The sequence below is a fragment of the Pogoniulus pusillus genome, chromosome 4 (genome assembly GCF_015220805.1).
Source record: "Pogoniulus pusillus isolate bPogPus1 chromosome 4, bPogPus1.pri, whole genome shotgun sequence".
In the NCBI taxonomy this organism is placed as follows: Eukaryota; Metazoa; Chordata; class Aves; order Piciformes; family Lybiidae; genus Pogoniulus; species Pogoniulus pusillus.
This window is the reverse complement of record NC_087267.1, coordinates 34,774,707-34,846,795: the sequence shown is the minus strand read 5'-3', so window position 1 is coordinate 34,846,795 and position 72,089 is coordinate 34,774,707. Positions and strand designations below refer to the sequence as shown.

General features: G+C 40.5%; 1 protein-coding gene across 1 annotated transcript; it reads right to left on the bottom strand.

Moving 5' to 3' along the window:
- Window positions 1–35,934: 35,934 nt before the first annotated feature.
- Window positions 35,935–71,003, bottom strand: GNAI1 (G protein subunit alpha i1). The gene is made up of 8 exons (XM_064142562.1): window positions 70,471–71,003; window positions 54,904–54,946; window positions 54,679–54,820; window positions 47,838–47,995; window positions 45,989–46,117; window positions 40,669–40,798; window positions 39,289–39,442; window positions 35,935–38,107 (listed from the first exon to the last, which is right to left on the bottom strand). Exons 1-8 carry the CDS (start codon window positions 70,586–70,588, stop codon window positions 37,917–37,919), a joined length of 1,065 nt encoding a protein of 354 aa, XP_063998632.1. The 5' UTR covers window positions 70,589–71,003; the 3' UTR covers window positions 35,935–37,916.
- Between the last annotated feature and the right edge of the window lie 1,086 nt (window positions 71,004–72,089).

Here is a 72,089-nt window from a genome sequence, read left to right as displayed (position 1 = left end):
TTTTCTCATTTCAGCATATACTGAATTTAGCCTGAGACTTCACTATCTTCAATCTAAATGAGAAAAAATATTGAGGCAGCTGTCAAGTTGGCTAAGATGAGGCTGAAAGCATTTAGCCTCCAGCTCCATCCTCCTCACCTAATCTGAGCAATGGTTTTGCTGAAACCTGTGGATAAGAACAGGAGAAGGAAATGTGTCTCAAACCCTGCAGGGATGGAGAAATGTGGGGTTGTAAGCACTGGAGTTTTGCTTCTAGGGCTTCACTAGAGCAATCTTTTTTTAACGCTGTATTTCATCACTTGACTTTTGAGGTCTAACTGGTACCGAACCCTTCTATTTCACTCAGTAGAGTTAAACTTAACATGAGGAATTCTAGTAGCCTATTAAAAATAGGGAAAAAAGGAGAACTTGAAGTCTCATGACCTCAAACCAAACAACCTTGTGACACTCAGTGTGTTTAGAAAGAATAGTTTGTAGAAACATGTGATTAGGGATAGAACAAACTGAGGGAGAGTGGAAAGGAAAAATAAAGTGAGCAGAGAGGTAGAAATTTCTTCAGGCATGGTGGAAAACCTGAGCTGGGATGTGGAGTCTGTGTTCTGTCTGCCTCATTCAAACAATACAAAGAAAACCTTTCCCACCAAGCACTAATTAAGCTTTAAGCTTGGGGTTTATTTTCTACAAAGTGAGCTTAGTATCAGTTATCTTTAAATGGAAGGAAAATGAACAAGGTTTTTTTGCTTGTAAAAATCTCATTAATCAAATCCAGCTGCTATCTTTTTAGCATTTGTGTTAACTGCTCTAAGAGCTGAGTTAACTGTACTAAGAGATATAAGGGCAACACTTATATTCAGCCATCACCTGTGACACCATATGCAAACCAGCAAATCTTGCATTATTTCAGTGAAATTAGCCCTGTTAATCGTGAGGGTTCACCTTCCTCACAAAAATTTTGCTTGGAGCACTGCCCAATTTCCAAGCTGTGAGCAAGAGCAAGAGCAGAGGTTTATAGATTTGTGTTTCATTACCAAAAAATCTCAGTAATTTCATTTTGAAACAGAAGAGAAAGCTACATATGTGATTGCTGGGTTCATTGCTGAAATTGCAATTGTTCACTTTCACTGTCCAGAAAAGAAATGAAATTACACTTTTTTGGAATCCATGAAAATTCATAAACACAAACATTTTAATATCAACCACCAGGTTCGCTGCTGATATTGCTTCTTACCCAGCTAACATCTTCCAAATTTTATAACTCTCCTTTATCTTGCTGCAAGGTTTTTTGTTTGTGCTTTTAGTAAGATGAAAGGTCTTTCATGCAGGGAATTAATTGCTAGTGAGGTAGGCTCTTCAAGGGACTGATGTAAAGAAACAAATCTTCCAAGGTCAGTGCTCACCTTTGGGCTTGCAGATGTGGAGCCTTGAATTTATACACTAACAGATTAGGAAAAAAAAAGAGTTTGAAAGGAAAACTTTAAATGTTTTTGGAGGTAGACATCCTTGCAAGTGGTTGAAGCACTGAGACTACTAAACTGCTAGAGGCTTACCTGCAACATGCACAATTTGAACTCAAATCAAGATAAGCTCATTTTTATCGGTGTTGTTTTTAAGATTCTGCTAGGCTTCCAATGGGCAAGAAGGATAAAAACTAATCACAATTATCTAGAAAAATATTAAACCAATCTAAAGTAGATGCTAAAGGTAATGAAAAAATAAGGTGTCTTCCCTTGTGGTGTGAATGAGAGCAGCCAGGAGCTCTGGCATTTGCCGTCCAGCCATTGAGGGCAACTGAAGAGCAGCAAGTGACAAAAGCATGAGGACCAAGACTTCAATGATGGTGGACAAAATGCCTCCAGGCTTTGCTACAGAAAAGTGTCTGTATATAATTTCTGGAAGGATACACATTGTAAATGCAGTTTCTCAGTGCAGGATGTGAAGCTTTACTTGAGGCACTCATTATTACTCGTAATTCCCACACAAATCAAGTGAAACGTAGGGCCTCCATTCCCAGTAATAGTCATTTCAGTATGCCTACCTTTTCCATTTGGCTCATTACACAGTTTTATTCTTTAGCTGGTAGCAATTTGGGGGTTAAAACATCTTTTTTTTATTTATAAATAGAAATTGAAGTATTTTACAATTTGTCATTCCGTGATTTTGCCTGTGTTTAAAATCTGATGAATATCTTTCCTTTCTGCATTATTGTGTTTGCTTTTCAGCAGACTGACAAGTAGAGACTGATGGCAGACTGAGTTTTAAAAAGATAAATTCTTCCTTTCTTCCCTGTTTCTTCTTTTTTTCTAAATTTCTGGGAATCATCTCTTATTCAAAACTGCTAGAAGTTAAACATAGAATCATAGAATCAACCAGGTTGGAAGATCATCCAGTCCAACCTAGCACCCAGCCCTAGCCAGTCAACTAGACCATGGCACTAAGTGCCTCATCCAGGCTTTTCTTGAACACCTCCAGGGATGGTGCTTCCACCACCTCCCTGGGCAGCCCATTCCAATGGCAATTCACTCTCTCTGGCAAGAACTTCCTCCTAACATCCAGCCTATACTTTCCCCAGCACAACTTGAGACTGTGTCCCCTTGTTCTATTGGTGGTTGCCTGGGAGAAGAGGCCACCCCCCACCTGGCTACAATGTCCCTTCAGGTAGTCGTAGACAGCAGTGAGGTCACTCCTGAGCCTCCTCTTCTCTAGGCTAAACAACTCCAGCTCCCTTAGCCTCTCTTCATAGGGTTAGTGTTCCAGGCCTTTCACCAGCTTTGTTGCCCTTCTCTGGACACCTTTAACCAGCAGGTTAAAAACCTTAAATGTTTTTAGCCTGCTGGTTTAAGAAGACAAGAAATTAACTGTATGTAATAAAGGATGTGACCGCAATCTGTTAGGAAAAGGTGAGTGTAAGGTCAAGTCACTGTCAAAGAGACTTGTAGACAAGGTTTAAGTATTGAGTTTCAAAGTCTGTCTATTCAGTTTAATCAATGAAAATTCAGTAAAATATACTGGAGGTGTGGCAATGGAAAATCTGGTCCTTCAGGATACCTAACTAAAATGAAGAACAATTGGCCAAGAATAAGGTTTCTATTGATTCAGCTACACTGTCTCACTGTATGACTGGCAATACTGTAAAACCTTGGTTGAAAGAGAACAGGTTAAAAGGTTAATGAAATACTACACTGACCAGGAAAAGAGAAGATGGTAGGAGGAAGGGAGGCTACAAACCAGGATAATCAAATGTTGCAGAACATTGCTCAGTTATGAGCTCATAGCAACAACCTTTTCCCTGACAGAGGAAAGTAGAGGCTAAGTATCAGATGTGCCTCAACCAGCATGGGTTTTTCAGTGTGATGTGGTTGCTAAGCTCTTCACAATAGGCATCAAAATATGTGCACTTAGAAAGGGACATGAATCATCCTGGAGTAATGATAACTGAAGAGACATAAGGAGTAAAAGAGTTAAAATGGAGTTCGACGCTCTTAAAACTGTGCTTGGGAAAGAAAAAATAAAAAGCTCCACCCTCAGGTCTCTAAAAATAGTCACAGAAAAGTACAGCTTCAGATACATTGTAAGTTTTTTCTTTCTCAGCCCTGCACAAGAAGATGCCTACTGAGAAAAACACTCAGGTTGGGAGAGGACAGATGCATTTGGCTTTGTGCATGATAAATTTCCTGGTTGCATATCTGAAGCTCATAGCTACTACAAGCACTGAAGTCATGCTTTCATCCAGTGGAGTTAGATGGCATCATTTACCATCAGTCCAGAGAAACAGAGAAAACATCTCTCTTCATAATTCTTTCTATGTTCATTCCAGTCTGTGGCTTGAGCTAAATCTGCTGTGAATACTTTGCGTATTTTTTTTCTGGTGAGACAAGCCAGTCTGTGACAGACCTTGCTGATCAAGAAAACAATACAGTTGTCTCCCAGCAAGAGTTCAGTCAGCTCAGAAAATCACAGCTGGCCTAAAAGGAGGGACATAAAATCTGGGGGTAAAGCTCAGTGCAACAAGGCATATTAAAAGGTAAATAGGAGGGGATGAAATGTAACAGATGAATGAATCACACTGGGACTTGGAAGATGTTCTGCCAGTCACATCCAAAGCTAGACCCCTGTGTTAGCCAGGCAAGTCAACACAAAGCTGCTATTGGGTTGCACATTTGTTGTGTGGTGACGATTTCACTCCCTGGAAACAGTTACATTTAGAACATTCTTCCATAAGAAGGCCTTGGCATTAATGGTTTTGGCCAAGTTTCTGCATATATTGCTGAGAAAATCCTATAACAGAAATGAGGATGGATTCAAAGTTTTTGGTACCTTGCCTTCCAGAGACACACAGCCTGCCAAGGAAGAGGTGCTGATGAAGAGTAATATTACAAATACTTCTGCTGAAACCAATGTTCTGTACATATGATGATTTTTTTTTCCTGAATTTGCCTACTAGGATGATCCTCATCAAGATTAAAATTCTGAGACAAGAACATTTTTTGATACCTGAGAGTATTTAACTTCCCACCGCCATCATGGAGAGAAATTAGTGTAATCTCATAAAGCTTTACTTTATCGGCAGCTCATCAGGGAAGAAGTAGAGCAGAAAAGTGAAAAACAAAATGATAGAAGGTGTCAAATTATAGCACAGGTGCCTAAGACTCTGATTAAATAGTTTCAGTACCATTTACAAAGAATGCCATCCATGGAAGATATTAATTTCTTGGCTAAATATGACACATTAATGAGCATTTTAGAGATTAAAGAGGAAGAATCAGAATAAAACACAAAGTTCAGATACTATCCAGGCATTCGTAGGGCTGTGCAAGAGGATGGTGATATTCAACAGTATTCTCTGAGGAAACAGATCCCAGAGAACAAATAATTGCATTGAAATGAGTTTGAAGGATGCTAACAACAGAACTATTTGTTTGGATTTCATCTAATAGTTGCTGCAGGTGGTGTGTAGATCCTGAATGCATGAGAAAAGATGTAGAAGTTGCGGCTCTAGATACAAACAACACATTCAACCTTCCTGCTCACTAGACAGATGCTGGAAAAGTTCCCAAATCTTGACTGGTTATAGTGTTTGGGATTGTTCTGTCACACTTGGTGCTGGTTTTATGATTTTATTAGAGAGGAAATACAAATGGAATCACTCATGATGCCTCTTTTTGTGCATCTAATTTGAGTTCTCCGAGTCGTGAGTCTGCACACTGATAAGGCATTAGGAGTAGAAAGGCAATTGCATATTCAATGACTACAGCTGAGGCAGCTGGAAATAGTGGTACCCACATATCCTCAGTAAAAAGTGGACATCTACCCACGTTTGAAAAGGTTTGAATTCTTATGTTTCCTGTAGCCAGACAAATACTTTCATGAAGATTATGGGAATACCTGAAACAGCCACATTCCTGTAGAGTTTGGTTAAAACTAACAGATCAAAAAGTATTTGGGAGAAAGGAAAGGGGAAAAGGCAGATCTTACAAACAAACTGAAATGTCACACAACAGATTCCTTACAAGGAAAAATGATAGAGTCAATGCTTTATAGTTGGAGTATAGTTGGATAACCTAAACAGAGTAAGGTTCTTGTCCATTGTATGCCCTGAATTTCATCTTATGTTCTGAAAACCTGTGATATTTGTGCACAGAAGATTCCAGTATAGTTCAATAGGGATGTGATCATGTTCTATCACTCATTTTATAATTCAATTTTACTTTAGAAAATACTGTTTTCTTTATTTCACAGAATAGTAAACTCAGAGAATGATTTAGATTGGAAGAGACCTCAGAGATCATCTACTCCAATCTCCCTGCTATAGGCAGGGACTTATCTCAACTAGACTCAGCTGGACCAAGGCTTCATCCAACCTGGCTTTGAACACACCCAGGGAGGTGGCATCCACAACACTCCTGGGAAATCTATTCCAGAATCTCACCACCCTCATACTGAAGAACTTCTTCCTAAGATCCATTCTGAACCTACTCTCCCTCAGCTTCTAACCATTCCCTCTTGTCCTAGTGCTAGACACCCTTAAGAAATGTCCCTCTCCACTCTTCTTGTAGAAGTCCTTCAGGTACTGGACGACAGCTTTAAGGTCCCCATGAAGTCTTCTCTTCTCTAGGCTGAACAAGCCCAGCTTCCTCAGCCTATCCAAGAAACAGTCCTGCTGTAGCGATCAACTGTTTAAATTGACTACACATCAGATTTCTCATCAGGTTATTTTTTAACAGAAATAGAATAGATTTTTAAGTTTTTAAAGTTTTGGGCTCGTTAATAAAAAAAAAACAGAAGTTCAACAATATCTAGTCCAGAAAGCTTATCTTATTTTACATTTAGACTGAAAGCAAAACTCAGATACTGAATGTAGTATTTTTTTTTCATGTTCCACTTATTCATGGGCACTTTTAAATTACCCTTTTAAAAATAAATTATTCATTTTCATTTTACTTCCCAACAAATACCTGAAGATGACATAGAGAGTGGGAAGAACTTCTCAACAATTACCAAATAATTCAAGACCAACTGAATTTGTAGACAGCACCAATTTAATAACCAGACAAGACATGGTAGTACAAAAAGAGATTTGTGGAGGTAACCTCATACCTGAGAGTGGTTAACAACATATTAAAGATCTCTCTCTCGTAGAAGCCAACTAAGAGTCTAAAGAACAGATATTATTAACTCATCTGTCATTAAATGCAGCATTTTCTGAATTCACTAGAATTACTGGAAATTGCATACAGTGAAATGGAAAGGTATCCCAGATTTGCAAGCAAGATGATGACCATCCAGCTGTTTTTGCAGAGGTTACCTGAGAATCAGGCTTCCTATGACCCTTTCTGTTGTCTCAGCCTTACAAACAGTTGTAAATTACAGCAAAGAGTGTTGACGTGACTGCAGAGTTTATCACAGGCACAACAGCAGTATTTGTCATTAAAAGACAGACACGCATTCCCAAATTGTGAGTAACTTAAGAGCAGTCTGACACAGCTTCCATTACAGCTTGAATAACTAAATATGTGTGTGGAGGGGGAGAAATAAGCTGTCTGATGAGCTGTTGTAGTATTGCACAACATTTCCCTTTTTGGATTGTGACAAAGCACAAAGATGTCAGAAAGGTTCAAGGACAAATTGATCTCGCTATAGAAGACCATAATTCTTACTGACCACAACTGAGTTATGTTAGCTTACACTAAGCCTCAAACTGCTGAAAAATGCACAGTCCTAGGTTTCTCCCTTGTAAAATTATTGGATATTTTACTAACTCAGCATACTCGTTACTGCTATAATTTCTGTTGAAACCTATCATGCCACAGTAGATTTGTAATTGCAAAAATGGACAACTGATTTGGGCAAGTATGAAATGCTTTTTAGGGCATTTAGAATCACAGAATGCTAGGTGTTGGAAGGGACCACAAAAGATCATCCAGTCCAACTCCCTTGCCAGATCAGGATCACCTAGAGCAGGTCACACAGGAATGCACCTGGGTGGGTTTTGAATGCTTTGCTCCACATGTTCCAGTAGAGACACTTAATGGAAATGCCCTTGACAGGTGTCTAGCGTGGGGTTTTTGGCAGTTATAGAAAGTGCCTTTAAGTAGCGATCATCTTGTGCACATCTCTATTTGAAACTCTTTCTTTCATGTACTTTAGGAATGTTGGATGACCATAAGGTCACAGAGATAAGAATTTGGATGTAGTGGGAGGCTCCAAGGAAAGCAGAGGAATAGCTGCTGTGCTGCCTCTAGATGGGTCAGTTTTAGTTTGACACCTTGGACAGTAGCATTTTGTCATTCTGACACTGTAGCACAAGCTAAAATCAGCTGAAAACAGAGCCTTTAAAGTGAGTTCTATTTTTAATTGTGAGGGCCTATCACACAATTTTAACCAAAATTCCATTGTTTCATGGATAAACAACAGCTATTAAAAAAGCAGACCCTTCTAAGAACTATTTCTTTCCAAGTCTCTCAGTTTAGAATTAATTTTTCTGGGAAACAGTTACGATGTCACAGCCAATACATTTTTGCCCCATAATACTTATTTTGCAAAATGCAACCTAACAGTTACAGATTTAAGAGGCAATAAGCACAGCAACTACTTAACAATTTGTTCTTGGCAGGATCTGACCATGTCCCAATACCCTACAGATTAATGTTTTTATAAAGGAAAAATGCAGCATTCAGCAGGGAAGAGATTATTGCTGTCTGGAGTGCAAAGCAGAACACTGCTTCCTCTCTTCACTTCCAACACAGAACTCAGCTACTTCATCTCTCCAAGAAATCTGCATCACAGGATTTTGCACAGCTTTATATGCAAATTATATTCCAGGCCAGAGGATGATGTGCATCTTTGCCTTCTATCAGCTCAGCTCACTCAACCATTACTTCAGGACTTTGACCTTTTCCACATGCCGAATATCAGAGCCAAAGCAAGCATGTATGAGTAAGGTTTTCATGTTCCGCCAAGGCTGACAATGTGCCTTTTCTCCATGGGAAGAACAATAGCAGTTCACACAACAGACACATGAAGGGACTTGAGAAGGCAACCCCTGGATCTGATCCCATGTGTCTGCGTTGATGAACAGTCCTTGTCAGTAGCTTTCCAACATCCACCCTCCCCAGCTGGGTCACTAGACCACAGCAAGGCTAGATGCAAATCACATTACATGCCAGTAGGGTGCATAAGGGGTGCCTCTGCCTCCGCAACAAAGCACAGGGAAGCAGCCAGAAATCCATCAGGACTACCCCACTGCAGCACAGTGCAGGCTGTGAGCCACAAAGAGTCCTCTTGTGATTTTGCAGAGTATTTTGATCCAAGGTCAGAGTTTGGGAAACATTACTCAAGATAGTAAGCAATAAAACAGTAGGTTTAAAAAAAAAATCTCATTCCACATATACTGCCATAGAGCTTCACCTTCTGCTGCAATGCTGCCCCAGCACACAATATTGAGTCTATGGCTCCCTCTGGGGAAATTAAATCAATTTATTAATCAATACGCAGCAAATTTGTTTGCCAAAGGCGAAGAATTTGTTACATAGTTTTCATCAGTTTACATTTATACAGAGAGGAAGAGAAAAAGATCCTTTTCCTGCTGTACTTCAACTACATAGAAAGCAAAGCAAAGACATCTTAATGTTTTTGGATGTATTTACATTTTAAACTTCACCCAGAGTGACGTTTCTGTGACCCAGCTACTTCAGCCCTTCTTAGTCTGATGCACTACAGACCAGTAACCCCTTCAGTAGAAATGCTGATTCCATGGCAATGAACCAAAGTAGTGTTGGTCTTTTGCTGAGCAGACAACTGCAGAGGTCTTCTGAGGCAGTTATGCAGAAGGATAAAGTGCCCAACAGGGAATACATGGAAAGATCTGGAAGTGTTTAGATCAGAACAAAACATCTTTCTCTATAGAATAGGGTAAAGTCATTACAGACAAGGTTTTAAGTGTGTTCACAGCATATAGGGTATCTACTATTGAGTACAAGAAATTCAAACTGAACCTTGGATAGGTTGATTGAAAGAGTGACAAGGTGTTGTGGTAGGTCTCATAGGCTCAAAATAGGCTTATACATGTCCTGCCTTGCCTAGGCATGTTTTCCTGCTCCACCAGAGAGGCAAGCGTGGGAAACAGACACAAAACCTGGAGTCATAGAGTCTGGCCTGCCCAGGATCCTGTGGTGTAAGGTACATACACTTATCTTGTGCCTGTGTAGTGCAGGGCCCGTGCTTTTCCCAAATTGGGGAGAAGTGAGCCTGTGGCTTTGCCTAATATGATATGGTTTGGCTAACTGCCATCCTGACTGGCTGTTCTGTGTCCAAAGGGCAATTAATCTCGGCCCACATTGATAAAAGAAGATATGCAAGTGAACAACTTGCTTTTGCTTCCCTGCTCTTTGCCTGCTCTCTCTGCTGTGCCCAGCCCTGCTGCTATTGCACACTGCCTTACTGCTTGCCTGGTAAACTCCATTGCCGCGAGTTACCAGGAGCAGATCCTGGATGTCTGCACATGATTGGCCTGTGTGGCCAGCGTGACATCGTGCTGAGACTGCATGACATCCTGCCCTCTGCACCTGAAGGTCCTGCCTGGAATCCCTGGACATATAGACAGATCATCCAGAAGAAGCCAGGAGAACAAGGTCAGAGATTGTCTGCGTCCTGTCCCCAGAAGTTGGGAAGATTCAAGCCTCAACTTCCAACAAGACAGAGTCCCCTGAAAGCATCTGGGCACTGTCTGGACTGTGGCTAACCCCCGCAAGTGGGTAATAATAATAATTTGTGAGTAAATACTCAAATGTCTCTTTGTAATTCTCTACTGCCTTTTGCCAGAGAGCAGAAAGAGCTCCTTGAGCCCATCTACTGGGCAAGCAGAATTTGACCACGAGTATAGTCTCTTCCAGTTCAATTAATGCTTATCTATTTTGCTGGTTATATTAGATGTAGATATTATCCATAGAATGTTTCCATAACTGTGTAAGAACTGAAATATTATTAAAATTAGTGGTTGAGGGTGGTGAGAGTTCTGAATAGCAAAATTAATAAACAGTAGTAATTTTGGAAAATATCATCTCGCATCAGTTCATTTCCCCTCCCCAACACAAGAGACAGGTATTTCTGTGAGCTGCACATTTAATACAGGCAAACTTGTCACATCAGTATCAAAACTGCCTCATTTTTTCAAATTATCACAGTATCCCACAGTATCACAGTATCACCAAGAGACCTCATAGATCATCAAGTCCAACCCTTTACCACAAAGCTCAAGGCTACACCATGGCACCAAGTGCCACATCCAATCCTGCCTTGAACAGCTCCAGGGATGGCGACTCCACCACCTCCCCAGGCAGCCCATTCCAGTGTCCAATGACTCTCTCAGTGAAGAACTTTCTCCTCACCTCAAGCCTAAATTTCCCCTGGCGTAGCTTGAGGCTGTGTCCTCTCGTTCTGGTGCTGGCCACCTGAGAGAAGAGAGCAACTTCCTCCTGGCTACAACCACCCCTCAGGTAGTTGTAGACAGCAATAAGGTCTCCCCTGAGCCTCCTCTTCTCCAGGCTAAACAACCCCAGCTCCCTCAGCCTCTCCTCATAGGGCTTGTGCTCAAGGCCTCTCACCAGCCTCGTTGCCCTTCTCTGGACATGTTCAAGCATCTCAATGTCCCTTATGCATCCATCTTTGCTTAATATGCTTGATATTGATAAAACAATTACTGTTCATAGATGCAGTAGCCACAGGAATGGTATCAGCACTAAAATCCACCAAGATGTTAATTCCCTTTTGAAGTGTGGAATATCTGACAGTATCTTTAAGACTTCTTTTTTTTAATATGAAACATAAACACAGAAGTACTAAAATGACGTTGAACGAAAATGTCATGCCTTGACAACAGCAGCACCACCATATTTTTAAGCAGAGATTTATACTGCCTCTGTCCATGCTGTGCAAGAAAGCACTGGTAGGATGGAAAGGCTGGATTTTCAACAGCTTTTAGGCTAGACTCTATACTACAATTTGTGTCGATCACTCAGCACTAAGAAATACTAAGAGGAATTAGCAATGAAGTAGAGGGCTGTGGCTGCCTTGAGGCCTTTCAGAAAATGTGCTCAGGAGTAGTGTTTGCATTGAAGCTTTCAATATATTTTGGATATACTCCATTAAAGCTTTACATGTCCATGCCAGAGTGACAGCAATGCCTCTTTTTCACTTTCTGGGCAGTCATTCTCTATGAAAGATGCCAGCAAGGCATAATTCTGCAGAGCAGAATGGCGTCTTTTCTAGGCACACCTAGATCTTTGATTTCTGATGTTTCTCACTTCTAGTAACATAAAAAATTCACTAAAGCACTTAGATGAAGGGGCTTTAATTTTTCTGGCTCCACAAAGATATTAAAAGCATTCTGTACTTTACAAAGTGGCAAGAAAGATCTGTGCATTCCTGTGGTAATGCCACTGAAATCAGTGAAGCTGAACTCTGTATCCACCTGTTACTTTTGTTTTGTAGTACTTCCAATTAAAAACACTTGGCTTAACTTAATGTACCTCCTTAATTCTAGAAATACAATATTTGAGTGACTATGGAAAAATATCATGGAGAATCTTATTTTACAACATAATCTTCAATGCTGCTTTAATAAGCAAACAGTTTGTGGTTTTCATTTCCTCACTAAAACCCCAGCACAACAGATCCCCTCAATCAAATGCATCATTGGCTCTGCTCCAACTTCCCATTAACTGTGAATCATAAGATAGCACTAAAAAACAAACTTGATTGAGTAGAAAGAGAATGGAAAACAAACGTAGCTAAAATATTTCATGTGCTGGAAAAGAAACTGCAAAGTTGAATTTTAATCCTAAGTGATCTGGAGCACAGCTAGTGCACGCTGCTAAACACTACAGTGCTTGCTGTGCAAAGGCTTTCTGCTCTGACTTTAATGCATGTGACATCTTCACTGATGGGCCCTCCTAGGTCTCTAATGCTGTGGTTTGCATTTAATGTTCCAAACGGTTTGAAGAAAACTGCCTTCCCCTAAGAGTGTTAATTATAAGGCTCTCAGAAGTTAATTGATTACAATCTCCCCCATTATTCATTATCTAAGGCATTGCACTTGTAGCTGTAAATGCAGTACTTAGGACTCTATCCAACATAGCTGCCTGTCCTGAACTTCAGGCAAGATCTGCCTGTAGCAAAAAGTACTAATGATGCACTATAAAAGTACCACAAGCAGACAGCTGATAACTCTTCAATGAGCTGAGGACAACAGAGTCCAGCTTGTGGAGAGGAAGAAGTAGGCAAGTTCAAGAGTTCAGTCTTTCAAAGACAGCAGCCAATGAGGCACACTGACTTCCCTACCATTGGGGTTAATACTATGAGAAAAACAACCAGTGCATAGGGAAAAGCATATTCTGGATGGTCACAGCACGCTACATGCTGAAAAATAGCCTTTTATTTCAGAATACTAGAGACACAGCTATCAAAACTCTCTGAGCTGCTGGGTGTATCAACTTGGATATGTCATGGGCATGAAATTTGGTCAAGTGTATCTTGAAGGGACATTGTAGCCAGGTAGGGGGTGGCCTCTTCTCCCAGGCAACCAGCAATAGAACAAGGGGACACAGTCTCAAGTTGTGCCGGGGTAGGTATAGGCTGGATGTAAGGAAGAAGTTCTTGCCAGAGAGAGTGATTTGCCATTGGAATGGGCTGCCCAGGGAGGTGGTGGAGGCACCGTCCCTGGAGGTCTTCAAGAAAAGCCTGGCTGAGGCACTTAGTGCCATGGTCTAGTTGACTGGCTAGGGCTGGGTGCTAGGTTGGACTGGATGATCTTGGAGGTCTCTTCCAACCTGGTTGATTCTATGACTCTATGATTCTATGATTAAAAGTATCATAAAAGACTGACTCTCTCCCTTTCCTCTGCTGACACTGCTACAGCCACCAGAGGTGCATAATAGTACCCATATGGAAGCAGGGGAGAAATGAAGTCTTCCTGAGCCACTTAGCAAGCATATGCTTGGACAGATATGCTTTATTTAAGGTTTTGCAGGTCTAAAATTAACATCTAAATCAAAGACAGATAATGCAGGCACATGAGCTCTCCCAAACAAGCAGAGAGCTGAATGCCGCAGCAGCTGCCATTACAAAATAGGATTTATCAAACCCTTACAAGACCAGATTCACTCCCTCATAGGCAGCACAAGTGTACACAGGACAGACACATGCTTTTGGGGTCAGCTGTCTGAATTAACATGAAGTTTTCCATTTTTTATGAGACCTAAAATATGCAGCAAGCAGAAACAGTAACATCTCCTGCATCTTTATGAATTTCAGTAAAGCCCACTGAAGTCAACTGGAAAGAGGGAGCAAAGCACCTCTGCAACATTTCCCATCCCACAAACTCACCTTTCCTCAGATCTGACAGAGCAAGCAATACATGGGCAATAGCAACACAGTCTGAACCACCAGGAACTCCTGTGGTTTTCTGTTCTTTAGTATTTTTGTTCTCTTGTGACTGTTTTCACGCATCCTTAATGTGGAGGTGAAATCTTAATTACCAGTAGCCAAACCTCCACTGACTCAAAACCAGGCAAGTTCCAGATCGAGGCAGAAAACCCAAAAAGATATGAGGAAATAAGATATGTGTTAACATTTCTAAAGGGGAGAATAATTGTGCCCTAATTTTAACTTTCACCTTTTACCATACCCACCACTCCTCCTTCCTCCCAGTGTTTGCTGCACCACACAACTAAATCAGGCATTTACAGAAGTCCCTGCCTTCTGCAGAGAGTGGCAACTTCTCTGTGCAAATTTAAGTGAACAAATTAAAAGGTATTTTAGCTGATGCTGGATACAGGAATTTTCATAGGGAAAAAAATAACGCCATTTTAAAGGAAAACATGAGTAACTTGTGGTACCGTGAGGGCAGGAGGAAATGACATGATGTTATTGCACACTTTACACCCATGCAATATTAATGCAATTGCCATGACAACTGTGACACCCTCTGAAATTATACACCTTCAAAATTATGGAATGTCTTCTGAAGGAAAAATATATCTGCAGCTAGCAGGAAAGCTGCTGTAATCTACAATCTCTCTCTTCTTGCTTTAAGTACTCAAGCATCTTCAACAACTCTTTCTTCTAAAGGTTTTCTGATAAATCAGTTTCTAAGTTGTGTCCGTCCTAAGGTTAACCATAGCTCTCTTCTTCCACGATGATAAACAAATAGATACTTTAAATTTACACAATTATTGTTTGAAGGCAACCATGAAGCAGCTGACCAAAGCCTTTTGAAAAGTTCAGCATGTCAAAACCAGTCATCTCTGCTCTGCTGAGATCTCACCTGGAGTACTGCATCCAGCTCTGGAGCCCCCAGTACAGGAAGGATGTGGTTCTGATGGAGTGGGTCCAGAGGAGAACCATGGAAATGATCACGGGGGTGGAATAGCTCTGCTACAAGGATTGGCTGAGGAAGCTGGGTTTGTTTAGGCTGCAGAAGAGAAGGCTCTGGGAAGATTTAATAGCAGCCTTCCAGTACATGAAGGGGCCTACAAGAAGGCTGCAGGGGAACTGTTCACAAATACCAGCAGTGATAGGACAAGGGGCAACGGTTCGAAATTAGAGAAGAGCAGATTTAGGTTGGATGTTAGGAAGAAGCTCTTAACCATGAGGGTGGTGGAACAGGTTGCCCAGGGAGGTAGTTGAGCCCCCATTCCTGGAGATGAAATTCAAGGTCAGCCTGGACAATGTTCTGAGCAACCTGCTCTAGTGGAGGATGTCCCTGCTGACTGCAGGGTAGCTGGACTAGATGTCTTTTGGAGGTCCAACCCAAACATTCTATGACTCTACATTCATCAGCCACCTTGCTATATCAGGAGCTGAATCAGGATGCATCATTCATACTTCTACAGCATTAGTCCAATGTTTTCAGTCAATAGACAATCTGAATCACATTGAAAAACTGAATAAACTGGCAGTCTGAATAGCAGTCTCAAAGTAATTGCATAGTAAAGTAATATAAAGGCCATCAGACACCATATCATAGGAGTGCTATTTTTTTCAAAACATGTTCAGAAAAAGCAAAATGACATAAGCAGACATTAGTAGCCATGTCTCACTTGTAGCAAAATGCCTCATACCTCATTTCCTCACTGCAATCCTTTCTAACGCCTCATTAGAATTCCTTTCAAATTGAAATCAGGCTAGGATTCAAATGTACATTCCTCCACTCATTTCAGTGCCATTTCCAGGTGAAGGAAGAGAAGGGTGCTCTGGTGCCAGCAAGAAGAAGGATGGTTGGTCCTAACCAAAGTGTTCGGCAATTGCATATTGTGTCCAGTTCTGGGCCCCTCAATTCAAGAAGGGCCTCAGAAAACTACTTGAAAGAGTCCAGTGCAGAGCCATAAAGATGCTGAAGGCAGCAGATCTCCCTTCTGAGGAACGGCTGAGGGAGCTGGGTTTCTGTAGCTTGAAGAGGAGACCTTGCTCATGTTCATAAAGATGTGAAAGGCAGTGTTGGGAGGATGGAGCCAGGCTCTGCAGAGTGATGACCAATGACAAGACAAGGCATAATGGGTGCAAGCTGGAGGAGTGGAGGTTCCATGTGACCATAAGGAAAAACTTTCACTGTGTGGGTGATGGAGACCTGGAACAGGCTGCCCTGAGAAGTTGTGGAGTCTTCTTCTCTGGAGACTTTCAAATCCCATCTGGATATGTCCTGCGTGACCTCCCCTAGATGGTCCTCCTCTGGCAGCCAGGCTGGATAGGATGATCTGTGGAGGTCCCTTCCAATCCCTAACACTCTGTGATTCTGTAATCAGAAAGCTAGACACTGATATCAGACACAGACATAGCTACTAACAAAAACTATCCAAAATCCTCATTGTTTCATCCAACTGAAATACTGGCTTCACCACATGCCATAAAACAGACTCTATGCAATTATGTGACTCCTCCAACACTGCCCTTCAATTAATGTCTGCTGTCATCAGGCTGTGAAATTGGCCCAGTGACAGAAATTCTTCAACATAACTTAGTTTTTTTTCCTGACAGTGGCTGACATGTGACATGGTACAAGAAATAATGAGAGAGGTGAGCCTAGCAGAGACATACTCACTACATTGCTCATTCCTTTGCCACAGTAAGAACACAAGAAGAAAGAAAAGTCCAAGTAAATTAAATTTGAAAACACTTAAGGCATATTTTACCCTACACTTTGTTAAAATACTACAGATATATGTTTTTTTAAATGGACCTGAAGAGGTTGCATAACTTCTTCCTTGGGAAAATACAATGATCTGTCAAATACCAAGTTTATGCAAAGTTCAGTTGCAGTGACACCATGATTTCATTCACAACGCTTACTTCCCTGACTGTGCTGTCAGGAATCATTGTCACACCCACTGTAATAAATATCAGACCATTTTGTTGCAGAGCTATTTCTTGGATATGCATCTATGTACCATAAGTAAAATGTAAATGGAAGAAGAGAAGCACGAACAGATGACACATTTAGAACATATTTCAGCCAAACTACTCAAAAGGAGCATCTAAGGCAAACATTCCTAAACCTTTACCTCTGAACAGGGCCAAACAGGCTACAGCCCTGTGTGAAGGACTGAGAAATCACAGCAGGCAACCCTGTAATTCACAGCTCCTTGCAGTGCAAAAATACCCTCCCGGAAGCTTCACACAAACACCAAGTTTCAATCACTGAACCTTGCCTCTCCAACTCATCATTTACGCTGGAATTATTACTATTATTGTTATTATTATGATAACACCAGAAGACACCTTAAAGAATAGGACCACCAGGACTTTGGAAGTGTATCACAAGCTGCTTCGTAACTTTGAAGAAATTCTATAGCCTCAGCACAAAGAAGGAGTTGAGCAATTACGCACACTGGTGTAAAAGAGCAGTGAAACAGTATTTACTGGTCAGCATGACTAGCAAGGATCCCAGCACACCAGTGCCCTAACTGCTATAAATTAAGCCAATGGAACTGTGCTGATTTGCTGAGAAAACATCCTGTCGAGTTTGTGTTCTACTTAACTGCTGCTTCATATTTAATTATAAAACCCTTAAACCAACACAAAAGGCTACAGCAACAAAGTCGGCGCCTGCTGCGCCCCAGCTGTCTCCACTGACAGAGCGTGACGGATAGGCGCAGCCTTTGGCGGGGTCTGAGGACTGAAGCAGTCGCTCAGCAAGGAAAAATGCTGCCTTCTTCATGCATCACAAGTTTTGTTGCAAGGGTACTCTCCCACTGCGTCCATTTCCATCACTGGGAGATAATTCTTGTTGTTGGGAGCAATCCTGTTTTCACTTGCTTTGGTGGGAGGAAGAACACCATGAGAAAGGAACTACAGGGCTGGAATTTTAATCCTAACACAACTTTTGGGGAGACTAAGTAGAACTCCCCAGACCTTGCTAGCATTCCTCACTGGATGGACACAACCAGGTACACCAGCTAAGGGTTTTTTCCTGCATTCTGCTATGGATCAAATCGTGGTGTGTACAAGTGCCAGGGCCATACCGAACCCCGCTCCCCAGAGCCCAGACAGCAACATGCACGCTGTGTCCTCACAACACAGATGTTGAGGACATAAACATAGACAGCAGGCAGAAACCCTTTCTCACAGGGAAAAAAAATAAAATAACAAACAAAAAAGCCCCAAAACTAACCAACCAACCAGACAAAACCCCAAACATGACAACAACTTGGTGTATAAGCAAGAGCTACTTGAGGAATAGGCTGGACACTTTCTTTGAGGACTCACATTCACCCCTGGATTTGTGTTCTGGGGACACAGGAAAAAAAAAAGTCTAGAGTGCATTTTTTGTCTCCTGGACAAATTCAGTGAGTTTATTTCAGGAAATTACTGTCATCAGGAATTTCAAATGCATCCGAAAGCAGCTGTAAGTAGGGGGAAAACCAAAGACAGTCATACACAGAAGCATACTGCCAGGACTCCAGCAAGAGTAATTAATATTTTAGAGGAGACTGCAAGAATCTTATAAAAATGCTAAATTATGAAATAACTAAGTCAGAAGATTTTTTTTTTTGTTTTTTTTTTTTTTGCATCCACTGCTGAAGATGAATTCCTGAAACACAGGTCCCAAGGGATGATCCCTCCCCTCTTCAGTCCCCACCTCCTCCCCAAAAAAGGGAGTAAAAAGATTTCAAGTGTTCTATGCAGGAAGAGTCTGAGATCAGAGATGAAGTTAATTGAAGGGAGTGCACGCAGAATATAACTTGTAAATTGTCCATTTTATTTCCAGCTACCCCTTCAGCTGTTTATTACTTTTCCATCTGTTTCAAGAGAGGCTCTCTATGATACTGGAAAAATCAGACATGATACAATCATGCTAAAAATATTTTAATTGCAAAATATGATGCTTCATAAAATACCAGAAGGCCAGAAATAATTCACAGGGCAGCTTTCAAGAACACTTTTGTATAAAATTGCATGCTGAATCACAACAACTCGAGGAAAGAGAGGACTCCCCAAAGACATAAAAAGCTAGCTGAAACTTTATGTACATTGACATTTTGAAATCTGGAGAAAAGAGAAGAAAAATTTTGGAGACACTTTACGTTTTCCTAATAGAAAGAAGTTGTTGAGTGAATGTTCACATATCCAGTTCATCTATTTTATTTATAATTTTTCAGATAAACCCAAGAAATTTCAGGCAGATTTGTAAAGAACTTGTAACACCTGCTACCAGAGCAAACACTTCAGTGGCAGGACATTAGAGGGTCACTACTTGTCTGCAGAGCCAGGTAAAATGACTCTGTGCTACTCTGATGCCATTGTAAAGCAAAGCATACTAACTGGAAACACCTTGAAAGTTGCCTTTGCATTTACCCTTATTTACCCTTAGCTGGGAGTGCCCAGATGAGGCTAATTTCACAACTCAGCTGACAGTGGTAACTGTTAGCTAAGCTGCCTTACATGTGGATATGTGAAAGGACAGCTTCTACTCCGTCTCAGCCAGATTCTTGACTCATTGTTATTTTGCTGTCAGCTTCTGACCAACTCACTAAATCATCATTTCTCTGTATGTGTTAAAATGTTAATTCCTTCATGCCTTTAGAGCAAGCTGCATTTTTCACCTGAAAGGAAGACTGGAATCTAGTAGTTTTCAGTTACCAATGGTCACATCTATTTCACACAGCCAGGAAAAGGTCTGGTGTTCCTCCTCCTCAGAAAGGGTAGTAAGGCAATATTACAAATGATCTTATAAAACATACTTCAGTGTTCTATGTTTAAATTACTCTACTGCTATGTTTAAACTATTACACTGATAAATATTGCAAAACCAAGAAAATCATGTGCCAAGAATGATTTCTGGCAGGCAAGAAACCAAGAACCATTAGAGGTTGTATTGTTTTCAACCTTTAATTCATGACTTAGTGACAATACCCTCTCCACTGCCTTTCTTTCACTTCATGCTATTTCAAATGACAACATAGACAATATTGTATATCAAGAACCAATGTGATAATAGATTTTCAGCCACATTCTCAGCTTATGGGACCAAATAAACATGCAATTATTTCATGTAACAAGACCAAATTATCTGGCTGAGTAAATTTGTTCACCGTGTACTTAAAAGACCTCAAATAATGAGCATAAATCTTAAATTTGTGGTTTGGATCCCTTGCTACAACAAACACAAGTAATTACAGAACTTATTCTGCCAGTTTGCTCTGCTCGGGTGAGCCCTCACCATGAGTGCCGTGTCCAGCTTTGGAGCCTTCAACACAGGAAGGGCACACACCTGAGGGAGCAGGGCCAGAGAAGGGCCACAAAGATGATCAGAAGGCTGAAACACCTCTGCTATGGAGCTAGGGTTGTTCAGCCTGGAGAAGAGGAGGCTCTGGGCAGACCTAATAGCAGCCTTACAGTATGTGAAGAAGGCTGGAGAGGGACTGTTTGCAAAGGCTTGCAGTGATATAATGAGGGGAACTGGTTTGAAATTAGAGAAGATTACATTGCATGTTAGGAACAAGTTCTTTACCATGAGGGTGCTGGAACACTGCAACATGTTGTAAGGGAGGTAGTTGAGGGCACATCCCTGGAGATATTGAAGGTCAGGCTGGACAAGGCTCTGATCAACTTGATCTAGCAAAGGATATCCCTGTTGACTGCAGGGCATTTGGACTACATGACTTCGGGAGGTCCCTTCCAACCATAGAATCATTCTATGATTCTAATTATGCAAAGTTGTACATACCTCACTAGGAAGCAAGCTGCCAAGTGTCATGAGTACATTTAAATAGTGCTTCTGAGATCAAACTGAATTAACCAAAGGAAAACAAAACTTTGTAGCCTTCACTACCTGCCACTTGTGTGTTAGCATCAAGAAAGATTTTTAAAGTCTTCCCAAGTGGGAAACTCCAAACTTTCTACATGCCGCCAGTAACTGAATATTAGAATGCCAAGCAAATGTGCAGTGTCAAGAGACTGCTCAGCGATTGCTCCTGGTAACGCTGCTGCTGCCCATGCTTGCTATTCAGGCACACTAAGCTTCTCTAATTCATGGCAAATCATAACAATAACCAGATTGTCTGTGCATAATCATCTGTGAGAGCTGCTGACAACGCAGCAGGAGAAAAGACCCTACATGATGTGAAATTCAGCTTGGAGGAGCCCAGAAAGGACAGGGAAATATAGACTCATGGCCCTGAAATGCTTTCAAAGTATCCTGCCACACTGCAGGCAACATCCTCTCTCAGCTTTCCAAAGCTCTGACATGCCCAAGTAGGGCCACCCAGTAGGTCCAAAGATAGCCTGTCATCTCCTTACAGCAGCTGTTTCTTGGAGTCCCTTCACATAAAATAATCCCAGAAAGGCAGGGAGGGTTGGATTCCACGCCCTAGTCCACTAGACTCCCTTCCAAAGAGGACAAGAGCAGAGAATATTTCCTCTGTAATATCACCCAAATTATGGAGATTGCTTGACATCACAAAAAACCTTCTTCATCCCCAGTATATCAAAAGGAACAATATAAGAACTACAGGACAACCTCACTGCTTGTACTTGCCCACTAATCTCCAGTGCTATTTCTCTAACCTCCCAGCAATGCAAGCAGCTCTATATCCCATCTTCCAGTACCTGAAAGGATCCTAAAGGGAGGCTGAAGAAAGCCTTTTCATAAGGGTATCAAGCAATAGGACAGGGGGGAATAGTTTGAAACTAGGGAGACTCTGGAATAGGTTGGCCAGGGAGATTGTGGCTGCCTCCTCCCTGGGTGTGTTCAAGACCAGGCTGGATAAGGTCCTGAGCAGTCAAGAGGTGTCCCTGTCCATGGCAGGGAATTTGGAGATGATCACCTCTGAGGTCCCTTCCAGCCTAAGCCCCTATAAGATTTTATGACATTGCACATTGTTGTTTTGAAGAATTTTTAAAACAGATGTTGTTCTACAGGTCTGTTGGTTAATCAAAGCAGAAAGGAAATCTGTTGGAAAGAATTGCATCAGATAAGAAAAAAAAAATCAGCAAAGGCCTCCATTTCCCTTGCTGCCTTCATTGATGAATTGTGCCATTTTGCTTCAGCCACCTTTGTTGTTGCTGCTAGACAGAGTATGGATATTAGAGAGAGCAGAAAGAAAACATCCACAAGAGTCTGAATTGTCAAAATTGCTAAGTATGCCAGTTTTAGCAAATATGTGATCCAGAGTACTCCAAAGAGCATTTGATCTCTTTTAACCCACTCACCCACAGACACAAGCAGCTGCAAATCTAGGTTTGAAAAAAACAAGTGATCACTGAATAAAGAAAAAGATGTTAACTTCAGAAGTTGGTTTCTGTCTCTTACTGCTGATTGCCAGGCATGGTAAATATTTGCCTAAGGTGTTTACTTTCACTTTGTTAAAGTATAGATCCAGATTCATTAATATATTCTATTTTATACTACCCTGAAGATGAAAACCAGCCATAAATCCTGATTAAAACAAAACAAACCAAAAACCTTGTTTTGTGTGGACAGAACAAAACAAACTAGCAAGAATTTAAGTCAGTGTAGACACAAAAATCTGTCTCAACTGGTAATAAGACATTCAATCTTGCAAAATGTTAAGCTTTAAATTGAAAATGCCTCTCTTGGCTACTGATCTAATTTCCATTTTCCTATAACATTGTGATATGTCTTAAAAATGCATTTTCTGAGAGGAGTTCATGTTTCTCAAAGGTCACTTACATCACGTTTCCAAAGATGTTGATAATTGAGCTTAAACACCAAGGGAATGATTCTTGTAAAGGCTTTGTCTGTGTTCAGTGTCTTTTTCTCTCTGCTTCCTGAAGGAAATCAAATCATGAGGCCTATTTAAGTCCCTAGTCACATATGTGAATGTTTCAGAAGTGACTTCCGTATTTATTTGCCTAAGAGAAAAGGGATTAATCACTCCTGAATTACTCTGTTTGTAAGGTGTCGCATCCAAAGCACAGAAAAGTCAATTCAAGTCTTCTGAATAACATTAAACATGCTTAACATCAGGGCTTAAAGTTGTTTATTGGAGAACAAAGATAGCCCTGTATGCCTGGATTTTCAGACTGAAAGCCACTGAGTTTGCTCATTATGAATAATTTCATGATGTGAACATTATTTGGTGTACTGTCAACACCAGATACATGCCAAAGAGGTCTTAGAAGGCCATTTCCTTATTTTATCTTCACCTCGCTTACTGCAGCCCAAGAAGGGTGTCAAATATACAGCAAATGTTGGTAGCACACAAAAGAACCTCTGTCTTATTCAGCTACTTTCTTTGCAGCTTGTAGCACTTAGCCTGAGCTGCTAATGGAACTGTCTGGATCTTAGCTCAAATCAAATCAAACCAAATCAAAAAGGTATAAAAGCTGGCTACTGCTTGTTTTTCCCATCCTGCTAGATCATCTCTATTTCCTCAGGAAAATAATTTCTCTTGTGGCCAAGAGGGCAAACTGCATCCTGGGGTGTATTAAGAAAAGTGTGCCCAGCAGGTCTAGGGAGGTTCTTCTCCCCCTCTGCTCTGCTCAGACCACACCTGGAATACTGTGTCCAGTTTTGGGCTCCTCAGTTCAAGAGAGACAGGGATCTTCTGAAGAGGGTCCCACAGAGGGCTGTAAGAATGACTGGAACTTGGACATCTCTGCTATGAAGAGAGACAGAGAGTTTTGAGAACTTTTCAGAATGACAAAATGTTAGGGGTTGCAAGGGACCTCCACAGATCATCAACTCCAGCTGCCATGCCAAAGCAGGATCACCTAGGGCAGGTAACACAGGACATATCCAGATGGAGTTTGAAAGTCTCCAGAGAAGGAGACTCCACATGCTCTCTGGGCAGCCTACTCCAGTGCTCTGTCACCCTCACCATGAGGAAGTGTCTCCTTGTGTTGAGGTGGAACCACCTGTGTTCTAGTTTGTACCTGTGTTGTGGATGGTCTGCAGGGCCCATGTGATTCCCATACCTGGAGTCCAGGTCTGTGGGTTTTACCCAGTGTGGTAGGGTTCAGCTGACTGCCAACCTGATTGGTTCATTCGGGTGGCCAATGAGACCATCAACTCTCGGCCCACAGTTGATAAATAGGGGTGCACGGGGCCACGTGGAGGTTTTCTCCACATTACTTGCAGCTCTGCTACATGCTTGCTTGCCTGCCTGCCTGCCTTTCTTTGTATGAGTGCCTGGTGTGCACACTGCTGTGGGTTGCCAGGAGCAGACCCACTTGCCTGCGTTCAATCGGCCTGAGAAGCCAGACTGCACAGAATCCTGCCTCTGCACCTGGAGGTCGAGAGCAGCCAGCAGAATCCAGCAGCAGTAAGGAGCAGAGCTTGCCATTTCCCCTGACACCGGAGGATTCCAGCCTCAGTCCACAGACGGAGATTCTGAAGAACTGGACACTTGCAATAGGCTGACGCAGCCCCGGAGGGTGATTGATAATTGATAAGAATTGTGAGTAGATGCCTCTGCCATTTCTATCGCCTCTACTATAAAGTAGAGAGCAGTTTCAGCTCAGCTTTGCTGGGCAAACAGTATAAGACCTCAGGTGGCATTGAGCCACGGGGAAACAATCTCTCTGTTCATAGTTGAATGTTCACTAGTTATTAATAAGTTTGCTGTAGATTTATATCCTAGAATGTCTTCATAACGGTGTAAGAACCCTGTAATATCACAGTTCAGTGGTTGGGGGTGGCGAGAGTTGAAATATTGGAAGTTAATAAATACTTATACTTTTATAAATATCCTCTCACCTTAATTAATTTCTCCCCTCCACCAAATCGGAGGCACTGAGAAACCCATCCACGACAACCTGTTGTTCCATGTCCTATCACTGGGCACCACCAAAAAGAGCCTGGCACCTTCATCTTCATATTTATAGACATTAATCAGATCCCCTCTTAGACTTCTTTTGTTTGAATTAAGGTAAAACACTTCAGACAAGTGTTAAAATACACAATACGAAAGATGGTTGAAAATTATTAATGCAATGAAGCCAGCCCCTCCTCTTAGTGCCAAAGTACACGTGGACATCAAGCTCTTCAGGCACTAACAAAAATTTCCCTCACTTCAAAAAAAGAAAGCAAGAAAAAGAGATCAGAGGCCTAAGAACTCTGGCTGAAAACCAGGAGAAAAGAGGCACAGGCACACACATACATAAAACTAACAAAAAAACCCCCACAGAGCAAAAGTAAGAACACAGAATCACAGAAACATCCAGGTTGGAAAAAACCCTCAGAATCACCAAGTCCAGCTTATAACCCTACTCTACAAGATTCATCTTAAACCTTGTTTCATCACTCCCAATCTGCATAACTAGCATTGGTTAATAGCCAGTCAGTCTAACGAGATCAGGGAGCCTCTTAGAAAGGTCCTTGACCTGTGCCCCAGGCAGGCAGCAGACCACCCTGTGGGATGGATCAGGCCTGCAGATAGGGCCTTTGAGAAGGGAATCTCCTACTCTACTATCACCTTTCTTTCTTTCTTTTTTTTGCACTAGTCTGAAGTCTCGGGACTGGCTGACAAGTCCTGGGTAGCTGACTGCATGGAGATTCATCTCCATCCTCAATCATCTGTCCCTCTGTTTCAAGGGCAATTACCCTCCTCTCTTTTGAGTACAAGTTCTGATGTGAGGTGGGGACTGAATTGCTTTAGTCAGCACCCCAGATGGTGTTTCTTCTGTTTCCAAAATCACCTCACCCTCAACCTCTAGTGCCATACATCTCACCAAAACTTGGAATATAGGTTATAATGCAGTATCTGTTTGCTAACATAAAAGCACTTCTGACTGTTAAAGTAGCCACTTTAAATATGTTTATGGGTTACAAGTTTCATGTGAAACCAACCTTTAGCTAGAACAAAGAAAAGGTTTTCATCTGCTAAACCCATTATTGTTTTCTCTGAAAAATGGAATACTTAATTGAACAGATCCTGCACTTCCTTTACTGGGACAACAGAGTAATTTTTCTTACTATTTTTGTTGTTCTTTTTTTTGCTTAGTTTTGCTATTTTTAAACAAGAAATACATATTTGACACTCCAGATTAAATGCTAACTTACCTTAGAAGGTGATTTCATTAACCAGAGAAATTAAGGGAATATGGAGGTCAGAAACCAGAGAGGTTTTTTTCCATTGCACTGCTGTAAGGAACATGATACTAAATATGTGAGGCTTTAAATATATTAGCTTTTCCACCAGGTTTATCACTTAAACTGTATGTGACTGCATATACAGCAGCTGCCCCTTATTCTTAACTGCATATTGGCTCAGCCAGACAGCTAATCAGACACAGTTTCATTCAAGCACAGGATTGTGGAAAATGACTACTTTGGTTCTCAGGATCTAGCCCTTGTTTTAGAAAGGTGACATCATTACCAAATAGGAGTAAGCTGAGCCAATTTCCCGTTTCTTTGTGTACCTCCCTTAAAGATCCATCTTGCAGCACATTGTTTTCACAGCTTTGCAGGAAGAGGATGCTTATTTTTAGCAATGTCCTTGAAAGGTTCTACCAGTGAGCAAACAGTACAATTGCTAAATCTCATTGATCTGGTTGGGGTTTTGTTAGTGAAGAATGAAGTTAAGACAACTACAATGGTGGATTTATACAACAGAATCTAGCACAAGGGATTGGAAAGACCAACATCATCATTTTATGCTTTTTTTGTTGTCGTTGTTACAATTTTAATTTAACTAAGAAAACAAATTCTGGTCACAGCTTATTTTTCCAAGCAGAATGACTCTCATCTACAGTTATGAAAACCTTGAAGTTGAGTCCTGTGGTAGAGCTATAGACCAGCTTCAGAAGATTCACCCTCAAAAATCTCCAACAGCAAACCTGCCCTTTCCTTTTCTTCCCATGCTAACAGCCTCTGTTCTGACACGTTATCAGCCATAAAATTCCCAATAGCAATGCTCTGCTATTTCCTTGTATTTTTCTTCACTCCAGTCAGTACTGAAACAGTATTTCCTGAATCGAGAAAGCACAGAAATTGCAGATCCTCAGTTTTGCCACTTTGGCATTACGGAGTAACAGAATCTATCTCTCCATGGTAGCTTGCCTTGCAATTGGGAGATCCAAAATATTCCATATTCTATAACTGCATAGATTCACTTAACAGGGCACTAAGCCCATAGAAGGACTTAAATACAACATCATCACTCACTCTTCTGCCTCAATCAGAAACAATTTGCCTCAAGATCCCTTATGGTAAGGCAAAGTGCAAAAACAGTCCTGCTGCATTGATATGCTTTGCCTGTGCTTGCTTTGGGCAGGAGGAAGTGCCAACACAAGCCGCACACTGAGGACACATGGTAGGGTTTCAAAGTAAGTAGCTGTTGGCACCCAGCAGACAGGCATCACAAAATGCCTATCATCCAGTATAGTAGTCTCAATTACTGTCCCACTCCCATCTTCCCTGTCCTCCACGCACCACTTAATTCCACATGACTGCTCCAAGTTCCTAAGGCCACTTGCCCTTTATTCAAGACAGCCTGTCCATGACACAGATCCCAAATGCTGACCTCCTTAGGCGAAGGAACTGCCCATTCCAAGTATTTCACTACCAGAAAGGTAGATGATCACACAGTCTTAATCCCACTTGCTGAGAAGCAGCAAGACAAAGAGCAGCTCACAGCTGAAAGGGATAACAGAACAGACTGGAGTGGAAGGGACCTTGAAGATCACTCTAGTTCTACCTCTTCCTGCCATGAGCAGGGACACCTTCCACTTGACCAGACTGCTCAAAGGCCTTCCTAACATCTAACCTCAACCTACCCTCTCATGACCTGCATTCAAAGGAAGATCGTGGATACCCAGAAAAGCACACCTCTTGGTCATGTTTTCTAATCTAAGCCTCCTACCTTAGAAGATCCCATGGCAGGACACTCCTTTGGCATCACAGGAATAAAAGTGTCCAGGAAACAGCTGCCCTGGCAGAGGTCAAGCAGGCTGCCATCAAGACAGCAGGCAATCTCTTCCCTACACACAGGCTGGCTGGATCCTTACCAAAATTGTAAAAATAAATCTTAAAAAATTGCTTGTTTCAGTGTTTTGTTGGGAGATTTTTCTGCTCCTACTCCTCTCACAAACAGAGCTATTTGCCAAGAAGGCAGCCCACACAGACAGGCTGATACAGAAACCCAGGCTGCTAGACAGGAGAGATATTATGGAGGAACACTTTTAGCTCCACAGAGGAGAAGCTGGCAGCAGGAAGAAGTCATGTCCTGAAGCCTATAAAGGTCCCGTGGAGGCCAAAGAGCAGAATTCCTGAGAGGTTTTCATGGTGGTTTTCCTAGCTTTGTGGCATAGGAGTAACCTTTATGAAGATTAAATGATCTTAATTAAAAGCAGCATCCTGAGGGAGCTGGGGGTGTTCAGCCTGGAAAAGAGAAAGCTCTGGGAAGACTGAATACAAGCCTTTCAGTACCTAAGAGACCTAAAAGAAGGTTGCAGAGGGACTGTTCACAAAGGCCTACAACGGTAGGACAAGGCACAATGGCTTGAAATTAGAGAAGAGCATATTTAGATTCAGACTGGACTTTAGGAACAAGTTCTTAACCATAAGGGTGGTGGCACACTGCAACAAGTTGCCCAGGGAGGTATTTGAGGCCCCATCTCCAGATATACTCAAGGCAAGGCTCAGCAAGGCTCTGAGCAAGCTGATCTAGTGGAGGATGTCCCTGCTGACTGCAGGGGAATTGGACTAGATAGGATTTGGAGGTCCCTCCCAACACAAACCATTCTGATTCTGTGAATTAAAACACAGTATTAATACAGGAAGTCTTGTTGCTAGTTATTATATGATGCAATTGTTTATGACAACAATTAATGGAGACCACCTTAAATGCCTGTGGGATACCAAATGTCTTGCTAAGAAGTACTGCTACTAAACCAGCACACATCAGACAACATCCATTAAAAGTGCTGCCATGTTAGAAGATGATTGCTCTCCCGGCTTTCTAGCCTGAATAAAGGATGTGGTCACAAGTAAGTCACCATTTCATTAGCTGGTCATTGTGTAACCTTAGCAGAGGCAGAATTCATTGTGTGGGACAACACTGAACACAAAACTCCTGTCTGTAGCGGCAGCAATGAGTAGCACTGCCAGGTACATTTTACTGTTTTATTCTAGGACAAGGAACTTTTGCTAATGTCTTGAGAGAAAGTCCCTACCTCTCATGCTGATTTTTGAGAGATGAAGTGTGGGAAGTGGTCTGAAGTTTTTGAGTTTTTTTCTAAAGAAGGTTCCTGTATCTCTCAAGAACAAGCTACTCTCTGAAGCTGATTTACTGTGGCAAAGTCTTATCCAACCAGCAAGTCACTAAATTACATGCACATGCTGCAGACTCCCATCTGTCAGTCACTTGGTGGAATGACAACTTCTGTGTCCTGATGAACTGTGGGGAATTGATTCTTTCTCATGTCTTATTTCCATGAAATGCTATTCCAGACAGTTCACCTCAAATGATCTTCTATGGAAACAAAGCCAAAAGAATTTTGCATCCTTCATTACAGCAGGTAATTTGTGTAGGAAATGAGGCAACTTCCAATCAGGATGTACTTGTTCACTTCAAATGGGAAAGATTTAGAAGGCCTGGTTTGAGCAATCCTCTAAATCCTCTTGTGCAATCATCTCTTCATCCCCAATTCAACATGGTTTCATACTCAGCACTCCACTGCCTTGGATCAAGTTGACCAGCTGTTACTGGGATCATTAAAACCGCAGTCACCCAGAAACTATTTTTCACCAAACACAATACAGTTGGAAGAGACCTGCAAGATCATCCAGTGCAACTCTCAACCCGGAACTGAAGGGTCTGTACTAAACCATGTACCTAAGCATCAGGTCCACACGTTGCTTAAACACGTCCAGGGACAGTGACTCCACCACTGCCCTGGACAGACCATTGCAATGTTTGACAACCCTTTCAGTGAAGAAATATTTCCTAACATTCATCCCAAACCTCTTGGGGTGCAGCTTTTCAACATTTCCTCTGGTCCTGTCGCTTGTCACTATGGAGAAGAGGCTGGCTCCCCTCACTCTACCCTCCCTTCAGGTGTCACAGAATCACAGAGTGTTAGGGACTGGAAGGGATCTCGAAAGATCCTCTATTCCAACTGCCCTACCAGAGCAGGATCACACAGGAACACATGCAGGCAGGTCTTGAATATCTTCAGAGAGGGAAAGGTAGCTGTAGAGAGTGATGAGGTCATCTGGCAACCTCCTCCAGACTGAACAATCCCAGCTCCTTCAGATTCTCTTCATAGGGCATGTGTTCCAGGCCCTTCACAGGCCTCATTACCCTTCTCTAGACACAATGCAACTCCCCAGTGTCCTTCCTGTGGTGGAAGGTCCAAATTATACCTAGGATACATATCCATGACATGTCCTGAACACCCACTTGAATACCTACCTTGGCACCCCCTCCCACCCCGCTTTTTCCACCTGGGTAGAAGCAGCACAGGAGAGCAGACAAAAGCCTTGGCACCTCTCAGTCTTACCACAGACACCATAGTTGGCCTTGTTTTGTGTTTTGGTAAACACAAGGCACAGATGCTAGGCATGTACCTCTCCCTTTTTTGGAGAAATAACTTTGGACTGATTCTATGGGTTTTTATCTGTTGCTATTGGTCAAAGACGCTCATCAAAATGCTTTAAAAACTAGCAAACCTGTTTGTTTGCTGCTGCTGATTTTGTTTTGTTCACTACCCATTTGCTTTGCATCCTTTGTGTGCCACCACACTTTGCACAGCGCAGAGCTGGGGATTTGCCTTCCCTATGACCGGCAGCCCTGACCCTGCCTGTCTGCTGCACTGAGCTGAGGGACTGAAATGGCTTGCCCCACACTGGCATGCAGCTGTCCACTTGAGCTCAGCCAAACTCGAGTCTGTTTGACTCTGGTCAAGTCGCCGAGTCTAGGCAACGACCCAGCAACGGCCTAGTAACAAGCTGCGAGACCAGGACCTGCCGGCCCACCACTCCAGCCTGAGGGCCAACTCCTGGCTATACACAGCACCCGACTGGACTGCTCCAGCCTGCAAACTTGGATCCTGTTTTGCCCAGGTGGGTGACCACTCCAATGACTTCCCCAGAGCCAAAGAGGCCTCGTCTCATATCCTTGGGCCTCTTCAGACAATGTGCGCAGACTAAGCTACAAGCAGCAAACCCCTGCTGCACCATCACCACATGGAAAGCCACCACGTGGCTGGGACTACAGTTTTCCCTATTTATGCTTTTGGATTACAAATATTGAGGCTCTTAACCAGTGCATAAACTAACTCTCTTTTCTCAAGTTTGTGAACGTTCTTGCTTAACCTTTAAGCAGCAGTCTGTGCTGCAAGACTCTCCAGCTAAAAACGTTTCCTAAAACCCTTTCCTACACCGTTTAAACTGACTGGGTAGACACATTTTGCAAAAACAGTTTTACCAACAGCATAATAGAATTTGTGTTAATTGTAAACAAGCTTGGAGAAAAACATATATTTAATAAACTATTTAACGATTTTTATATCAGCCTCGTTACAATTCACTTCTAACCCAGATTCAAATCCCTTCTTAACAGGCCTAGAGCTAAACACAATACTTGAGGTGTGGCCTCACCAGCGCTGAGTGCAGAGGGATGATCACCTTCCTGTCCCTGCTGGACAGTGTTTCTAATACAAGCCAGGATGCCATTGGCTTTCTTGGCCACCTGGGCACACTGCTGACTCATATTCAGTCAACTGTCAACCAATATCCCCAGGTCCCTCTCAGAGTCACAGCTTTCCAACCACACATCTCCAAGTCTGTAGCTTACTATGGGCTTGTTGTGACCCAGGAGGACTACCTGGTACTTGGCCTTGTTGAATTTCATACAATTAGCATTAGCCCATTGGGCTAAGCTGTCCAGTATCACTGTATCATCAGGGTTGGAAGAGACCTCGCAGATCATCAAGTCCAACCCTTTACCACAGAGCTCAAGGCTAGACCATGGCACCAAGTGCCACGTCCAACCTTGCCTTGAACAGCCCCAGGGACGGCGACTCCACCACCTCCCCGGGCAGCCCATTCCAGATACCATTGTAAAGCTTCCCTACCCTCTCACATAGACACAGCCATCCAGCTTGCTGTCACCTGCAAACTTACTGAAGGTTCACTCAATCCCTCATTCAGATCATCGATGAAGATATTTAAATAAAGGGCAGGCTCCAGTACAGAACCCTGGAGGACACCACTGGTGACTGGGCACCAGCCAGATTTAACTCCATTCACCACTGGTCTTTGGGGCCAGACATCAGGCAACTTTTAATGCAATGCAAAGTGCACTTACCCAAGCCTTGTGCCAGGAGTTTCTGAAGGAGAATGCGTGGAAGACGGTGTCAAAAGCTTTAGCAAACTCCAGGTAGACAAGTCCACAGTCCTTCCCTCATCCACTAGGCAGGATCAGATCAGAGTAGTCAGGCAGGACCTTCATAAACCCCTGCTGACTGGGCCTGATCGTCTTGTGAGTGCTGTGTGGTGGCACTCACCATGATCTGCTCCATAACCTTCCCTGACACCAAGGTCAGGCTGACAGGCCTGCAGTTCCCTGGATCATCCTTCCAGCCCTTGCTGTAGAGCAAGGTGCCACATTGGCCAGCCTCCATTCAGTTGGGATCTCTCTGGTCAGCCAAGACTGCTGGTAAATGGCGGCGAGCGGCTCGGTAAGCTCGTCTGCCAGAAAACACACGGGCCAGAGATGCTGGCGGCTGGCGAGCTGAGGTTAGGCCTGCGCGCAGCCGCGCCTAAACGGCTTCATGCTGACCCTCGTCCAGCAGCGGCTGCCGAGGCACAGCGGCCTGGCCCGGCCCGGCCGAGCCTTGCTCGTAGCCCTGCTGAGCCCTGCCGGCGGGCGGGTGGTGGCGCCCGCGGGGATCCCCTCCGCCGCACTCGCGCCGCCCGGGGGCAGCTGGCCGCGGGCGCTGGCAGGGCGACAGGCCCTTGCCCGGCCAGCGGGTCCCGGCCAGAAGCCTCGGCAGGCGGAGCGAGGGAGCGCCGGGCCGGCCCTTGAGAGGCGGGCGGGGTCAGGGGGGCAGTGACCCTGGAGGAGGAATGGGCTGGTTACGGCCTCCGGTGTTACTGGCTCAGGCTCACGGGTACCGTGAGCCTGTGCCAAGGTGCGCTAGTGAACTGGCTTGATACTGCTGAACGTACAGCGCTATACCTACGGTTAGCAAGCTCTTACGGCCTTCTTTCATGGAATGAGCAGGGTGTGCTTTGGGAAGTACCAGTGCCAGCATAGACACACATAATACAGGTGATGGTTGTGCACAAAGACTTAGAAACACATCACAAAACCTCTGCTGATGGTCCATACAGCATAGGGTTGCATTACACACAGCCCGAGGCTGCACGTAGGTCCATATGATCATCATATATGGAGACCATTACAGAAGATAAGGATTATACACTGCTTTAAAAGAACTGATTCTTTATCTTTCCATGTTGCACAGATCTGATAGTCTCTTTCCATCTGCTTCCTCTTCAGATCATTAAAAATAGCATTCAGAAGAGGAATGTTGAAATCTTTATTTTCCAGCTATGAATCCTGCAATCACTGACATTACCAGCTGCTTCCTCTTCCCCAAGATCTACTCACTGCCTTTCCTGTTACCTCCTTCTGGAAGGGACCTCCAAAGGTCATGGAGTCCAAGCCCAGCGCAGTAAACAGAAGTATAATTAAAAATGGTGTTGCTTTACACATCCAACATGGATCTCAGCCCACTGACAGCACTTTAAAAATATAATCCTAAGTATCACAGTATCACAGTATTATCAGGGTTGGAAGAGACCTCACAGATCATCAAGTCCAACCCTTTACCACCAAGTGCCATGTCCAATCCTGCCTTGAACAGCTCCAGGGACAGCGACTCCACCACCTCCCCAGGCAGCCCATTCCAGTGTCCAATGACTCTCTCAGTGAAGAACTTTCTCCTCACCTCCAGCCTAAATCTCCCCTGGCACAGCCTGAGGCTGTGTCCTCTCGTTCTGGTGCTGGCCACCTGAGAGAAGAGAGCAACCTCCTCCTGGCCACAACCACCCCTCAGGTAGTTGTAGACAGCAATAAGATCTCCCCTGAGCCTCCTCTTCTCCAGGCTAACCAATCCCAGCTCCCTCAGCCTCTCCTTGTAGGGCTGTGCTCAAGGCCTCTCACCAGCCTCGTCGATATAACCCAGATCTGTGTCAGGTAACACACACACACACACAAAAGCAGCCTACATGCAGAGCAAAACAACCAGAAATGCCTTCAGTGAAACCATGACCAACTTTGAAAAGCACTACTCCTACATATGCTATGGAAGATGAGCTTGATAAATGCATTTCAACTCATTAATTTTTTTAATACAGCCTTGGAAACAACTGATTGAAATTCTTCTCCTGGTTTCCATGCCAAGGCAGCTTCTTTGCAAGAACACCAAAGACAGAGCTGGAAACTGTTTTCCTGCACCTGTGCAACTGAAATGTTAATATTTCTGTTATTCAGAGTCCACAAACCCTGAATGTTTGAAACACTACAGACACTAGTATAGCTAATGACTGGTAATTAAGTCACCCTTTCCCAGTCTCGTTTTGCTCATTCACAGCCTGGGAGTGCACCCTCTCCACATTCAATGAGAAGCCACTTTCAGCCTCTTGCTGCATCCTCTGCACTTTTTCTCCAAAATGAAATAGTTGAGAATTTGAAGTTTACAATCCTGGCATAACTCTTAAACCCACAGGCTCTTAGTTAATAATATGAAGTATAATAACTTCAAGAGAGATCCACACAGTAGGACATCCAGTATCTTGGTAGGGTTTCCTTTTTGCTTGATTTCCAACAGAAACTCATCCTTTCATTTTCTCAAATTCTAAACATAGGAGTCACCAGGCTGTTCAGCACACCGCAGACTGATGTCTTTTGTTCTCTAAGGTTTTATGCAGAATTAAAATCACAAAGCTGCTCATTGTGTACACCCAAACAGACACTGCAATCCAACTAAATGCTGCTCTGTTCCCATATATGGTATGATCCCAGAGCCTGTTGTAGTAGTTACTAAGAAGTTACTTAATATCAAGCTTCTTCCAAATTTAACAAGTAAAGCTACATATCACATCTTCCAACCTACATGTCCTTAAAGTTAACTCCTCTTAAAATATTTAATGATGGCTGCATTTTACTCAGTCTTCAGCCACAGACAGTATGCTTAGAAGAGACCACAGGGGCTGGAGAAGCCTCCCTGAGGTTTTAATTTCCCATATATACTAAATTAAGAGTATTTAAGATAATGCAGAGGAATATCTAAATTAGTAGTTCCTTAGTTTGAATGAAGAAATGAGAGGAATGGGGAATCAAAGAAAATGGAGTCTCAGACTACCAAGGGTGCAGACTCCTCAGACAGTGGTGGACCTGCAGGATTTGCACTATTTTCTGCAGTGCTCTGACTGAGAAGCAGTTTCCTAACAGAACAAAAATGAAGAGGAGCCTTACTATAACTGCAGGCAAAACTAAGTCTGTGGTTCCCACCACTACTGCACATAAATCCTCCTGGAACTTCTCCCAGAGCAGGGGTCTAGGCTGACAACTTTTACCTCGGGACACACACTGATCACCCAGTGCAGAGAATCTGTAAGAAAACACATCTTCTGTCCACTCATCCAGTCAGAACAGACAACTTTATCTGCCTGGACTAGCAAGTAAAAGTACTCCACCATTTTGTTCTTTGTTAAGATGTAAATACTTCAGAAAACAGCAGATACATAATTCCCAAAATTCTCTAACTGAAGCTGTCAGGAGCAATAGCAAAGAAAAAATATGTACTGATGAAGTAGTAATCATTAATTTATGCCCACTTTCATTTTGCTGTTTCTTGCATAAGGTATTTTAATTTACTCTTGACTCCCTGTCTTCTCATTTTTACTACCCACTTATCTGCACAGGATGGATGTAAAAAGATGTTCATCAGCACATTTAATGACAAACATTTCTTTCAAGCAAGGCACAAAATTTAGATTTATTTATGCAATTTGATTAATCCCAATTTTTGTTTTACATTACGTACAAAAACCAACTTGAAGGTAGGTGTAAATACAACTTCCACAAAGTAGGTTCGATGAGATTTAAAATCAGTTATGTACCCAGAACCGTAAAGCACAACCAAAAGCAGCCCAGAATATACAGATAGCTCACCATAACTGCTGAGAGTTCATAATGTATGAATACACAGAACAACCTCCAGGAACACGTTATCTCCTTTCTGATCTTTCAGATGAAACACATTGAGCAACTCTGTACAAAACAAAGGAAGCATTAAAGAACGACAACTGCAGATTTACTCATGCTGAGGACTAAATGAAACACATACACAGTCAAGAATTAAATAACAGAACAGTGACTTAAATATTTGGTTGAACATTTCTAAGAACATAGATAGTAGCAATGGGTTCAAGGACTTCTTTATTTCTCAAAGAACTTCTGGTATACTGTAGCTGCCTGAAATATTTTAACAATTATAGAAAATCATGTTTCAAAGTTTGCTACGTTTATATTTTCTAGGTAACATACATTTAAGAGAACCATCCATCAACTTATTTACAAATAGAAGCTTATTCACTTTTAAATCTTTATTAAAAAAACAAAAAGCCCAAACAAAACAAACAAACAAAACAAAAAAAACCCCAAAGTTTTGGCACTCCCCATAAGGCAGTGGATGAAACATACCACGTAGGATAGCAAATGAAAGCATAACCAGAAGAAAAAAATCCACATTTTCTGTAAACTTACTAAAGAAACTGTAAGACTTTAATTATAATTAAAGAGGAAATTAAAGAATCAGCATTTGCAAGTCACTAAAACACTATTCATCTTCAATATTTTGGGTAATCAGGATATTACTTCAGTCTATGAAGCCACTGTGCCATGTCTTGTGGGAGAACTTGATATATCTATGGTTACTGTATTATCAAACCAGTTTTATTACCAGAAAATAGCAAGAAGTTTAAAGAGAACAAGAATTTACTTCATAGCTATGCAGAAAAAATATTACTCTGAAGTCCAGCCTTTGTTAATGGTCCTTAAGAAAAAAATACACAAAAAACCAAACAAAAACACAAAGGTAACCGTGCCATTCACTCCACTGAGTAAAGACAATTTTCTCTTGGTGTGAGTTATTTTACTGACTTCCTTTTTACATGTACATCAGCTTCAATGATAGCTGAACCTTAAAATTTGCCATTTCAGTGTTGCCACAGACACCCTGCAGACTGCAAGTCCAGATTTCATACACTGGATTTCATTTAAATTTAAAAAATAATCTTTGCATTTATCTTAAATTTATAAAAAGGTTTTTTTTTCCCCCAAAACTTAAGGCAAAAAACAACTTTTATTGGTTAGGCTTCCTTTAACTCTGAGAAGATGTACAAGGCTGTGTTTAAATATCAAAAGATCTAATGTCATATACAGTATTACCAAGAAGGATAAGGCAGCATGCACCCTTAAGATGAAACTGAAATTTAATTTTACAAGATATTTAAATAATCCAAAGGCAAAAAGTGTCTGTCTCTTCTTAGGGTATCTTCATAAAACATGGAAATTTTTAGAGGACATCAAGTTACTAAAATATTCCACTCAACATTTATACAAATACATTACGACAATCAGAAGTACATACAATCAGCTGACATCTCCCAGTTAACTAATTACTTAAATTTACAAGACAAACATAAATAAAGCTGTTAAAACAGGCAAGTACAGTACTGATCTATCATTCAGCACAACGTATTTTTTTCATTTCTTTCACCTTGAAAAGAATCAGATTAGAATTGTGCGAAGTAGTTCTCCAAACCTAGAAATAAAATAGAAGTAAGTTTATCTATGAAAGTTTGACACAGCATAGGCACATCCCAGATACCTAAGTCCTGTTCTCTGGCATGTCATTTACCCTTTAACAACCTTTTTGTCTGTTTCTCAGAAAAGGCCACAGTCTTTAAGGTTATTTTTGATAATGACATCAGTTACAGCATCAAAAACAAACTGCACATTTTTTGTGTCTGTGGCACATGTGAAGTGGGTGTAGATTTCCTTTGTGTCTTTTCTCTTGTTCAGATCTTCAAACTGACACTGAATGTAAGCAGCTGCTTCTTCGTAAGTGTTTGATCCTAGAAGGAGAAAATTCCCCAGTAAGCAAGTTTCCAACTGAGCAATAACAAGATGCACACTGTATCTCTGAAGAAAGAGGACCTTGGAAACAGACTAAACCTGAAAAGGAGTCACTTCACAGTCACTGATTTAAGATTACAGAAATCCTGAAGAAAACTTTAGGACATATTTTTAGGAACAGAACTAAGGACTCAATAACCTTAAGGACTTTCTCAACATAATTCTGTGACTCATTCAAACAATAAATGCAGGAAGAGTGTTTTTATTTTTTTCAAAGGCAGGCATTGGTGATCCATCACTGTCCCCTAGATTAGGATATTTTGTTTCCTTCATTTGTGTTATTCACTTCCACAAACTCTATCAAAGGCTGCCTTTAGTTACAAGGAAAATGATACACAAAAAGGAAAAGGCTTTTTAAGTGGCATAATCTTCTTTTGCTATCTGTTTCACAAATAAGCCACATACTTCCAATTACTGCAGGGATTCTACAAGAAGGCTGGAGAGGGACTTTTCATAAGGGTGTCTAGCAACCAGACAAGGGGGAATGGTTTGAAGCTGAGGGAGAGGAGGTTTAGACTGGATCTGAGGAAGAAGTTCTTCAGTACAAAGGTGGTGAGACTCTGCAACAGGCGAATCCGCCAGGAGGTTGCAGATGTCTCCTTCCCGGGGATTTTCAGACCAGGTTGGTTGAGACCTTGAGAAGCCAAGTCTAACTGATGTGTCCCTGCCCATGGCACGGAGGTTGGAATAATGATCTGAGGTGCCTCTCAACTTAAGCTATTCTAGGATTCTGTGATATTTATAACATACATGTGACACTGTTCAAGTGAATTCTCATGTATGCTCTGGGATTCTTGCTAGTGAAAAAAAATTACATCTAAGTATAAATGAGAGAGGACCTCAGGAAAAAAAAAAAAGGGAGGAGAGGGCTAAATAAAATAGGTTGAAAAGAATGCAACATGCTATCAGTGGACCAGCACTACTTCACCTGGCTAAAAAGATTAATCTGACTTAGCATTAATTATTTTATCTGTGATCCATAAAAACACCACCTTCAACTTTACTTCATTTAAATAATTTAGATGCATGGCATTATTAAACTTTTGATTTCTTCACCAAAAAATTTAAATGAATTAATAAAAAATTACTTGATACCTGCATCCCACTCCCATCCCAATACCTGCATATTCAGGGTAGCAAATAGTGAGGGGACTCCTCTTGATTTTTTCTTCAAAAAGATCTTTCTTGTTCAGGAAGAGAATTATAGAAGTATCTGTGAACCATTTATTGTTGCAGATACTGTCAAACAATTTCATGCTCTCGTGCATTCGGTTCTGTAATTGAAGAAAGAAAAACAAACCACCTTGCTGTATTTAATCAGACTTCAGTAATAAAACCAGTGTGCACGTTTTTGATTAGTTACAAATGAACCAACTAAGCTACAAAACTAAGCTTCTAGCATACAGAATCACGTTTTATCACAGTGAAATATAGAGAAACTGAGACCACTATGAGGAACACTTCAAAAAAGGTTTAAGCAACTACTGTTTTCAGTTTTTTTCCCCTTATTTCCAGGTTTAAGTAGTTTAACACTTGAGAATTTTTTGGTGTGTTTCTGTATTTTGCATTACAGATGTTATACACAAGTTACTGAGTTGCCTGAATTTATCTTATACTGACTAAACCTTCTGGAAACTGAAATTTAAATTCAGCATGTAGTTGAAATTTCAGCGTAAGAGGAGAAAACAAACAAACCACCAAGGCTACAGAGCTAGAGAATCAAGTAAGGAGGTAAGTTTTGGATTTTTTTCCCCCCTTCTTACCCTAGTTTTTAACTCTGTAGAAAAATTACTCAGTGTATAAGTACTCTGGCCAAGCTTCAGTCACTTAAGCAGGATGCTTAGCTATGATCTTCTTAGACTACATTTGAATTGAAAAGTTTAATTCCTTTTTCCTCCTCAAACTATACTTTTTAAGAAGTTGCAGAACATGAGGAAGAGCAGAGTTCACTCATGCTTGACACACAACAGATAAGCATCACTTTAAACCACTTAGGAAAAAAGCATGCACTCTGTGCATACTGATATTGGAGGAGTCACATATCAAAAAAGATGAAGGAGTGGAGAGAGTTAGAAGGGAAAAGGAAGAGCATGATTTCTGCAACTAAAGAAGAGATCATATGAATAGTCAGAAAGAAACTGAAGACTTAGGAAGAAAAGGAATACAAAACATGAAGTAGAAAGAGGTAAGTCAAGCAATTTCTAATTATATACTTTTAGTATCCATAGAGCCTAAATCCTCATTAATTTCAGCTACACTGTATCATGTTTTAAAGGATGCATAAAAGAATACTTGTCTCATTGTGCTTCTTTTGGGAATGAGGAAATACTTTGAAACCTGAAAGCATGAATTCTGTCACCATTTCTCTGAGACCTTTTACACAAACTCTGTACAGCTTCAGAAGCGCTAATACTCGAAAAGATGCATTTATAGCTTTCCTTTCAAACTTATTTGGTTTCTGTCAAACATCAACTATTCGCTTCAGTGTTAAAATACTTGCCATTTCCTCATCTTCAGCCAAAACCAGATCATAATCACTCAATGCCACACAAAATATAATTGCTGTAACACCCTCAAAACAATGAATCCACTTCTTCCGCTCTGATCTCTGGCCTCCAACATCAAACATTCTGCAAAACAGAAGGGCAAAGCATACATCAAACTCTGTATTTCTTGCTTTCTGAATGTTCAATAAGAAAATCCGAAAGTATCAGCTATGTAAGTCTAATTACAGATCTGTCACATACATTACTGTTAGTGTCTCAGTGTAAATAACCAAAAGCCTCCCTATCCAACATTTTACAATACATTAGGAAGAGAGAATCATAGAATCAACCAGGTTGGAAGAGACCTCCAAGATCATCCAGTCCAACCTAGCACCCAGCCCTAGCCAGTCAACTAGAACGTGGCACTAAGTGCCTCAGCCAGGCTTTTCTTGAACACCTCCAGGGACAGTGACTCCACCACTTCCCTGGGCAGCCCATTCCAATGGCAAATCACTCTCTAGGAAGAACTTCCTCCTAACATCCAGCCTAGACCTCCCCCGGCACAACCTGAGACTGTGTCCCCTTGTTCTATTGCTGGTTGCCTGGGAGAAGAGACCAACCCCCACCTGGCTGCAACCTCCCTTCAGGTAGTTGCAGACAGCAATGAGAAAAGCTAAACAAAACTGATTATTACAATGTCCTACTAGCAGAATTAGTTGCAATCCATTAAAAACTAGCTAAATGCAAGCTGTTATTCAACTTTAAGTCCAAATTAGTAAGGTATTGATCAAAGAAGCAAGACTCTTTAAATAAAGCAGAGTTCTGCCTGGTTTAGTATGTGGACATACATAGGAAGTTGGATAAAAGTAACACTGAATTATAATTGTTGATTTAGTACACTGAATAAAAATATGTAAAAATCTACTTTTCACTTTTCCAAATTTAATCTGGAATCTCTACATCCTGGTGAGTTTCAGCTTCTCTCCACCCCAAACAGAACTGCAACCTGATCTGTTTATCTGCCCATTTTTGAATGGGATTTTTTTAAGATAAATCATAGAATCATAGAATCAACCAGGCTGGAAGAGACCTCCAAGATCATCGAGTCCAACCTATCACCCAGCCCTAGCCAGACAACTAGACCATGGCACTGAGTGCCTCAAAATTTTATCAAAATTATCTTTATAAACAAAATAAGCATTATATAATAAGAATAATTATTTTCTCTCTAGTAAATGAGATATAAGTCAGTCTTGTCTGTTTTGAACTCTTAGGCACAGCAGAAATAGAGCAGTAGGTAAAGATCACATTCCAGAATTTAACAGCAGAGGATCAGCGAATGAACACAATATGAATAGGTTTGCTTTTCTCTGATAGCTAAATGATTTAAAAGGCCATTTACCAACTACTGCATGCTACAGCCACTCTGAAAGGCAGAACTTTTACTAGACAACATTAGGAATTTCAGGTATTTTGCAAGCTAGATAATCAGCATCCTTATATATAGCATCACAAGTCACAGGGTGGGGAATGAGATCCAACAGTAAAAAAAGTAGCAAACCTTGGTATCCTGAAATTAAGTTACATATACATTGTAAGATCTTCTCAAAGAGAGATAACACAAACCATTTCCAACTATATTTCTTTTTTATGAGACAAAAAGCCACCTGTTGTCTAAAATTCTTGCAGTGATTTATAGCTTCAAAACACAGGATCAGAGGATGTTAGGGGTTGGAAGGGACCAAAGAAGACCATCAAGTTCAATCCCCCTGCCAGAGCAGGATCACACAATCCAGCACAGATCACAAAGGAATGCATCCATACAGGCCTTGAAAGTCTCCAGAGAAGGAGACTCCACAACCTCTCGGGGGAGCCTGTTCCAGTGCAGTAAAGAAGTCTCCCCTTATGTTGAGGTGGAAACTCTTGTGCTGCAACTTACACCCATTGCTCCTTGCCCTATCACAGAAAGCAAGTGAGAAGAGCCTGTCTCCCACCTCCTGACCAGCCCTCAATTGTTTATAAACATTTATTAAATCCCCTCTCAGTCTTTTCTCCAGATTAAAAAGCCCCAGGTCCATCAGCCTCTCCTCATAAAGCATGTCCTCTAGTCTCCTAATCATCCTCGTAGCCCTACAAAGGCTACTATGCACTTGCAGTGCTATGATGCAAATGTTACTGACTTTGAATGATGAGACTATTGACTAACATAGCAAAAACTTTATTTTTCCCCCTACTTAAACACAAAGGCAACTACCTCCTTCTAAAAGAGACCTGGATTGTGCCTTCAGAGGGTTTCACAAATAATTCAAACTCTTTTTCCACATTTTCACTAGAAAAAAAAGCTTAGAATTCTGTACCCACGAAAAACATTCAAAAGGGAAGAGAAATAAAGGAGAGAAAGAACAAAGACAGACCAGATTCCTACATCTCCATCTCCTCTGCATTAGTTGGTAGAATGGTCAGCTCTATCACAAAAGCCTTATTTGGGCAAAAATGACATACGAGGAGCAAGGAGAAGAAATCCAGACTAGAATAACAATTGTGAAGTTGTATACTCTTGACAAGTATTCCACCACAAAATTATTCAGAATTATTTTAGTAATAAGGCTAACAAATTGAGGGGTTCTGGTATGCAGTAGGACATACAGGTAAATCTCATTCACTGTGGGACAGGACAGAACACAAGACAGAAAAACTGAGTAAGAAAAATTGCTCCTTTCATTTTTTTTGTGGACAGTTCTAAGGAATAGGAGCAATTAAATACGTTGATGACAGCACTGTAATATCCATCTGCATAGATCTCACCTAGTTCAGTACCTTATGGCACTGCTCAATGCAAAAAATGATGTTACTAAGGTGGCAACAGAGACATAAGAAAATATGGCCCAAAAATCCTTTAGTTAAAAAGTAGCCTTTCAAAAAACATGAAAAGTAGGTAGCTTTCTGAATGGTTTATCTGCAGTGGTGCAAAGTTAGGGAATTACACAAGACCCTTTTGTTAGCACAGCATATTTTTGAAAGCTACTGTTGCCAGATTTCCTATGTCATGCTTCTTCCAGGCTACTTAAGCAAGGAACAAGGATTCTGGCGCACATATGAATTGTGATTATGAGGAAAAAGGATACCAGATAATTTATTACGATTGCTTTCATTTTAAAGCTATACAAGTTGCTTGTTCCAGCCCCAGTTTCGCTAAAGACTGACTTTTTTTTTCCTCTTTTGAGGTAGGGTGTTTACAGAAATGATACACATCTGTAAAGTCTCACAAGGTATTAGAAACTCATTAAAAGTTTGGGGGACAGGTAGATAAAAAACCCTATCCATTTCATGTTAGTGCACTACACGATTAGGTAAATTGCAGTTACAGAGATTCTGTTTAAAAAAAGCCAAAACAGTAACAACGAAAAAAAACACCATAACAACAAAACAAACGGTAAAAGTAAGCAGAGGAGGAAACAGGACCAGCCTGTAAGAAGCATCATAACCTCTAAAGAAGTCTTCTATTTGGGTAATATTATTGTGAAAGTGACAACACTCATTGCCCCTTTAACACTCTACAATAGAATAATGCTATCCTAAAAACACTTTAAAGATTATTTGTTAGATTTTAATAATCTAAAAAAAGGATTCCTTAGAAGTGTTCCTTACTTTCAGAGATATGTTAGAGAGCAAGTCTCTGAATATCACCCTATTAAATGCAAGTCATCCACCTACTCCTACTTAGTTCTCAAATTAGTGATGGCTGTATTCATAGGAAGGTATTTTGTATACCTTAATAATAACTTACATTTTAGTCATGACTTCTGTCAATTCTAATGCAAATGTTTTAGAATTTTGTGCAAAGACCTTAATTTCCATAAGAATTCATTAAATTATAGAACAACACTTCAACAAAAATAAGGCATTTTTCTACCACAAAAGTAGCAAATAATGAGACTCCACTTCTGAAACAGTCTATAGAAAAGGGATGAAGATGACTTGCTGTTTGCATCTTAGACTGAATCAATATTCAAAGCTATGCCAAGTGCTTTACCAGAGAAGGCTGAAACAAGTCTCAATCTCAAAAGACCCTAAACACATATGGTAAAACAGGAAAGAAAAGGTAACAAAGAAAACCTGAAGTACAAATTGCACAACTTATGTTTACGTCCCCTCTTTTTGATATAATGAAGCCTTCATTCCTTTAGTTCACCTTAAAAGTTCTCTATGTTATGTAAGAGTACACTTCTTCAAGCCCTTCTAATAACTAAGTCTACCTAAGGCACCTGTTGTAGAGGTGTTTAAATGCACAGCACTACAGTCTTACATTTACACATTTTATAGAGGTGTAATCAGATAGTCCTTAAAACAATCCTAATAATCAATACAGACTGGAAGTAGCTATCTGCAAATAAATTCACTGAGCGCCTAGAAGAATTTAAAGCCATCTGCAATAGAGAACTGAACAAGAAACAGTAGCAAGTGAGAAAATGGATAGTTTCTTACAATACTGAAGACCTCTCCTGAGATTACTCTCCTCAAATTCACTCCCATTTACCAGCTATTACTTGATGGATGAATTTTGTATACTGAAACAAAATACATTTCCACAGGACCCCTGAAGCATGCCCATTATAGCACTTGCTATGCATTACATTGAAAAAATATATTTTTCATTAAGATATTAAAAAATATATTATATAGACATGCTGACAACGTTTACACAATCTAAATGCAGATGCTATGAAGGTTTTACTGATTTTTCTTATTCTTTCTGATCAGTAGGAGGTAGAATATGATCACATTTATACTATCCTATGCTGTCATCATAAATAGTTTTGAGACATAAATGTTCAAAATACTAACATTATTTTGTTTCCTGTGGTGTGGAATTTACACGAGTCACATTCTTAAAGTATAACACATTTTAATTCAGTTCTTCAGGGGCATAGATTTACACTTTTATATAACACTATCAATCATTTTTAGGCCTCCAGCTCTCCAAGTGAATTCAAAGGGTGAAAGAACAGACCTTTAACATGACATAAAATTGGGTATTTTGAGATTTAATTTACATAGAAGATATCTTACAACAACATTTCTGTAAGACCAAAGCATTTATTACTAAATATCTGCATATTTATTCCAAGCCATTACAGAAGTTTCAACAACTCCCAGATCCCTTCAGAAAACTGAGCCAAGCATGAAGAACTTTCAGAAAAACAGAGAGAAAAAGAAAAATAAATCAAAGTTGTAGTTCAACAAATTTGTTATAACTACATCACTGAAAGCCCACCTTCTAGAACTTAACCAAAACTATAACAGACAGATGAACATGCAGCATAATGTACATACTTAAAATGAAGATCTTTGAAAGTAAAGTGAGTTTCCACTATTCCTGTAGTTTTCACTCTAGTCCTGAGAACATCCTGTTGGGTTGGAATGTAGCTGGTTTGTGCTATCCTGTCCAAGTCATTCAAGTAACTGAAGGTAAAAATAAATACTGCTTTCAGTTATTCATAAAACAGTTACATAATAATTACAGAAGTTCTGTGTCCATTCTTTAGATTATGCTTGAATTTTACAAAACAGCTTTCTTTGAGATAAGACAAAGAACACGACACATTCCTCTCAAGATTCCAAAATGTTTTGGCATAAGCTTTAGAGACACAGAAGTATTTCACCCTAAAAGAAAACTTAAGCAACTAGTTCCCCTACTAAGAATTCTTTTCAAATGCTGAAATGCTCGCATGGCTCCTCACACACCAGTGTTGCTTGCACTAACTAGAAGAACCTCTTCAGCTTTGTAATCTAATGAACTACAAGTTACTGTTAAACTATAACCAAAGCCTCAAATTATCCTGGATTTGATAAAAGGTATAGAAAGAACAACTCAGTGTCTTGGCTAGAATTACTGTGGTTAAGGAAACCCTTAATAAAAATTAACTTTCTACTTATAATTTATAATTGCACACAGTTTTAACAATAGCATATACTTACTTGATGGCATGCAGGTCAAGAAGCCCAGCCTTTCTAAAAAGCATACAAATCTTAGTTGTGTTTTTCCCATAGTAAACAGGGGCACCACTATGTCCTTCTTTCAATATAACCAGAAGTTAGCAATTTTAAGGATTGAATTCTATGGCTAGAAGCTCTCTCAGGAAATTGGAGGCAGAGGTTATCCAACACAACAAAATAAAACAAAGGATGTTACCAGAAAACAGCGATCCTCCAAATTAAATGCTCCATATTGATGACAGTTTATAGAAGCGCTAACTCTCAATGCCAAGAGCTGTCACTGGGAGCTCAGCTTGTTGCCATCTACCCTCTTTACCCTTAGAATAACTTCAGCAAACAAGTAACTATCACGCTAGAAGTATTAGTATCACCAGTCAATACAATGTGATTAGATTCCTGTTCACTCGGCATGCCTGTAACTGCATTACTCAGGCTGTAGTCTTCTCAGTTACCTCTCTCCACATTGTTTCTTTATGTGCAGTAATTGTAAAGAATCAAAATAACTTACTTTAATGAAAGTGAAAATCAACTTGAAATGCTACAACTTAATTCAGAATGACAGATCTCTTAAAAAATGGCCATGTAAGGACAGTATCACTCCCATGCCATTCTTTACCATCTTACCTGTCTCCTGATGGACTCTTCCTTGACACTTCCTGCATCACACCTTGTTTCTCACACCCTTGATTTGTTACTATTTTCTAATGAACCACTTTAGCATAGAAGACACATCCTGTTTTCTACCTTTGCTCAACATATTTCTAAGAGAGACTATTAAATTAACACAGAAAATGCATCAGTGTTGAACTATAGGAGAAACTCTGTTATGATAGTATCCTTGGCAGTAGATTCACATCACATACTCAAGTTTCCTGAACTGAGAACATACTTGAGTCCTATTTTTGTAATAAAAATATTATTAAAGAATCTTAAAGCAAATTTGTCTTCCTCAAGAGGACAAAACAGCTGATCAGAACATGACACACTCGCAATTATAACACATCTCTTCCTTTCCAACCTTTAAGTCTAGAGGGGGAGCATTTTGACTCAAGTAGCCAATACCTTTGTTCCGATACTTCTATACCTTCCACCTACATGAGTGCACAATTCCACATAAGGTAAGACTTCCCCTGTATTCCTTTAGCAACTTATAGGACAGAAAGTGTCTTTGTCACTTAGTACTTACTAGGCAGCAGAATCATTAAGCTGGTATTCTCTAGATCGGTTGAAACAAGCTTGAACCCCACTGTCTTTCCACAGTCTCTTGATAACTCCAGCAAGCTCTGCAGTCATAAATCCTTCTTCTGCTGCTCCAGCTAACACAAAGAGTTGACGAGCATCATCCTTTAGTGGAGACACAGTGAGAAATAAAAGAAAAGCATTATCACCTAAGTACTATATTCAGAAAGTCACAGAATCATAGAATTGTTGTGGTTGGAAAATACCTCCAAGATCATCAAGCCTAACCACTAACCCAACACCATGGTAAGACACTAAACCACATCTCAAAGTGCCACATCTCCATGTTGTTTAAACATCTTCAGGAACTGTGACTCTACCACATCCCTGGGCAGCCTGTTCCAGTTCCTAACCACTCATTCAACAAAAACTCTTTCCTTCTTGTAAGGAGGGGCCCAAAACTGAACACAGGATTCAACGTGCAGCCTCATTTGTGCTAGGTACCAAGGAATGATCACTTCCCTACTGCTGCTGGACACACCACTCGTGATACAGGTTAGGATGCTGTCGGCCTTCTGGGCAAACTTCTGGCCCATGTTCATCAGGCTGTCAACCAGCACCTCCAGATCTTTCTCTGCCAGGCAGTTTTCCAGACACTCTGCTCCAAGTCTGTAGTGCTGCATGGGGTCATTGTGACCTAAGTACAGAACCCTGCATTTGGCCTTGTTGAATCTCATGCAAATTGACCTCAGCCCATCAGTCCAGCCTGGTCAGATGAGCTACTTTCTTGTAAACATGAATGTAACTAAACAAAAACATCTGAAGGAAAACAAGAGGATTTAGTGTTCTGCATAGGATATTAATTCCTACATTTTTCAACAATAGAAAAAAAACCTAGTAAACCAAATTTCCCATTAGATGATAGAGCTGCTTCTGCCCTTTTTATAACGTGAACTAAGATTCTGATAAACACATGCAGGAACATATTTTGTGCTCAAGTGTAAAGTTAACTTTATTTGCTTATCAAATACCACAAACCGAAGAGAATAGTTCAGTACATACTAGAACCTTCAGAAATGCAGATATATACTCATTGACTGAAGAAAACACATTAATCACGCTTCACAAAATAACTTTGAAAGTGACAAATGAACATTTATTCCCCAGTCAGACATCACAAGAAAAAATACTTCCTAGAGCCCTTCCAAGTAAATCACAACTATCCACTACTGTGATTATTCTACAGAGACCAAGTTTTCTTGGTAATGTGATAGTACACAAACAGAAGATTTTTAAGAGCGCATAAATGCTAGATTTTCAGACTTTATGTAATGATTGTCCTTGACAGTAAGGCTAAGGGAGTGCAGAAAGTCAATTCACCAGTGCCCTTTTTAACCGAATCTGACCATCTGGCTACCTTCACCAATTTTGACTGAGGAAAGAAACTTTAAAAGCAAGACCTCTACGGCGTTGGAAACAGAAGACAGCAGCTGGGTAGAGGTGAGATCCACATCAGTAGTCTCCTGTGGGTAGCTGGTTGATCCTGGTTATTAGCTGTATCTGATCTGATGCCAAGGTATGCCGCCAACCAGAAAAATCAACATACTTGCAGCTTCCAACTACTACCCAGAGCATATAAAATATTTGTACAATAATTAAGAGAACAGATGATACTGGAAAGAGACTTAGGCACATCAGTTAGGAACTGAAAGTACTTCAAGAAAGGATTAGAAAAGTTATCTCAAATCCCAGCAAAGTTACAGATGCAAATCTGTAGAAAAATCTGGGTCTGCCACCTTTGCTGTTCAAAAAATAAGCTGAGGGGGAAATAAAGAAACAAAACCAAAGCCACGTTTTCATGATAAGCACAGAAAGCAGTGATTGTTCTAAAGATATTGACCACTGCAGACGTGAAGAATCAATGTCTATGATAGCTAACAGGGAAATTGTTTGCAGATGGATTAATATTGATATTCACAGATTAAAAAAAAAAAAAATCAAAACCTTACAGTTCTGTCAAGTCAAGGTATACTCAAAGTGATTTATAGGTATCTGTATATATACAGACACATGAACAAGAGGTATCTAATACATAGTTCAAAAAGTCTTTTGCAAGCTAGAGTAAATTTTAAAATGGCTATTTTTCAAATTAAGGGAATACTGATTAGTGTACATAGAGAACTAATGAAAATTCAATGGATTTCACCAATAATCAGAGGAAAGATCACAGCAGTAAAGATTAAAGGGATGGATAGTCAGAAGTCATGAATCATAGAATCAACCAGGTTGGAAGAGACCTCCAAGATCATCCAGTCCAACCTAGCAACCAGCCCTAGACAGTAAACTAGACCATGACACCGAGTGCCTCATCCAGTCTTTTCTTGAAGACCTCCAGGGACAGTGACTCCACCACCTCCCTGGGCAGCCCATTCCAATGGCAAATCACTCTCTCTGGCAAGAACTTCCTCCTAACATCCAGCCTATACCTATCCCGGCACAACTTGAGACTGTGTCCCCTTGCTCTATTGCTGGTTGCCTGGGAGAAGGGGCTACCCCCATGAATTACAATTTAAGCAACAGGCCCAGATAAAAGAAACCTGAACAACAATTCAGGTTTTGAATATTATTTGTGCAAGCAAATGCCAAGGACCTACAACTCACAGAAGCAGCAGATCTTGAAGAAGGGCAAATATATCCAGACACATGATGGAAACAGCTCAGAAACTAAGCCAATTTTGTCATAAGCAATTACACCGTTTTATACCTAACATGGTCTAACTTTCAAACATACAAAATTTAATCTATTTCAAATAGCTTTAATCTCTACATACCCTAAAATGGGTAAGGAGGGAGGGGAAACGGGAGGTGGAACAAGAAAATCAATTTCAGCATTTTTAAAAGCTTAAACATTAAAATAAAAAGTGGTCTTCTACCCCCATATTCCCTTGTCTAAGGATGGCAAGTACTACAGACAACACAGGTAAGTCTCAAGTTGTGACGGGGTAGGTATAGGCTGGGTGTTAGGAGGAAGTTCTTCCCAGAGAGAGTGATTTCCCATTGGAATGGGCTGCCCAGGGAGGTGGTGGAGGCACCGTCCCTGCAGGTCTTCAAGAAAAGACTGGATGGGGCACTTAGTGCCATGGTCTAGTTGACTGGATAGGGCTGGGGGATAGGTTGGACTGGATGATCTTGGAGGTCTCTTCCAACCTGGTTGATTCTATGATTAAGTTCTATTTTGATTATTAACCCTTAATAGCTTTGTGATTATTCTGGAATAAAGCCACTTCCTTTCTAGGAATCACTATTTTTATACCAGATTCCATAAATTACATTATGAAAAAAACAATTAACCTTCTCTCTACCAGATTCCATAAATTACATTATGAAAAAAAAAAAAAACAACTGACCCTCTCTCTAGCTAATTACAATAAATCCCACATTCAGAAAGCGGTGCATAGTCCCTGAAAGCACATTCACTAAAGGTCTCTCAATGCACAGCCTCTACATGACCACTGGAACACCTTTTAGGACAATGGAAGTGACATCAGTCTTCAGAACAACCATTACTGAAGCTGCTGGTGTAATCTGTGCTTCCTTGATTCAACAGTGTTTTAAAGTGTTCATCTCACTGCTTTATCATTGGTCTTGTGACAGAAACAAGACTATCATTTTCCAAACAAACTGACTGCCTTGCTTCTTTCCCTCAGAAATTTAGGGAGAAGAATCAAAATGTAACAGTCTTCATCAAGAGTTACAATTTTGAGCACTTTTCTTCCCCTCTCAAAAGAATCACAGAATTACAATGAAATAGAATAAAATGAAAAAGGCCATGCTGTAATAAGAGTAAGCACATTATTTACTTGGTTTTAAGTGAAGCTGATGCATAACACAAGTTAATTCCTTTTTCTATTTCTGACTTTACAATTGACAAAAATCTAGTACTGATACTCCATAGCAAGACTGCTCTGACAAAAAGAATTTTTACCACCAAGACAGCCTAAGTCTAAAGAGATGATCAGCTATTTTAAGATTACCCCTGACAAAAGTTTGCCTCATCATTTATATAACTCTCTGAAGTCAAGAAAGTCAGATGATTTCAAGTTGTTATCATAAATAAAATTGCTATCAAAATCTTGTACGTCATTTTATCTGATAACACCCAAACTTACTACATACATAGTAAGAGAAAACAGGAGTAACTTGAGTCTACCATCTGTCTTTCCAACATTAACTGTCAGGCTCCACAGATGACTTCACTCTACCAGTACTGAACGGACACAGAGAAATACTGTTGCTCCCCTTTAAAACTTTGGTCTTAGGAGATGACAACAGTAAACAACAAATGTAGAGAGACATAACTAGAAACTGCTTCATTTTCTTTGATTGTGTTTACAACTGAAAAGGTTTTCAGTATAATTAATGTATGTACGCAAAATAATAACTATTAAAGTGTAAAATGAAAATCAGTAATTCACAACTGCAAATCATATTTAGATTTCAGATACAACTTTAGATAATTTTATGGAAGTCTGTCTTCCTTGCAACTGCCACATCTAATGCATTGTTGCAGCACACTCCAAATTCCTTTCCCCCTCCCCCATCCTCTTCTGTCCCTAGAATGTTTGAATGGGGCAAGAAGGCAGCATGAAGACCTGCTTTCCTCCCCACCCCCGCAGGCAAAAGGTGCCTTTTCCACACATGCACTGACTTGTGTGGAAGCCCACACTGGAATCAGGATGGTAGCTGGCTGGGTTCTTCGCTCCCACTATAAATGCCAAATGGACACTCTGTCTAGAAAAAAGCATAAATAGAGCAAGCGAAAAGGCACAGTGTTACCACCTTGACAGACTTCCTGCCATGACAGAGTTCCAACTTGGTGAATTCCCATTCTGGACCATCCCTGCTCATAAATGGCTCCTGCCTTTTGCATGGCTCTTGGTTTTTTGCACTATCCCTGCTTTCGGATGGTTCTTACCCACTTTTGCACCATTCTGTGCAAATCTGCAAGCTAGGCAAGCTCTTGGATCTATTTGAGAGAGCTGCCAGCAGCACCCGGACCTGATTACTCTCAAGACCATACCACAATCTGACTTCCTGGTTGCTATTACTGCTGAAGAAGATGCTAGGAGTTTGACTCTCCCTTGCCACTGCTGAGGCAGCACTATTTCCATGAATCTCTGTCTTGTGGAAGCCATGTCTTGAGACACGTCTAACTTTGGCAGCTTTTCCACCTGTCTTGGACTTCTGCTGCGTGGGTCCAAACAATTCAATATTGCTTACAGGAGGCTGCTTCCACAGAGGAATTCAGCAGGGGATCATCAACAGTTTGCTATCTCACTTCCATGAGTAAAGCCTGCTGTTCCCTTAATTCTCTGCTCAGATCATGTTTTAGTGGGACAAAACTTGTTTGTAGCTTAGTCTTTTCAATTTTCTGACTTTCCAAAATCTCTAAATTTGCCCAGAACATCCTGTGAAGATTTTCCTGACCAACTTGAGCCTGTAAATAAGCCTAAACTACTTCTGTATATAGTCTGGGGGAAGGGTTTTCAGGAAATAAAATAATTCTATTTTTGAAATTCCTGCCTCAGCAAATTAATCCCCAGAAGCCTTCACAACATGCATTTCAGAAGGTCACTGAAGGTATACTCTCAAACACTGCTTTTTAAGCAATCAATAACCTCTTGAACACAAGACTTGGTCATCAACAAAGAATTTACACACCATTTCTTTTTTTTCAAGACCCCTTCTGCCCTCCCAAAGTGTAACTCAACCTTAACAAAATGTAAAGTACTTCATTATGACAAAATATCCCTGACTAGCCCAATTATTTCAATACATGAACAGCAACAAAGCTTCTTCCATATTTTCTGCAAGACAGCCATTGTGTGCCTAAGTTCCTGCTTCAAAAGCTGTACTGGTGAGCATTTCATATTCTGACATCAATTTATATGGAAAGAAAATAAAAGCACATGCCCAGAGCTAAATTCCAATGCTATTCAAACTAACAATTTCAGCACTGTACCAGAGCTCATTCCTGTAACCAGAGATCAAGCAAAACCACTTAAGCTAAGCACATTATAGAGAGATTCAGAGCATCTGACCACCTAGCCAGACACAGATGTAATCAGAGCATAGGGTTACAACTGGAGAAACCATGAGCCAAAACAATCCATTTTGCAAACTAGCTTCAAGAGGTGAAATAGCAAACAGACCCACCAGGGGTTTGTATACAGGGCATTAGTCCGATCGAGATAGAAAAGGTGCAGAAAAAGGACCCATGTGGTACTATGAGAGAAACACAATACCAGCAGCAAGGTTATACCCATGTCTCTGTTTCAAGAGAGAAAAAGAAAAATTCTCCACACTGCAAACGACTACAAAATACAACCAAGCTCAGAGGCTAGAACTGTTTTGGGCACTACTGTGCCTATGGCCAAATGAAAAAGTGCAGACAGTAGCTAGATGCTTACCTATTTAAGCTGTGTTTTTTAAAGGAACGTGAGGATGTCTGACACAGATGACTTACAGAACGTATCAGCGCACAAATATATGCAAATAAGACATGAGTACATACTTCAATGTTTTAAAAAAAAAAAAATCCTCAAGACTCAATGTTCAGTTCCCCAGATTTAGAATTTAGAGAACTGTAGCTGAACTAAATCAATCCCATGTGGATTGCTCTGCAGGTCACCTTGCCATGCAAAGATGGTGCTTAGTTTTCAATCAAACTTTATATCCTACAAGAGATTTTTGGGTATCAAAAGATTTTTTCAGGAACAGTAATGGACAAAAATTGAAAAATAATGGAAATTTCAGCTGTATATCTGTGTGTGTACTCCAATACTCACAGCCCTGGTTGCATCACCGAAGTCTATCTTCAACCTCCCCATTGCTCTAATGATCGCAATAATGGACTGAATGGTGTTACTGTAGACAACAGCTTTGTACTGTTTACATTCTTCTTCTGAATAACCAGCTTCATGGATAATCCTACAGAAGGAAAAAAGTATATAAATTCTTTATTCAAATAATAAAACAAAACCAACTGTATTGCAGTACCTCACTGTACGTACTTCATTTGTTTGACAATTGTGCTTTTCCCTGATTCACCAGCTCCTGAAAAAGAAATGTGGTAAAAATACATTAGTTGACTTCTCTTAATTTCTGCAAATACATTTATGTTCTACACTTCAAATAACTAAACAAAATAAAAACTAATAGTCAGAAGTACATTTTCTACAAATTAAGCTTTTTACATCAAAGTATGCATCCAGCTAGAAGTTTCAAAATCAAAACATTTTAAGGACAAATGATTCAGTTTTAAAGTTTCTTTTTAGAGAAGCAAGCATATCTTTACATGTCTGCTGACATTTCTAATACAAACAGATGATTATGGTTGTTTAACTTCCAAGGGTTCTGAAGATCAGTTCCTCTAACAGCCTTTTTAATCAAACCCTAACCCAAAATCACCTTTTTAAGTTCTTCGCTCTGTATTAATAGTCTTCATTGTTACAAATGATCACCTTCAATCTCTTTGAGGATCTTATCAATGCTTATAAATATTTAAAGCCTGGGTGTCAGGAGGACGGGGCCTCTCTTTTCTCAGTCCTGCCCAGTGACAACACAAGAAGCAAGTAATGGGCACAAACTCAAACACAGGAAGCTTCTTCTAAATATGAAGGCAAACTTCTCTACATTGAGCACTGAACAGGCTGGTGAGTCTCTGTCTCTGGAGTCATTCAAAGCCCACCTGGATGCCATCCTGTGCACCTGCTTTAGGTGAACCTGACCTGGCAGGGGGGTTGGATCAGATGATCTCCAGAGGTCCCTTGCAACCTCTAACATAAAAATAAAAAGGCAACCAAAAACAATTTAACAAATCAAATCTCACATACAGTACTGTGAGAGAACTGGAGAGGGCCAGGAAAGTTCAAATAAATTTAGGAAACGCTAAAGCAATATTTGATTCTCAGCCACTATCTGGCCAATTACATAACAATTTACCAAAAACTATTTAAAAAGAGACTCAAGTGGACTTCATCTTAAGCACCTTTTTCAACCTAAATGATTCTATGACTCACTGCTATGATACTACAGCAAATCACAATTTAGACAGATTCAGTATTATTTTACTTTCCAAATGAAGCAAATCTGTGTTTAAAAATAACTGAAATAACTATTTTATACTTCAATTGAAAATAACAGGTCAGCAAAAATGTTAAACTACTCATTGCATCTTATGATTTATCATCCCACACACCGCCTACACAGCAAGCATTCCAGAACAATAAATTTCTTTAGCAAATGTTTCATGCACCCAAGCACAGAAACTGCTCTTTAGAAGTGCTGAGATGCTAATTCTAACATTTCTAACTTGAAGTATTTATTAATTGCTTACTGAAGAAACTAATTAAATACCCAAAATAAGAAAGCACTGCAAAAGTCCACAGTATCCCTCTTTGGAGGAAATCAAATGTCAAGTAAAACAATTCCTAATAGCGCACATATACTCCTGGCAACACTAATGCAGGAAAAAAAAAAAAAGTGAAGACTGAGGAAAAAAAAAACACCACACCCCACAAAAACAAACACCAAACACAACTTTCAATTAAGAAAATAATTAAATAAAAACTGAAGAGTGGAACAGAGCTGGCTTTGAACAAGCAACCAAGCTGGGCAAAGAAACGGAACCCACAAACACAATGGCCTTCTACGTTGCCAAAAGAAAGTTCAAGTAGGGCTAAGAGGAATCAACACAAAACTTGAAATGGATGTATGTCACCTTTTCAGATCATAAACAAAGAGACTTGCACCATATTAACTTAGATACATGCAAAATTTAAAATAAAACATATTGATTCATAAATTATTAGATTTACCTACAGTGAAGTCCTCTCCCTACAACTTTCCTATCCAGTGCTCCATCAGATGCCAATATTTTACAGAAGGCAGCAAGAGACGAATGGTGGCTGCTCCTCAGCTGCCACTGGTCACAGCACAAACCGTGATTTCTACTGTTTCTGCTGTGGAACCAGTAACCTCTTACAAAAGCATGTGGCAAGTAGATAGCTTGAAACTATAATCTCTTAAATTTATCACCTCAAAACACATTACCAGACATGAGATTTAAATCAGAATTCAAGCTGCCAATGATTGCTACTGTATTCGAAACATATCAACACTAGTACAAGAAACTCATACAGGAAACCTATTGCTACAAATCCCCTAGACAGGTTGGCCATAATTGATATAGGACATGACAAAAAATACCAATACCGATCTATCTCTCCAAGTTTGAGGCTTTTTTGTTTGGTCTGGGCAGGGTTTTTGGGTGTTTGTTTGGGTTGGGTTTTTTGTTGTTGGTGGTTTGTTTAATTTTATCGAGGAGTTTTATGTTGTTTGGGGTTTTGTTTCTTTTTTTGTCTTGTGTCCCCATCCCTTTTTGAGGCCATCCAGCAGTTACATTTCTTACCTACCACCATCCTGTATTCTTCTAATTCTGGGATGACCACTGCCACTGACAGTTTTTTTTCCTTTTCCCCTTTCCAAATGTTTTCATATAGTCAATCAAAGGTTGACAATATTTATAAGACAGTAATAATCTTGGAATTTCCATAACTACTGGAATTTGAATGGGCCAGAAAACTTTGAATTATTTAGGAAAGAAGCTGTGTGAAAAATACATGGAAGAAAATATTTCAGTAATTTGGGCCATGTAGAATGAATCCCAGATTACATCACTGTGTGAAACCACAGAAGTGACAGATTCTCAAACTATGACACTGAGTCAGACAAAAGATCTGAGATAATTTTCCAGTTTTGTAGCTCATTCTGGCTTACTTCTACAGAAGCAGCACCACATAAAAGCCACTGTCACTTCTGTAAATTTCCTAAGAAATCAAGAATTAATTACAACCAATTACTTCTTTCCTAGGTCTTCAATACTGTTCTTAGTAGATGTGTGTAATCAACACTATACAACAAAATACTGTATCATTACATATAAAATGTGATATAAGAAAATATAAAACAGTAGTCCAGGCAGCATTTACACATTAACTCATGTTAGCATCCTGTGAGTTTATTCAGGTCTAGATTTCCATGAACTGCTTTCGGTTTTTCAGATACCTAGGCTTTAATTATTACGGTAAACACATAAGTAAGTGATAAGGACTCTATCAGTTAGTTTAGTATTGAAACAACAAAGAAAAAAGTATAGGTTTATATTCAGTATAACCTCTTGAATTCAATGAATTCTAAGAAATAAAAACTTTTGCTGAAACAAGCAGAGCTTACTCCCATTTTTCTTTAGAAGAATCAATTGACTTTCCATTTCAAAAATACTTATATTAGTGCCATGACAAAAGCTTCATGAGATCATCTTTTCACTTAGAATTTGATGCATGTGATAAGCAGACATTTCAACAGAAATAGTGTATAATTTTCTGAATGCAGGCAGCTTTTGAATACAGATTATATCTAGCTCTTCAGATACGTTCTTTTATCCCTCATCTGTTTCAAATCACTGGCTGCTCTATAGTAGGAACCCTTCATCACTGTGCACATCACTCATACTATAACCCTATCATGGACTTTGTCTCACTACAAAGGAGAGCACCAGTACAATCCCAAGTGTCATATTTCTGAAATTTTGTGAAATATTCAAAAGGAGATATAGTATCTTGGAATTGAATCTTACTTCAAAAAGATGTATCTGTTGAGAATGTAAGAGATCCTTTAAAAAAAAAACAGTACAATTGCCTCAAAGAGACAGCATCATTTACTTTAAATACGAAGCGTTTTCCTCAATTAAGGTACAGGCACAGCTTCCTTTGTGCAAGGTGTCAAACCCAGCAGGATTGTAACAAGCTAAGATTGAGGTCTGAAAAGAAACCTCTTGCTTATGCCAGAAATTAAACAAGGAATGGATGCACATTTAGAGATTAAAAACACATAATAATCATACTTGCTGCCTGACAACTATATGTAACACCATCAGAGGCTAAGACTTTTGTGGTTTCAGGTTTATCTAAAATGTCGAAGCTGACAGCAGTCTGATGAGATCAGTTGACTACTTAAAATGTATCAAAGGCCAGCCTTCACATTATCCTCTAAAAGGTTTGGGAATCTCCTCAAAATTCAATAGTCCAGACATTTGTTAATATTTCTAATAACAAAGAACCAATCTTCTCTTCAAAATTAAGATTTCAATTTGCTGAAGCAGTTAACTTCTTCCATACAGAGCAGTATGCTCAGAAACAATCACTACAAATTTTATACCAAGGTATGAAAGAACCTTCTGTAAAACAAGTTTGAGTGGATACTGCATATGAGCACACTACATGAGGTAAATGCTGAGTACTCCAACAGAAAGAACTATCTCACTTGCTTTTATGATGTTTACCAAGGCACCTACTGCCAGTTTCTGCTAGAGTATGGCATGTTGCATTCAGACCTCCAAGTATGTATCTAACAAACCTTTAGCAATTCAGAGTGCCCTGACATTTTTCCTGACAGTCTTTGGCCTCCATGCCCTTTAACTGTTCACTGAGCTATAAATATGGTGTGCAAAGATGATAGATTCAGTAAATGAAATTCCACAGATAACTTCTACTACTAAGGACACTATTATTAATCACAATCACAGATACTTTTAAAAAGAAAAACAAAAAAATCCTCACTGCAGCAGGGACATACTTCATGAAGGTTGTTCCGGTGGAGAGGTACAACAAAAGAACCTTAAATTCATAGCTTGTTTCCATGTCAGACTCCACTTGCAATTCCAAACACCACCACTGTTGCCCTACCTACAGTTGCGACAGATCATCATGAGCTGAGGTGAATCTGCTGCTGTTATTCATACCATGCTACAGTCATGTCAGCTTTAAAAATGAAACTACTGGCTGGAACAAAGTATTATGGAGCTTGCAGTTCAGATTGTAACTTGTTCCAGTTACTACTTCTGAGTTCCAGGTTTCTTGGGTGTTGGCTTTTCCTGCAGGCATGGCGGCAAGATGGGTGGGAGTCAAGTAACTGCTGGTTTTGGTTTTCCATTTTACGCTGGTTTTTTTTTTCCCTGCGTTTCTTCTACAAACAGGCTAAGCTAAAGCAATCACACATTGTATTATTACATTAATCATGATATTAGCTAAGGTGCTAATTAGGCACTGTGATTTGCTGATATTAAACTCATATCTCTATCTCAACCCTGAGTTTTGTGCTTTACTTTCCCCCTCGCTTTTGTGCTGGGGCGGGGCAGGCAGGTTAGCCCTTGCACTAAAACCACTGCAGATGCAGCTGTCCCTGCTACCTTGTATCACTATGTAACTGAACAAGGAGTAAGAAAAGCCACAAAGGGAAGTGCTCGCATTCCTATCCATAGAGAACAATCTTTCCTTCAAATCTCAACCAATTTTACTCACAGATCTACTTGTCATTTAACACCAAGACATTATTTGTAGATGAGACAAATGGGTACTGTGCAAGTTTATACCGAGGTAAACGCAGCTAAAACTAGAAGTCAGCCATTACTGTTGTAAGTAGTGCAATAAAGAGTAATTAACTTAAATTCTCAGCCTTCACACCTAATTTACTTCTGTGGGTAATCTTGTAGTTTGAGAACTCAGATCCACAAAATTAAGGAGAATAAGCACATTGATAGTTGATCTAAACTGACTGCAAAGAAGTTTCACAACTCCTATCTGAACCAGAGGAAAAAAAATGTGTATACTCAACCATATTCTTGTCACATACACATGCATTTTGCACACAGCAGTTTATTAGGTCTCAAACAAGAACACTGTCAAAGCCAGCTCTAACCCCAAAAGGTACTATGTTCCAGAACAACAGACAGAATATAACCTAACAAGTCTCTCATCAAGGAATTTAATGACAGCTTTTGATAGCAAGCGCTTAGTTACTAAAGCGTATTAGAAGGAATCCCTGTCAAGGTCTTTAAGAGCTTTAGAAAGCATATAATGGTTTTGCTAGGAGTTTACCAGATTTACCAAGGATCAGTAACTGAATCTGCATACAGCTGAGAAATGCACTTTCAAAACACTTCAATAAATAGTTAATACACCAAGAATATAGAAAACACTTAAGCCTTAGTATCTTGTTTTCAGTTCATCATTATACTGTACATCACTGGCTCATTCTCCAATCAATGAGCATTCAAAATAATACTTAATTAAACAAAATCTATAAATACTCAAGACAATTGTCTTGTTTACTGCCAATTCTGTTATTGCAAAGCATAAAATCTCCAGTCACAGCAAGTTTTAAAATCAGATTCCAATACTACGCTCACACTACACTCTTTAGATTATTAGTTCAACTTCACTGTTTTAATTGAAGACCTCTACCTCCACTCTCCTCTGTCTGGACACTAGACTGGCTGTTACATTTATCATCCACTACCATCTTGCATTCTTCACAAAGTGATAGAATAGTATTCTTCCTAGTCAACCCTACAACCTCAAAAAGTTACAATAGCATAAGGAAACATAGGTATGAGACTCCTTGTGCTTGAACAAAAACAAGCTCCTATCTACACTTTCCAATCAAGTGCTTAAGCAACACACTCCTTGAGAAAGCACTGTTTGCGGCTTCAGCAAGGTTTTAAAAGATGTAGGCTTTGAGCGACTTTAAAATGTCCACCAAGTGGACTTCAGAGATGAATACACCATTTCACATTATTCCTAACCTTAATCTATGGTAAACTGTGACACAAATGCAGAAATGGAAAGAATTCTGTTCTGCACCCATTTCCCCCTCTACCCACTGCTATGCATCCACTTGCATAAGGCAGGTATCTCTGCTTTGCCTCCTGCTCTCATTCAGGTCGTCAGCAGACCATTCTGAAATACCAGTTAAACTGACCACTCCAGCAGCAAACCAAGTTCAAACAGGGCAGCCATTCTGACTAAACCAGCAGAACACTGAATTAAGCATTTAAAAGTGCCAGGGAGAGTGACAAGCCATTCAGCCAGATGCAGCAATAGCACTTGCCTTTTTATCAACACAGAGCTTCTAGAATGTTTCAGCTGCTTATTAGACAACATGCACTGCTTATTTCTATCATTCCCATATGGACTTGGACAGCAAGAAAGAATCTCCTGAATTTTATGGGAAATTATTTTAAAAAACAGATCCAGAACCTCAGCTTCTATGAGCCAAACAACTACAACAGCTTCACCCACATTAAAAAAAAAAAAATTATATATATATATATATATATAGTTGCACCCAAGAAACTATTTCATGACTCTTGAAAAGAGAATACAAAATTTTATTCCATTTGATAACCATTTGATTCCAATGGTATTTTCATTCAGATCATATTACATTCTAGATAATATCAAGAAATAGAAACCTGCTTCACAGCTTCAACAGGAATTTTCATTACAGTACACTGATTTCTTCTTTAAAAGCAACGATAGTGAAGACTTCCTGTCCATTCTGGTTGCCTAGATACTGTTATATTTCAAAGGTTTAATCAGGCACCTGTACTAAGTATATTACACACTTGAAATGTAATACTACAATTCTAAAAAGCATACATGAAAAAGTACTGAGGTACACTTTAATAAATTCAAACATTCTGATGCTGTTGATCCCCTCAAATAAGCAGGCTGACACAAAACATTTTCAGTATCAATTTATATAGGGACATATAATATCACAGTTTACACAAATCTCTAAATATAGGCTACATATAAACATGTTAACGCCACTAGATTTATTAAAGTCATATCTAAAAATACAAGAAGTTGTGTTATTCAGGGATTTAATGACCCTTCGATTACTAAAACCACGAAAGGAAATGATTTGGCTATCACGTCTAACAACAGATCTTATTTAAGTAACTGCTTCCTCAATGCTCTCTATCAGGAGAATTTTTTTTTTTTAATTACACAAAAATCTGCTTTTGAAGGAAAACACTGGCCATCAATTAAACCATGAGATTAAAGTCAAAATGTGACATCAACAGATAGCTGTGTTGGTTTGAGGCTAATTGGAATATTTTACTGAGAGAAATTAAATCCTTAGCTGTGAGAAGAAAAAAAATTAGTAAATCCTAAACCATCACAATAACACACCTGCAAATCGAGGAATAATGCTTTTAGGTGTTGTGACATTAGGTGAATTTTAGGCCTTTTTGCTTTGAGGGAACAAGCAGATACGTAATACCTTACCTCACGTAGACATAGATAATTCAAAACTTGCAAATTCCAAGGGAAAAGTCATGATCACAGAATTACTGAATGATAAGGGTTGGAAAGGACCTCCAGAGATCACCCAGGCTAATCCCCTCACCAAAGCAAAATCACCTGGGGCAAGCTGCACAGGAACACATCCAGAGATGATAACCATCTTCCAAATCCCCAACTCTAACACTGCTACACTGTGAAAGAGCCATTAGCAGTCACAAACTGGGTAATTAGCCTATAACATCACTATAATTTCTTCATTTCCCACTCTGCCTCTCATTAAGAAATCTTATTTGTCTTGTCTATTCCTACTTAATGCATGAGAACAAAATATTTTTAGCATTAAGAAGAGTTCAAATCTTTTCCTGCAAAAGCATTCCTAAAATGTGTGTCAGCAAGGAGAGTTAATTTTTGTCTTGCCTAATATCTTAATTATCCCTCCACTCAGAAATGTCAGTAAGTTGAGCCAGTTGAAAGAATCTGAATTTTTCTGAATAGTGCACTCAAAATTTCTTGCTCCCACAAGTTCAAAGCTCCAATTTTTCCAACTGCTCTCTGTATACGTCACCAATTTCAATACTTCTTTTATATGCACAATCTTTCAGGTGAAGTCAAGTCAGTTTCATTTTCAGTATAACGAAACAGTAATTCACACAAATTGAGGTAACAGTAGGACACTGCGCAAAGGCAATAAATAGAACAGCCAACCTCAGTAAAGATGGACAATGACTAAGACTCAACCTCAGAATAGCAAGTTTCCATCAATAAAGGTTATTCAGTACACATCTCGGGGAAAAAAGTTTTAACAGAAAACTATCAAGTCAGTTCAGATTTTATTTCAGTGTTTCCATGGCAGAAAAACTTCACACTTAACAGAATATCTTAAGTACCTTTTCTACTTCCATTTCTTCACCTTGACACTCATCAGATAGCATATCACAGGAAACACTGCAGAGATTCACCAAGCTCAGCAGCAAAACTGACTTCAAAATTTCATGCCCCCTGAAGCCAGTCTCATAACTTGGCTTCAAAACACCTAGCTAGATTTTAGAATGCACTGCTCAATTCTTTCTTCTCAGAGGACCAAAACAACAAAAGGGTAAAATGCAGCAGCAGGTGAACTTTGGCAATATGATTATATAAAAGTACAGTGTAACTCTTTTTCATAGAAAGCCATTAGGGTTCAAGTTGTGCCAAGACATCTATGGTAGGAGCTATATTATAAATTTTTCTAAAGATATTAAAAAATTTAAATCATCACACAGTAATAAATCATTATTTACACAGAAACTTCCACAAGGAAGATTTAAAATAATAACTGAACAAAGGATCTTGAAATCACTAATTTATACTGTATTGAAGGAGTCTATATACATACTGAAGACAAATACTATAATGTTGTAAATCATTACACCAACATTCAAATAAAAAGGGACAAGCATAAAAGAACCCAATCTGTAATTACGCAAACACAACCGTCACTGAAAGGCTGTTTTCTGTACATCCAGAAACCTCCTTTCACAAAAAACAAAGGAAATTAGACTATGGGAATCCAGTAATTTTTTACTTCGTTCTTGGCAATTGCCATCATATTTAGTACAAAGGCTTGAACATTTCATTGACTTAGCTATAAAATCAGCTACAAAAATCCACATAAATAACACCTCAACTGCCAGATTCCAACTGTACACTATTAAAATGCAACAGAGATTCTAGTTCAGAGCATCTCCTAAATCTAAGTAGACAGGCAGAAAGTCAGCAGAGGAGGCAGACAAGCAAGATCAACAACTGGGGGGGTGGGGGAAATAAACCAAATAAACACCTTTTTTTTCAGGTATCAAGAAATAGTCTTTTAGTAAGAGGTGAAATTTCCAAGTATCTCCAGTTAAGTATCTCTGATGGTGAAATAGGAAATTTTTCATTAGATATCAGAGAATCACAGAATTGTTTAGGTTGAAAAAGACCTCCAAGGTCATCAGGTCCAACCATTAACTCAACACTAGGATGTCCACTAAACCATGCCTTGAAACGCACATCTACATGGGGTTTTTTCACGTCTCCTCGGATGGTGACTCCACCACCACTCTTGGCAGCCAGTTCCTATCCCTGACCAACCTCCAAGCTAATTCTCCTCAGCGTAATTTGAGGCCATTTCCTCTCATCCTAATACTAGTCACTTGGGAGAAGCAGCTGATTCCCACAATATTACAATCTTCTTTCAGATGTTTTCAGAAATCAGTAAGATCTGCTCTTAGCCTCCTCTTCTCAAGCCTCCAGTGTCGAGTACAGGGGCACAATCACTTCCATACTTCTGCTGGCCACACTATTCCTGACACCAAGATGCTGTTGGGCTAATTGTACATGAGATCCTTCTCTCATGGCTGGCTTTCCAGTCACTCTGCCCCAAGCCTGTGGTGTTCCATGGGGTTGCTGTAACCCAAGTGCAGGATCCAGCACGTGATTTTGGTAAACCTCATATGATTGACCTCAGCCTATTGACCCAACTAGGCCAGATACTGCATCACAGTCTTTCTACCTTTTAGTAGACCAACACGCACAACCAGTCCAGTGTCATCTGCAGACTTACTGAGGGTGTACTCAATTCCCCCATCCAGATCATTGATAGACACTAAACCAGGTTGGCTCTAAAATTGAGTCCTGGGAAGCACCACTTGTTACCAAATACCAACTGGATTTAACTCCAATCACCACCGCTCTTTGGGCTTTGCCATCCAACAGTTTATGCAGTGAAGGGTCTACCCATCCAAGCCATGAGCAGCCAGTTTATCCAAGGAGATGCTGTGGGAGACAGTGTCAAATTCTTTAGTAAAGTCCAAGTAAACAACATCCGCATATTTCCCCTTGTCCACTAAGTGGGTTGTTTTGTTGGACATCAGGTTTAAGCAGAACCTACCCTTCATGAACCCACGCTGAGTGGGCCTAATCACCTGGTTGCCCTGCACATGCTGCATAATGGCACTCAAGGTGGTCTGTTTCATAACCTTCCCTGAAACCAAGCCAAACTGACAAGTCTAGTTTCCCAGGCCCTCCCTGTAGATGAGCATCACATCTGGCGATCTCCAGCCAGCTGGGACCTCCCTGGCTAGCCAGAAGTACTGGTAAATGATGGGAAGTGGCTTGGTGAGCAGCTCCACCAGTGCTCTCAGTACCCTGTACGTTTTAGACAAAGCTAGCGTAACTTATGAAGTAAACATCTCTGAAATGTGCAATACTTTGTGAGAATAAAGCTCTTCTGAGAGCTCCCATAAATTTAGAGTTCTAAATTTTTATGTCTGCAAGTGTGGGGAAATTGGAAGGAAGGCAAGAGAATTAATGGTACAAACAGTATAGATATAGGGATACATATATATTTCATTTGTCCCATGTGTAGTCAGGTCTGGTGGAAGTCAGGTACTGCCAAGAACTATGAGGATTACAATGCTGAAAAGATGAGCATGCTGTGGGAGTCAGCTGACTGAGCAGATAGAAAGATACAGGTCTGCAACAAAAGAAAATCAGCCAGAAAAAGCTCCTTGAGATGTTAAAATTTACAAGAACAATTGAATAGAATTGTTCTAGTTACTGCCTTGAAGAACAGAAAGAACTGCAATGGAAAAGATTTAAATTTAAAAAAGGTATCTTTGAGAATGTGACATGCCAACATTTCAGCATGAATTGCAAGGACCTGTTCAGGAATTGAAAATAGCTCTGTGGGTCATGAGTATAAACTAAAATCTATACAGGTGATTATCCTGAAAGAAGACAGATAATTACAATTGTCAAATATATGGTCTGTGACTTCCTGAATCTCAGGATCCAATCCTAAGGAGTACTTCAAGCATATCTACTGGCTTTTTCATTCAACAATACTAAGACCCTGACTACTGAATTTGCTGTATTAGGTAAAGAATGTGATAATCCACAAGGCAAAGCACTAATCCTATAAACTTATTCTGCTAGTTTAACATATTCATAAAACCTGATGAGTTACCCTCATACCAGAAGGCTTTCCACTTAATGAGGTACCGCCTGTTCTCTCAGTTGGCATAGATTCACTCTTACATGCTTTAGCTAATTCAACAGAAATGTACTTGCAAATCCACACCTGATCTGGATCACATGTGTATGAATGCAGCACATAGACTAGTCACATAGAACCAGTATCTCCCAGTATAAGTGGAATTGCATTCATTCTGCAAGCATCACCGCAATTTTTATTTATTGAACACTGAAAGGTAAGGTGAAGAACCATAGAAGAGAAAAAAAATAAGTTGAGTGTATTGCTTTCTTTTCTTGGAAACCATCCAATACATAAAATACTTTTCAGTAAAGGAAAATACAACAATTATTTCAAACACTTAAGACACAGGAGTTTAAGAGCTGCCAACCTGACAAATATTTAGGTGGTTAAGGAAAAGTACTTTTACATGTTATGTTTGTAATGTTGAACATACTACACAGCACTTCTTTTTCCATTGAGTTCCCATGAAATGTATTTGTCACATGTTCATTGAAAGTAATTTTAAACGAAAGAAACTGTTTTTTTTATTTTAATCAAATCACCAAACTCTATGTAAGCGCAAGCATTTTCCATTTGATTTACCAAAGGTATGCTCAAATTCAGCTTACTTCTAATAATGAGGATGGCTCTCAAAATTTTTCCAGAAAAGGTTCTCCTGCTTTTGAGATAGTGCATGAAAATCGGTGAAATTACAAAGCAGAAACACTGTTACACATGGATAATGTTCAGAATCCAGTATTCTTATTCCAAATGACCTGCAGACAATTTTGTACAAAATCAGGCACCAATTTACAGATACAACAAAAGAAATGGGATAATCCAGGCCAATAGTATTTTGCACAGCTGAAACACATCTGCTTCTTCCTAGAGACAACAACAAACTACAAACCTAACATGAACCAACAACATTGTTCAAAAAGTCAGTTTAGGTACAGCAATGCCACATCTATCACAAGTTACTGCAATTTCCTGGTTTAGAAAAAAACTTTAGAAAAGCATATAATGGAATTAATTAAATTTGAAGGCTAGAAACAGACTGATTTTATAAACACATCTTCTCTCAATTAAGCATTCTAGCTCAAGCTTCAGTAGGTTGTTCTAGTCCTCACAAAAATATCGCTTGAAGCTGGAATATGTCACTGGGTCAATAAGTATTCAGCTACATACCCTCTTTTCACATAAGCAAGGTATTTTAGATGCCTCTCACGCATTATATCTTCCTGGCAGCAGACCACAATTTGTACTCTTCTTTTTATTTCAGTATCTTTTCAGCAGAACAAGCCCATAAATAGATGTAGGCGTACAACCGAGTAGATAACAAACTACGACATATGGGTTGAAGAAGCAATTGGGAAGGAGAGCAGCAAGACTAAAGTGACTAGTGGAAGTAACTTTAAATAGTTTTGCCATCAGACAAAAGCTTCCACATAACATTTAAACATTTGGCATGATTGTAAGCAAAAGCAACAGAAAAGCTTTCATTCCAAGAGGTGAAACAGAGAAATGCATCCATAGGTGTATACATAAAACCTCATTCTGAGGTCACTGAACATTTCAGTACTTTTTGTCTAAACAACAATGCAAACACTGGTCATTAAAAGAAGTCTACTAGTATTCACACCTCTCTTAACATTTCCATCTCGTGTTAAAATCAGCTGAGCCACTGCTCAGAACACTACAAGAAAACTCATTTTGAGCACTTGTTCCAAATCTTAAGATTTCATGAGATTCCAGCATGAACACATGCTTTCCTTTAAAAGCTTGTCTGTGTTTTAAAAACTCTTTCTACAGAAAGATGGTGATCTTTAGCTATAGGCACAGAATATGCTTAAAGATGTGAAGACAATTACCAAACTACACACACTGGAAGCTCCACAGAGAACAGCAAAACACATCAGAAGACATGTAAACCACCACTTTGCCAGATTTGGAAAAGACAGTAACATCTTCTGCCATACCGCTACTGATCACATGCAGGATAATCTTCCCAACCCAACAACCTAAGGGTTTCAAAGGAGTACAAGACTAGGCAACAGTAGTAACCAAACATCTAACACTTTCTCAAAAGCAAACCAAAAGCTTTCATTATTTTTCTCACAAGCAAAATTTCCTAACTATACATACTTTTTAGGACATTCTTTTTTTTTTTTTTTTTTGTTTGTTTCCCTTCCTAGATTTCTTTCATCTCTTCATCTACACGAGTGTTCTGGTTTCCTGTACCTTTCTGGATCTACTTTAGATTTAGCAACAGGAAGTATTTAGAATGTTTACTATAATGCTTGTAGAGAGCAGAGTAAAAGCAGTGTCAAGGGAGCAAGAAACAGGGCAGTTGTTTAAAAAGTTTGTCTGAGGCTGTAGCTCTGTAAGTGGAAGGACATCAGGAGGAAAGTTACTACTCAGCAGCCTCTTAATTCCGTATTTGAAGGCTTCCGTGTGGTTTGGTTGTAAGGCAGATACTGCAACACTCCCAACAACACTGATCCAACGGAAATACTGCAGCATTCAGCTCTCTCCAAGCTGTAGTTTTATTCCCGTAAAAAGGTATAATTAAAATCTCACTTCCTTTTTTTCATGCTTTCTTAAAAAAAAAATGTTATTTTCCTTATCTTTATACACAGGCACATCACTTGAAGCTGTCTTTTAAATACATTTTAAGTACGTGCAAGCAGAAGTCAAAGTACACATGACAGCATACGATGTCACTATAGTGCACATTTAAAAACTCCATCAAGGTTGTACTTCCCATTTTAATATTTCAACAGCATAAGCAACTGTCACAAAAATAAAACTACACAGAAAGTTGAGATTTTGACTTGCATTCCTTTGATGCTTTCTGCACTTTATTACAGTATTTTTTGTAGAGCCGAACATCGATTAAAAAAGTCAAGAGCAAACATCCTGAAGTCTAAAACTTCTTTCCTCTAAACAGAGGTACACAGAATGCACGTCATAAGTTTGAGATGCTATCCCCTTCAAGTGGGAGTTAGGGCCCTCCCTAAACAAGGCTCTCGGGGCAAACTATGCCGCGACTCTTCTCCAGAGCGGCCCTGCCTCTACTCTCGAAAGAAGCCGAGGCATCCACCTGCACTAACGGGCTGTTTTGTCTCCCTTTGCCCCGAAAACTTTTGAGGGGCCACGAAGGCATACCGCGGGAGGCAGAACGGCGCTCCCTCTGCCTCACTCCCCTAGGCGGGCATCCCACCGCCTATCCGCCCTCCGGCTCGAGACGCGGGGCCCGCTCCTCAGCCATCGTCGAGTTCCACGTTAGCTGCGAGCTGGCTCGGCGGCCACCTGCCCCGCCCTCGCCTGCACAGGGGCCCTTCTCAAAGGGCTGGGAGGCGTGGGGGCACCTCACCTTGGAGCTCCGGGTTACTTCAGGACGACCTTTACCTTTTGAGAGCCCTTACCTAAGAGGAGTAGCTTGACCTCCCTGGCCGCCTTCTCGCCATCCTCCCGCAGGTTCCTGTCGATCATCTTGCTCCTCTCTACCGCTGCCTTGTCCTCGGCGCTCAGCGTGCAGCCCATTTCGAGAATGAGGGCTGTTTTACTTCAGTGGGAGAACAGAAGCCAGGGAACGGCGGGGTTTCGCGCCCGCGGCCGCCGGAGAGGCGCTGAGGGAGGGGGAGCTGGTGCCTCCCCGCTCTCTTTCTCCTTCCCCCCCTCCCTCACCTGAAACGCAACGGCGGCGTAGGCACCACACGTCGCGTTTACCTCACACGCAAGCAAGCGGAGAGGAAGGGAACGGCGGGGGTGGAAAGGAGAGAGGGAAGGCTTGCCTGAAGCTGTCTCCGAAGGAACACAGCGAGAGCGAACAGAGTGCTGCTGAGCGAGGCCGCGTAGCAGGAGCTGCCGCCAGGCTACTGCTACGGCTCCCGCCGCACCGCCCCCGCCCCTCCGGAGGCTCTCGACCGCGCGCACCGCCCACACGGCGGCGCGGGGGGGGAGAGGAGAGCTCGCGCACAGCGGGCAGAGCGGCGCGCTGCGCGTGCGCACGGCATCGCCGGGCCGGGGAGGGGTAGAGCGCAACGGCCCCGGGATGTGAATGCGATCACAACGGGACGTTGGGTAGAGTGGCTTCCTTCGGTTCGTGCTGCGTCTGTGTGGCGTCACCGCCGACAGAAACAGACTCCAGCCACCTCCCAGCGGCGAGAGAAACCGTTAAGGGCTCGAATTTAAACGGTTCTCTGCAGGAGAGTCCATTCCTCAGTGGGGCGGGGGAGGATGGAGCAGGGCTGTACCAACCCCTGAGGTACAGGAGTGAAGAGGGGGAGCCATGCGAGGAGACCTCTCCGCAGTCACGGCCCTGCCCCAGTCGCCGTCGGTTACCAGCGACCTCGCTTGCCCTGTGCTCGCTTCCCGCCGCTTCTCCGCCGAAATCCATCAAAAGGCCTCGGGTCCATTCTCCACTGTACGTGCTGGTGGGCTGCTGGAAGATGGTCCCCGCGGGAGGCGGAGGCCAGCAGGGGCCCGCGGCAGCAGCGGGACTTTATTCTCTTGGGGCTCTCCGGTCTGCAGCACTTTTCCCCTGGAAAAAGGCAAACGAAAACGATCCCACCCCTTGGCTCAAAACTACCGAGCCAACTTTCTTTTGTTGGTGGTGGTGCACTTTCTGAGAGCTGAAGCACTGTCTGCATAGCCACATCCTATCAATGAGTTAATTTGTTGCTTGTTTGATGCTTTACTATAAACTCCCTATGAAAACAATATACACTGTCTCTTTCCCCACCCTTCGCATATTGAGCTGTTTGGATTACAAAAGACACACATCCTACTACATTATAATAGGATCACAGGAAAATGTGGGCTGGAAGATACCTCATGAGATAGTTCAGCCCAACCTCCTGCTCAAAGCTAGGTCAGATGAGCCTCTGCGTGACTTCATATCCACCACCCCCCATCTCTCAACATGTGAGTGCAGTTAGAGAATGGTTTATGTTGGCAGAGACCTCAAAGATCACTCTGAAACAGAGTAGATTTTAGATAAAATAAGCTGCACATGAGATAAAACTCTGACTCTCAGGAAAGG

Excerpts from the sequence above, each read along its gene's own strand:
- GNAI1 (XM_064142562.1), bottom strand. The coding sequence starts at position 70,588 with ATGGGCTGCACGCTGAGCGCCGAGGACAAGGCAGCGGTAGAGAGGAGC. Across the intron at positions 47,996-54,678 it reads TCGGTGATGCAACCAGGGCT|GATGATGCTCGTCAACTCTT; the intron begins GTGAGTATTGGA and ends TCTCCACTAAAG. Across the intron at positions 38,108-39,288 it reads TTGCTACCCTGAATATGCAG|GATCAAACACTTACGAAGAA; the intron begins GTATTGGGATGG and ends TTCTCCTTCTAG.